The sequence below is a fragment of the Pinus tabuliformis genome, chromosome 4_2 (genome assembly GCF_031772625.1).
Source record: "Pinus tabuliformis cultivar Carrire ecotype Pingquan chromosome 4_2, CPIR1, whole genome shotgun sequence".
Classification (NCBI taxonomy): Eukaryota; Viridiplantae; Streptophyta; class Pinopsida; order Pinales; family Pinaceae; genus Pinus; species Pinus tabuliformis.
This window is the reverse complement of record NC_142304.1, coordinates 631,118,804-631,190,892: the sequence shown is the minus strand read 5'-3', so window position 1 is coordinate 631,190,892 and position 72,089 is coordinate 631,118,804.

The window sequence follows — 72,089 nt, the reverse complement described above, 5'->3', positions numbered from 1 at the left end:
CGTGTGTAGATAGAATGTTGAATGCAAAATCAATCCACATATTGTGCTCCATACATCATTTAATTACCCTAAAAATAGTGAAGGTTAACCACACAGAAATAACCTTGAATTTGAGTGAATAAGAAACTTCCTCAAGGCCAAAATATAAGTGATACGTATCTGCAAAAGAAAAAAGACTGGATTCTTTTGAGGTAGGTGTCTTTCCAGGTAGAAAAAAGACTGGATTCCTTTGTTGAACTGACTTGGCCATCACCACCTAAGTCATTTTGGGAATTTTTGGCCTTCTTTTTATTATTGTATGTATCGGTACCATTGATGTTGTTTGCTTTATCCTTGAAATATTGCCGAAAAGAATGCAGTTACACTAGTAATGAACCTCTGACCCTGTGAACAACAAGATGACCATAAGGACCATGGCCATCAAAAACCCCACAGAAGATTGAATCATCTATAACAAAATCTTATGAATGATAACAAAAGAATAATCAGAATATGAACTTTTTATTTCCAAATTAGGATAGAGCAAAATTTTGCTAAAAAATTGGATATCATTTGAACTGAAAAAGGAAAGGATAACTCTGAACATGAAAATTTTAGAACATTTCATTTATGAACCAATGAGAAAAGAAAATTCATAGCATAAATGGCAATGTCCAAGAGTCGCATAGTAGTCCTTGCTCCATTCATTACTAAGGGATAGGATCCATGTTGTACTGAATAATGCATGCACATTGTTGTTATGGCATACATGTAGATTGCGTATGTTACATTCGACATTCTAAATAAGTACACTCTTACATGAGGAACAAAGTGTTGTTTATTTTACGTTCAAAAACACCACCAAATTAGAGTAACTAATTAAAATATAAGCTACAAAACCAATTTCAAATTTATTGCAGCAGCTAACTACATAAAATTATACATATAAAAAGCTTACCATACAAGTACTTATCCAGAATATGAACCACGCGATGACTGGTTATTTAGAATAAATGTATGAAGCAGACCCTGAGCTGAATGGGTTTTCTCTGGAGTACCAGCTATTCAATCACTTCATATGATCGTGGTCTCACTTCAAGTAAGTTAACTTTTGTACATGATATTTGTAGAAGTTAAATAAGATATTTTTGATGAATATACTCATGAGAAGAGCTTTGAGACAATGCAGATATAATAAAGGATTGACCAAATCAAATCAAAAACCAAGAAGATGGTTTGAACAATTGGACAAACAAGTGGCTTGTGCACATATTTAGAACTCACAATGTCTGCCACCATTGAACATTCTCTCTTGTCAATAATCCTAACAGGGAAATTTGAGCAACACCCTTCCCTGAATTTGCAATAAGAGGTGCAATGGCATGCTCAGTTATGACAACTTCAACTGTTGCTTTAGTAACAAACCTACCAATTGATTTGATACATACAATGAGTGAAAATGAGTCAATCTTATCAAACATTAATAAGAATAACTTGAAACTACAACCCGAAAACTAATTAAAGAGATATTGATCTTATCCATACATTCCAGATCCTTTTGGGCCCCCTTGTTTTCTTGCTTTCTCTTCATACTCGAGTAGATTCCTACCACTCATCTTCTGTCATCATAAGGCATGTCAGAGAGACAAATCAACATTATACTTGGAGAAAAGGAGAGATTGGTTGGAGAATCGAGACTTAATGGATTGGGCAGGCTCTTCAAAAGCAATCTTTCCGTCTTAATTTTTGACCCAAGTGACTGGAGGGGAGCAGATTTTGCATGGAGCATAGGAAGAGACACAAATAAACATGCTAAAGAAGTGATGGTGTTGAAAGGACTACACATAGTGAAAAAACTTACATGAGATCATGTTCTTTGCGTTGGATATGTGTTACCTTGAAGAACATTGGAGACGAAGCTCTGGCAATGTCAATGAGCTGACAATAGGATGAGCTTGAGACACACACATGCAGACAGAATGTTGAATTCAAAATCAATCCACATATTGTGCTCCAAACATCATTCAATTACCCTCAAAATAGTGCAAGTTAACCACACAGAAATAACCCTAAATTTGTGTCAATAAGGAACATCGTCAAGGTTCAAATGTAGGTGATACGTATTTGCAAAAGATCGCCAATAATATTCCTTAGATGGAGGCAAAAACTCACTTGAAGATAAGCCGATTCTACCTCAACCCAGAAATTCGAATTGACTTCAAAAAGGACCAAAATAGAATGTTAAATGGATGCTTGAACATTCCTTAGAAATCTTTGTGAAGAAGGATGAATTCAGACCTTAGATTGTATTCTTTGAAGGCCAAACCCTTGCAAGGAAGCAGGCCAAATATGACCTCTACGACCTGTGCATGTAGCCTTAGAAAGGGTCCAGAGAAGTCTATTAAAAGAGAGTGAAATAAGGGACAAAATGTCCACTGAGTTGATTCCAAAATTCCAACAAAAAAACATAACAGAAAAACTTAAAAGATAAACCCAATCAACTCCAAAAATGTGACCTATTACTACATCTATGGGTGATTACTAGAGGCTGTAGAAATTAGAGATGTATGTATCAATGATGTTGACAGTAAAAAATAGAGTTTCATTAATGACGTCAAATTTGATTGAACCGTGCAACAATAAGATAATTGTTGGGAATACTTTTTGTATGTTCCTTGTTGGCCATACCTTCTATAAAATAATCTTAGAGGGAGGCAAGAAATCGCTTGAAGATAAGCCCATTCTACCTCAACCCAGAAATTTGAATTAACTTCAAAAAGGACCGAAATAGAATGTTAAATGGATGCGTGAACTTTCCATAGAAATCTTTGTGAAGAATGATGAATTCAGACCTTAGATTGTATTCTTTGAAGGCCAAACCCTTGCAAGGAAACAAGCCAAATATAACCTCTATGACCTATGCATGTAGCCTCAGAAAGGGTCCAGAGAAGTCTATTAAAAGAGAGCAAAGTAAGGGACAAAAAGTTCACTCAATTGATTCCAAAATTCCAACAAAAAAACATAACCAAAAACATAAAAGATAAACCCAATCAACTCCAAAAATGTGACCTATTACTACAAGTGTGCGTGATTACTAAAGGCTGCAGAAATTACAGATGTATGTATAAATGTTGTTAGACAGTGAAAACAAAGTTTCCTTAATGATGTCAAATTTGATTGAACTATGCAACAATAAGATAATTGTTGGGAATACTTTATGTAAGCTAATTGTTGGCCATACTTTCTGTAAAATAATCTAATAAAAATAATAAATAATTTTCACAAAACCGCTATTCTTGATCATTTTTGTTGCAAATTCATTTGCTTGCCAGTATTAAATACTTACAAATGGAGAAAAATATAGGTAAAATGAAAATGATGAGCACATTTTATCACGTAATCTGTGACCTAAAATCAGAGAACCATGTTTAAAATTTAAAAATGATTGAGAGATAAAACTAGAGAACCATGTTTAAAATTTAAAAGTGATAGACTGTAAAGGAAATAAATAAAAAATAATCCCAATTATAACAGATTAGCTGTAAATTTTTGTCCATGGAAGATTTATCTACATAATGAAAAAGGCAATATGGGAGATTCCAATCACGTTCCAAGGCATTTTTTAAAATTAGGATGTGACAAAAGGTTGTTGTGGAAGGTGTTGTTTGTATATGGGAAATTTCTTGATAATTGTGTATAATCCTAATGTTGATAGATATGTCTACTAAGTGGTTCCAGTTAATGGGGCATTGATTTGAGCATTCGATATATTTTTAGTCTTTATCAAAGTATTCTTTTGTTGTATTTGTGTTCTTCAATTTATGCCTTACGGTGTTTCCTTTGCAACATCTGGTTCAATTGCTAGTGGTATACTCTTTTGAGATTAATGGTAATTGTAAGCTATCTTCACCAATTTTTATTTTCTTGATTTGTGAGGATGTTCATTTTTTGTTGTTGATGTTGTACATAATGAACATTCATTTGGCTCTTAGTCTTAAGCTCGAGAAAAGTGCAATAGTAAAGGTGAAATATTTTCCATTTTTGCATGTCTTGCCTTGATTATATTCAACACATTGATGTGAAGCATGTCCTTTCACATATAATTGATTCTATTTCCATGCTTGTGTAAAATGACCCACTTGACTCATGAAGTTGTGATTGTTGTAGGTTATCTTTTCCATTTATTGCATCTTTGGTTTGTTAACTAGGCCAGGTATACATTATATAGGTATGTTGTCTTCAATGTATATCAAAACTACCTTACATTTCATATTAAATTTATTTTTATTATTACATTCTCTAAAAATGAATATGACATATAGTTAAATAAGTTAAAAAAATAAATAAAATTACACATAACATTACACAGCATATTTACATCTCAGCAACATCACACATAAATATACTTACATGACACATAAAAATACTTAAAAATTATTAGATAAATAAATTTTAATTAGTTAATGCACCCCCTAATGCAAGAACGAATAGAAAAAGCCTTATTTGAAAGGTTCACTATTTCCATGAAAAAGGGTTTAATGCCAAAAAGAGGTTTCATTACATTGTGTACGGTATGGGTCTCCATAAATCTTTGCAATGAAACATGCCAATTGGAGTATTGAATCTTTGCAATGAAACATGCCAATTGGAGTATTGAATCTTGATCACTAACACTTTAAGTGATGACCAAACTAGCATTGAACTGGGGCATTTAAGCAATTACCAATGACATCAGGACAAACATGAAAAGTCTTTGTCTCTTTAATTAAAAAAATAGTAGATACTACAAGGTAAAAAATACTTTCTTCTTAATCCCTTGGATACGAGGTATATTTTATAATGTGAATATTTGAGCATTTTATTAGTATAACATTATTGCATAGAACGGTTTATGATTGGCATAAAGAAGCTTCTAGGGTTACAACCTGTATTAGTCATAAACGAAGCATGGGAATAATATTTAAAGAAGAACATCAACCGGATAAAGGGAACAATTTCGGCCATTAAAAGAGAGAATATTGTCATTGTGATTTTAATATATTGGGTTATGTGTATTATAATAAAATATATTTACAATGTTTCATAGATTATTGGTTTAAATTTTACGAGAGGTGGATGTGGGATGTGGGAATGGCATGTAAAAAAATAACCAACCTACCCTAAAATAAACCACCATCCCACAAATTAGTAGATTGTTTTTTCTTTCTCTAACTTAACTTTGCTAAGTAATAATAAAGAAAAAATACCCACAACTTCAACAAACAAACAAAAACACATCGACCCACATGGCGTTCGGCATTATAGTGAGAAAATTAGGAATTAAAAATGTAAGAGAAGGTGATTAGGAATTAAAAATGTAAGAGGTGGTGTTGATATCGGTCTCTAGACGAGTTTAGAGAAACATTTGCTTAACATGATTACCACGCTGAACATTTTCTTGACATGATTACCCGGTTGATAAAACACAATACTACGGGGTGGTCACGAAAAATGTGGCTGCACCAACCAACATTAGAGGGGATGGCGACAAAAGTATGAGCCGAAGCCCATAAAATGAATCTAACGTCATGATCGATGCCTTTGTCGACGTGTGCAAAACCGAGGACTTATTTATGGAAAATGTAGTAACTAAATTAGAAGAAATCTACTAGAGAGAAATCTAGAGTTACCACATTTAGCTCAGTCTCTATGTACCATATCTGTGAAGGACGTATTTGATTATTTGCAGCGGGATCCATAGATGAAAATGTACTTAATCACAGGTTTCTTATCAAATCATGTGGAGAATAAGTACACATAATCGAAAATCGATAATAGTATTTCCGGTGTTTTCGGGGAGACTTTTCGGATCATTTTACCCACAATCCAATTAATTGCGAAAAAATGTTGAGCTTACACAATTCCAATGATCGAGGGGTCTGGACAACGACTCTGATTCTGCTTGTGGATATAGATATCTGACAGCGTTGAGGCCAGCGTAGTAGAGCAAAAACATGGCGTCGTCTACCGTTCGCTTCTGGGCGTGACCAACCGCTCATAATCTCTCTGCAATTGGGGAGTATTGGACAACCTAGCTTGTCATCTGCGGAATCACTGCCCACTGCGTCTGTGCATTTATCAACGCTGGGTCCCCTTTCTTCCTAAACCTTTGTAACAAACTCCTCGACACTCTGATCGCAAGGCCTCCCGCGTCGCTCTCCTGTACCTCAAATGGTTGGAACAGAGAAGACGTCCATTTGATACAGTGTAGAGAAGCTGACATGTGAGCTCCACGAGTAATTGCATGTTTTAGCCTTTTAGGGACAATGACATTATTAAGGAATCCAGTAATACGAGCCTTAACTTCGAATGGAAAAATTGTTGTGGCAGAAGGAAATACATGTTTCCCACCTCCAAGCGCTCGTCTGGAGAAAGCGGGGGTGTCTACTGCCCGATTAGAATAACTTCTCTCTTACCATCCAAAAAACCATACCTATACCTACTACCTATGCGCACTGTATGTATACGATGTATACGCTTGGCTCTTCCTCGCTAGAATAAGGCTCCTGCCGATTGCTGAAATACATCGAATTAGGCTTCTATGTTAGGGGTTATACATTGAGAGGAGGGCATCGAGTGGAAGGCATCCATGGGTTGTTGGTGCCGATAACAGAAATTCCCACCATTCCTCCGGTAAATGAAGACCATGAGGAGTTCCGCCAGTAACTGAAGGATGAATACCATGATGAGTAACTAACGAATGAAGATCATGATGAATATCTGGAAAAGGGGCACAGATGTTACTGGAGAGCAAAAAGGTGGATCTCTGCATTGAGAGTAGGGCATAGAGTGGAAGGCATCTATAGGTTATTGGCGCCCATAACAGAAATTCCCACCATTCCACTGGTAAATGAAGACCATGAGGAGTTCCACCAGTAACTGAAGGATGAAGACCATGAAGAGTAACTGACGAATGAAGATCATGATGAATATCCGAAAAGGGGTACAAATGTGACTAGAGAGCAGAAAGCAGCCCTAAAAATCTATGCACAAATGTCAGACCGATATTAAAAATGTAACTGAAGGATGAAGACCATGAAGAGTAACTGACGAATGAAGATCATGATGAATATCCGAAAAGGGGTACAAATGTGACTAGAGAGCAGAAAGCAGCCCTAAAAATCTACGCACAAATGTCAGACCGATATTAAAAATGTAGATGGTGGACTGATTCAAAAGAAATTCTATATGCCTAATTATGAGGGATTTTTCCTTGCCATTATGTTACTATTTGTTTCTTCTCATAAAATGTGTTTGTAAACCTTTAGGATCAACTCTTCAACCTTTAATTTGGTTAACCCAATGACCTTTGCTGCAAACATATTATATAAATTACTTTGTGCATGAGTTTACTCCCATCAAATACATTTATTCATTAATAGAAAATTACAATAGCCATATATAGGAATACCCTCCGGGTTGGCCACACTATACATTGATAATATTTTACACTAGTTGTACATGTGGTATATTGTTATAAATACTTTAGGGAAGGTTTAGAAACTTGCGCTGATTAATGAAGATCCACATTATTCCTTGTTGTTATGGCACAAGGATTTGTACCAAACACTACAATCGATGGTTGTTATTTTTTTGTGACTGATCAATGATGATTATTTTTTTAAGGGTTTAATAACTCTAATTGATTACCACTTTCATCAACATGTGAGCTCATTTTCTCACCTTTCTTTAGACAACACTTTGACTTATTTTTTCTTAGTGTATACAATTACCAACAAAACCATATATATGTGTATATATATTCTTACACTTTCCATGTATAAATGCAGTGTAGATTCTAAAGTAGATCAATATCATGTAATTTCGTATCTACTCTTATGTACAAGGCTTTGCACAAGTATGCATTAAATATACAGGACAAAAATTAAATTTCATAAAGTTAACCACTACAGAACTTTCTTTTCATACAAACATTCAAAACATACATAATTGCATATAGGATAAAACTTGTCAGCAAATAACACACATTATATTATTTTAGATAATTAGGAAAACTATGCACAAATGAGAATTTTAGGGTGTAGAATTGAAAAATTTAATTCCAAAATTGATACAATAATTCATTTTCTCTTCCCAACATTTGATACTTTCTTAAACAATATCCATCCAAGCACTTTAGAATATAAGCAATATATTAGTTCACCTTCTCTTTTCATTGTCTTTTTTCACCATATTTTCTCTACATCATTTTGTTCTTTCTTAGAAATATTAACAAATAAAGTTACCATCTCTACCATTTAATTGGTATTTTGTAACTACCTCCACCACACCCAATAGGTGGAACATAATTACTAGCTCATTGATGAGCTCCACTTTACCACTTTCCAATATAGCTTTCTATCTTTTAGGGAAGTTAATGATGAATTTCTTCCATGATTGTTTATAATTTAACAATTTAGATTAAATTCCTAGGACTTAATAAGTGGTAATCAATATAAATAATTAACTTACACTCATAACAATTGGGTCTAATTAGAGCATCAATTTCCAAATATTTGTTTTTTTAACAAGATTATAGATACAAGATTTACATTCAACCTTTACCAGTTTTTATCACACCGATAAACTATTTTCAAATTGGTCATTAAAGTGAAAACAAAATTACACTTAACCAGATATACAATTCACAAATAAAACCATTATGTTATGGAATATCACAATAATCCCTGCATTTGGGTTCCAGTTCACCTTGTTCTAGGATTCTTTTATTTCTGTGTATTGTAGTTCTGAATTCTTGGGATCTAAAATTTCAATATTTGAATTAGATTTAGTGGTTTTACCATACTTTTCATGTACACTTATTTTGAATGCACCAATTACTCTATTTTCCTTGCCCTTTATGCCCTTAATTTGAAATTCATAATTGGCCAAAATTCTAGCCATCTGATTTTTCTAGCATTTGAATATGGTTGTCCAAACAAATGTTTTGACCTACTATGATTAGTTCTTAACTCAAACCTCTTTCTCACGAGGTAATTTCTCAACATGTCCAAGGGATGAATAATGCTTTTCATCTTCAAATCATCAGCAACATAATTATTTTCATGGTTCTTGAGATTCTTAGATTCATAACATATTCTATGCTCATTTTGCATGAGAACTCATCCAAGTCCTACTTTACATGCATTTTTTCACCATGTATTTCTCTAGGTCTAATATCTTTGGCAAGGTTCACTTGTTAAGAATCACTATAACTATCAAATACCCGTTCACATTGATGAGATAATCCAAAATTTGTACCTTTCCTTTGTAAGGAAGTAATGGGATGGGATAACCTTCAGTTCTCTCTAATACAACTTCTATAATAACCTGCTAATCCCATGAAATATGCTACCTTTGTCACATTTTTCAGCGATTTCCAGTATTTAATTGTTTTAATATTATCATGCTCTAATGTTATGGCTTATTCTAAGGTTATATGACCCAAATAGTGAACATTTCTCTAGTGAAATGAGCACTTACTTAGCTTAGTGTATAGCTAGTGTTCTCTAAGTACATGTACCACCATCCTTAGATGATGTTCATGCTCTTCCCCATAATTAGAATATATGAGGATGTCATCCCAAAAAAGAACAAAATTATCCAAATAATTTCGGAAGATCCCATGCACAAGACACATAAAAACAGTTGTGCAATAGATAAGTTGAATGACACCACTATGATTTCATAATGCCTATATGAATTCAAAATTTTTGTTTTGTGGGTTTTCTCTTCCTTAATCCTTACATGATGATATCATGACCTTAGATCAATTTTATGAAATATTTTAGTTCCACTAAACTCATCAAACAAGTCATCTAATGAGTACTTGTTCTTAATTTTGACATTGTTCAACTTATGAAAGTCAATATACAGTCTCAGTGTACCATCATTCCTTTTAGAAAAAAAGTAGGGCACTCCACTCTTGTACACTTTGAAGTAAGTACCCTTTCCTTAAGAGTTCTTCCAAATGAATTTCTAACTCTTTCAGTTATGGCGTTCTCATCATGTATGATGTTTTGAACACTGTAACAACTCCAAGTACCAAGTGTTGGAAACTAGATCACTATTGAAAGGGGGGAGTTAATAAGTAGTGATGACCTTTGTACAAATTTTAAATATTTTTCCACAACCTGAAATATCAGTGCACATTCACAACATTAGCTCATCGAAACATGTAAGGAGGAATAAACTTAAAACATAATAACCATGAAAAATATCAACAAAATCATGCACACATAAGAACACAAGTATTTCTAGTGGAAATTGTTTTGGGAGAAACAAGCCTCTTGCTATTGCGTTGGTCAATTATTTTATTATTTTTCTGAAAAAATATTACATGGATTAGCTTACACCCATAATCCGAAAGAATTGAATTCCTTCATAGTATGATGACACCTATTAGACAAGAAATATGTTTCTCTCTTTGATCTATAGACTAGCAATGACTGGAAGCGCCCAAGACCAATGATCCCTGTCCAGCTAACATTCGAATATCCAACTCCTACTGGATGGAGAAATATCTTCCTTCTATTGAATCCACCAAATCACTATCTACTATGAAGCCTCCATGCGTTCACTTCCTCCATGCAAGCCACATTTCATAAATGTTTCATAGTGGTTTCTCAATTCATTCAACATGAGTAACCCATCAAAACCATTGTTATGCACATCAAATATGAATCAAAAACTAACTCAAAGGGGGGAAATTATTGACTACTTCACACACCAAAAACCACTCTAAACACACCACATGGTGCTAATACTCTGCCACAAAATACACAAATTATGAATCTTCTTCTCAACTCTATTTTGATTTCTAATCACACTACTTTGATATAACTTTTCTAAACTATGTGACCAGCTACTACAATCTCTACTCACTCCCAATTCCCTCACAATGGCATACCAAATCACTCTCTAAAAATAACTGACCAAGTAGACCCAATGCCTTCCTCTAATTATCATTTTTTTTTGTTGAGTCACTTAGTCAATGTTATAGGTTATGGACCACTCAACAATCATTTTCACTGATCCAGATTTAAACAGGAACGCAACAAATTACAGAGATAACCATATACACAATGATGCAACAGAAATAATACTTCATTTCATTACTGGAAAATACTGAAATATGCTTACAACCAGAAATGGAAATAAACCAGCTAGGGCGATGGTAGCTTATCTCTGAGAAGAGATGTGGTGGCTACATGCCTCTGAACTGTTCCGAACTGTGTTACAATGAGGCTCGAAGGCCTATTTATTGTTGAGAAACAATGGAAAACCCTTCACATCCCAAATCCTAACGCTAGAAGATGAAACGCCAAATTGTGGGCCCCGTTTGGGTAAATTGGTACATCAATTTCCGGGGGTCGTAACTTTGGCATATGATCTTCGTTTGACGTGTACGATAGCTCGTTAGAAAGATCTAACCGAGTACTACCACTTTGGGAGGAAACATCTATCCATGGACCCATGTTGCCCTAGATTCCCAAAAAAACGTCGTTTAGGGCCTCAAAACGGCTCCGGAAGTTCAGGACCCGAAAAACTGCTAAAAATAGTAAACTGTGCTACAATTTAGGAAACTGAAAAAGCTGAAAGAGATAGTTGTGGGGGTCCAAATGCGATAGGTGGGTGGCCACCAACATCCACCTGGATCATTCCTCCCCCCTTAGGAAGCAATGGTCCCCATTGCATTGAGTTCCTCCCTAAGATGAGGAATCTTTTGCTGAGCTGGGTCTCTGGTGAGTTGTTCTGCAATCTCTGATGTGTCCAGAAATGGTGGGAAGCATGGTCGACGATGGTCCACATTGAATGCTCGGTGCAAGTGAAGGAATGGAGGAATGCTGTGCTTCAAAGCATTGTTTCCCGCAGCCTTGGTACTAGTGTAAGGACCATGTCAGAGTGGTCGGAGCTTCTGATGGGCTCTTGTAAAGTGTTCTTTCTACAGATGTAACCAAACTTTGTCGCCCACCTGAAACTTGTGTTGTACCCCTGTGGGTGAGGAGAAGTTGTTCCTGTGTTATGTCATGACCGTATCCCTTTGCTACTGCTGCTGTGTAGAAGAACCCTTTGCAGGGGTCATGGATGTAGCAACAATCTTCTTCTTACTTTGGGAGTGGACCAGACAGATGAATTTCCTAGTTTGTGATATGATCTTGCTGCCTTTCTTAGCAGTGATCAAAGATGTGGCGGTAGGTGGGGCTACCTCCGGTATCCTGTATAATGAATTATTCAAAGAAATAATGACAGCACGAGGCCTAGACTCATACACAGCATGTTGCCTCCACAAGTATGGCTGGCCTAATAATACATCACAAACATCCAGAGGTGTAACATCACACAATACCTCGTCTGTGAATGGTTTGATGCTGTACGGAAGGCGGCACTGCTGGCGAACTTTTAGATCTCGTCCTTCGTGAAGCCACCCGATACTGTACGGCCGCGGGTTAGGTGTAGTCGGTAGGCCCAACCGCTTCACGACCTCTGCTGAAATGAGGTTCTTTTGGCTGCCACTGTCGACAATGAATGTAGCGGCGAACCCTTCACCCACATCTGTGAGTGTAAAAGATGCTCCCCTTCCTCTGGATTTTCGGGCTCATCTTTCTGGATCTTGGCGGTGGCAACATTGGCGCTGGGATCCGCATCAATGATTTGCTTCCCTTTGGAATTCCCCTTGTCGAGTTCTGGCTCAGGGTCGGAACATGCATCTGATTCAGAAGCCTTCAACTCGGCCACCAGCGACTACTTGGTCCGACACTCACTTGTGTTATGAGTGGGACTCTTGTGGAACTCACACCACTTTCCTGTGTCGTTCTTCGGCTTCGTGGTGTTGTTCTTTTCTTGTGGCTTCGATGGGTTGTCTTGGGTCACCCCGCCTTGGCTTTGTCCTTTGGGCTTCGGATTTGCAGATCCAAAGTCTCGCTTCTTCTGTTTGAACTTTTGCTCGATTTTGACAGCGTATCGGTACGCCGTGCCGAGCGAGGAGATGTTCAAGAACACCATCTCTTCCTGGATGTATCTGTGCAAGCAGCCACGGTATTTGAGTACCAGATGCAGCTCAGAATCTTTGATACCCAACTGTGTGCGAAGGGTATGAAAAATGTTTGTGAACTCCGGCACATCTTGGTCTCGTCCCTGCCGCAATGCGGTCCATTTGATGTATTTGTCCTCATAGCTTCCGACAAGGTAGTACTTCTCCTTGATGGCATCCCAGAAGTCATTCCAAGTGGGTGCGGCTAAAAATAGTGAGCTTGTACTTTCATCCTTCTGCTCGCAGTAGGTTTCCCAGCAGTCCTTGACGTGGGGGGCTGCTTTGAGAAGGGCAAAAACAATCTTTTCCCGACTTGAAAATTCATGAACAAAAAAATACCCATCTAGAAAATTTAACCATTTATGTACAGCATCTGCATCTATTTGACCCTCGAAGATGGGGATTTCAAAATTAACTTGTACCTTAAATGGTGTGGCATTTCCAGAGTCGTTGTTGGAAGCCGATGCGTCGCCTCTGGGTAGCCACTGAAGGATCTGCGCAAAGCTATCCATCATCGCGTTCCTTTGCCGCTCGAGCACTTCTTCGAGCAAGATTTTGATAGGATCTCCTGCCCCCTCGTCTTTCTTCTCATCCGCCATGGGAGGCCATCGAGATTTGCGAGGCTGGTCTTGCAAAGGTTCGACCAGTTCAAGCCCTAACTCCTTATATCCCGACCTCGTTGGGGACATGCAAAGAAAAACAGAGAAAAAGCAGACCGCTCTGATACCACTGATCCGGATTTAAACAGGAACGCAACAAATTACATAGATAACCATATACACAAAGATGCAGCAGAAATAATACTTCATTTCATTAATGGAAAATACTGAAATATGCTTACAACCAGAAATGGAAATAAACCAGCTAGGGCGATGGTAGCTTATCTCTGAGAAGAGATGCGGTGGCTACATGCCTCTGAACTGTTCCGAACTGTGTTACAATGAGGCTCGAAGGCCTATTTATTGTTGAGAAACAATGGAAAACCCTTCACATCCCAATACCTAACCCTAGAAGATGAAACGCCAAATTGTGGGCCCCGTTTGGGTAAATTGGTACATCAATTTCCCGGGGTCGTAACTTTGGCATACGATCTTCGTTTGACGCGTACGATAGCTTGTTAGAAAGATCTATCCGAGTACTACCACTTTGGGAGGCAACATCAATCCATGGACCCATGTTGCCCCAGATTCCCAAAAAAACGTCGTTTAGGGCGTCAAAACGGCTCCGGAAGTTCAGGACCCGAAAAACTGCTAAAAATAGTAAACTGTGCTACAATTTAGGAAACTGAAAAAGCTGAAAGAGACAGTTGTGGGGGTCCAAATGGGATAGATGGGTGGCCACAAACATCCACGTGGATCATTCACATGCTTCATATTTGGTGGATGTGGTAATGTTTTTGTGGCAATGGTGTACGAAAAGACACCTCCTTAACAATTGATTGTTCTCTGCAAAGGATCAAAAATAGAATTGGTTTTGTTAGTGAAGAGACTTAAATAAACACAACCTTGAAAACAGTGGGGACAATGCATACATAAAGATAAACTAAACAAAGAGCTAAATAAATAAACAATGTCGAATGGAGCAATCAAGTCAACAAAATAATTGAAAAACCTCCCTTTATTGACTATTGGTAGTAGAGGTTGAATAGAATAGATGAATCTTCGATGCTTGAAGAGAATTCTCTAAGGTATGGTGCTAAACAATCCTCAGTAAGGGGTGTTTTTTCCTGAATCTCTTTGCAAGTTTATCCTCTCTCTCAAAGAAATATGAAGACTCTCCAAATGTGGATTCCCCTTTTCTCAGTAGGATGATGGATTTCTTAGAAGAAATATGGCCAACATGCTAGTTCTCTTCCCTTATTTGGTTTCAACAACAGAATGGTGGCTTGCTCTGATAGCAATTTGGCTAGCATAACAATGTCTCATATTTTGGCTCTCCCATGCCCTATTTATATATAATTTTTTGAATCCATCTTCCCCCTCTTGGTTCATATATGATAGTGACAAATCAATAGGACAAGATGATTCCATTGAGGGTTGCATATCTTTAGGGTGACTCAAATTTGGTTGTCCTAGACTGAGACCACGTCAAATAATTGGTTCCAAGTGTGTGGAGTGGTCCTGAATCGTTGAGTAATCCATTTGTATGACCACACGAGTTTTGAAGGATTTTCCATGTGCGCGTATATATCGAATAAATATCTGCGAGAACATCAACTTTTTTTTTATCTTTGTACACTTTGGAGCTTAGGAGCAATTTAATTTTTTAAACTTCATGATATATTCAGCTGGAAAATCTTCAGCTGTGCATTTTGCTGGAAGGATTTTAGCATCTTTTGGATTGCACAAACATGTGTATGAATTTTTGGTGTTAACAATCCCCCCCTGATGTATGAGGTTAGGAAAAAACGTATTGCCAAAATACATGATATTTTCTTTTTTGATGGACAATCTGATCTAGTTTTCGAGAGGGAGGATAATTTTTTACAGGGATGAGTAGAGAAACCCCTTGACTGAGTATAAATGGTAACCATGCTATGGTAAACACCTAAAGAGTGAAAATTGTGCCTATACGAGGTGGGCATCTCCCATGATCTTTATGATGACTAATCTTAAATCGGTACAATCAGACAAAGAATGGTCTTGTCCGAGCAACATTATGGTGGTTGACATGCAAATGGATGATGACGATAACCACTGATGCCCTCAAGGGTGCTTCTTGGTAAAATAGACCGAATTTGGTTCCTCCATGCATAACAGAGGTGAAGCATTGTTGAATGAGGTGTTTCAGTATGCGTGGGTCTTTGACTTAGGGTACCTCCCCCGTATCATGGTGTAAGAACTATTGAATGAGGTACTTAGTGATGCAGGGGTCTTTGACTGAATGAGATAATTGCAATGGTAGTTAAGTACGACAACTCCTTGACATGGAAACTTTGGATGGTATTGAATGTCTAGGGGACCAATGAAGTCAATTTTCAATAGTGATTCCCATGATGCCACCTGAGGATATCGCTTCAAGGTGGGAGTATTCAAGGTACTACCTCCATCTTCGAATATGAATGTTGAAGTCAACAGGAATGGAGTGTTAATTGCTTGACATGCTCTGTTAGGGAAAGAATATGAGTTGTAAACAAATTTCAATCGTGTGGGTTAGGTAAGGCATGATAGTGAGAGCTCACAATATGAGACGATATGGCAAAATCGCTCGAGGTTAGAGATTTTGTGCAAATGATGGTAGTCAGAAACATGTTTGCTAATAAGGATGGACCTGGAGTAGGTAGGATTTCCAAGGTGGGTGTGAGTGTGTTCTGGCTGGTGTTAGGATGTTACATGACTGTGGGTGATGTAAAAACTTCAACAAAGGGTGACAAGAAACTGCCTCTGAGCAAAATACATGAAAAAATATGGTTCAAAGTCTTTTTTCTAAAAAGAATTTGTATACTTGCCAAAAGAATATGAGGTTGATTTGGATGCACAAACACGCAGATGGGTTCCATATAATAATGGTGACATGCATGGAGGTGTGGTGTTTTTTGCTGAGGGTTGGGGACCCATTAACTGGTCTTTGTGTTGGGTTAGTGAGGTAGATGAAGTGACACAGATGGGTTATGCAATATGGGTGAACAATAGGCCAACTGTAGGATGCAGAGGTGCATCCATCTTGATTTGTTGTAAAGTACAAGGGATGGACTAGGAAATGGAGTTAATGTGCGATGAGGGAATCTTAATGACGCTAATCTTCAAGGCAGTAAGTGGAGTGGCTCTCAGTCCAGAGTGAGTGGTCATATCTCTTGATAGTGAATAGGGGTCTACAAACATGAAGTGAGCCATGAATGGGAGGCCTCTATCGACTGTCGCAGATTTTTATCATATGCCAAGGAGAGATATTGATAAACATGACCACGATGGTGGACCCTATGGTGTATTTTGTATAAATTATGTCAACATATGAAAATCTTAAGAGGAATCCTATCACGATAAGTGGAGAATAATACCTACTCTGTTATTTTCCTACCAGGGTTTTGGTTGAAACGATCGTCTATGATGTACCTACAATAAACACTGCCAATACCCCAAGTGAAATCATCCTTTTAAAACATACACATATATGTGACTGATTGAATGAGATGAATCCAAGAACAAGAGGAGTACTTGAAATGAATTTTTGAGTGTGTGGCGGGCCCACAAGATGATTTTTGCATTTACTGGAATCGGGAGTTCCATGATGAAGACGTTATGGTACTAATCCTTGTGTCTCTTCCAATTTTGTCAATAAAGGTCCTAAGATTCTATAATGGGCCCTAAAAAATGGAAAAAAAAGTGATAGATAGGGCTAAGGGGGCCAAATATCACTTCATTTGTACTATTGACTGGAGAAGCCATAGCTAAGTTTTAGACTGTTTCTTGCCATTGTGGTCAACTAAAGCATGAGGGACATGCACAGGGATAGACAAGTAAGGGTTTGTACCAAACTCTTTGTGATTTTGGTAGTTTTTAGTGTAGATAAGTTATATAGGGGTCCCTTGTATGAACTTTTAACGTTTTTTTTTCATAGCCACACAGGTAACTCATGTGGATTTGCACTATTGTTGCGTAAAACTTAGGGTTTTGCGTAGTGACGCCACACAAAATTGTGTCTCAAACGCACGATTTGTGCATCTAAGGTGTGATATGTTGCGGTGAATCCCTTTGTGGGTTGTTGCAACTTGGCCACTAGACCGCACATCTATGTGAAACACAGATGCGTGGATCGTGCGCCCGTTTTTAGAATAGGTGCACGGTCGTCGACACTTTGTATGTTGCGACATAAGGGCTGATAGATCCGTGTCTGTGCATTTGTTCAAAAAATAGACGCACGTCAACACATCTTTCACGCTCATAGATGCACAATTATGAGAAAAAATGGCTTTTCTCTATTTTTTTTCTAGCCTAGGGAGTTATAAATTGGATGCATGGTATCCTTGATGGTGAGATAATTTGGACGGAGCGATACTTGGTTTGCCTACATGCGGATGTGGTAGGGGATTCATCTACTAGCCAATTTCTAATGCAATGGGGTCTTCTAAAGTTTTTTCAAAACCCTCTTATGAGATTGCATGATAGGCTCCTACATTTTTTGATTCGATGTTAGGACATGGACCGACATGTGATGGTTATCCACTTAATAGAGCTTTTGGTATGAGTCTATACCGATATTTAATTTATTATTGCTTTGATGCCTCGTGGGGAGGCTTTTCCATATCCACTTCTAGTTGGGCATGTGGATATTCATCGGTGGGTAGAGGTTGAGGGTGAGGCTCATTGAGGCTGACGGAGCAATGTTGGTGATGACAGTGAGATTGGTGGGGTCAGCATCCCCCGAGAGAATATCAAGGCCCCATATTGCGGTCCTTCAACAGTTATATGTGGGGAAGGTTTTTTTTAGGCTTGATTGTTGCATTGGGGAATGTGGTCCCAGTTGACATAGGTGCAGGTTGGCATTGTCCAAAGTTTTTTCTATGTGCGTGTCTTATGCAGAATTATGTATAAGATAATTTTCATGTTGCATCTTGTTGTAGAAATGTTGGTCGGGCCTGCCAGCAACCCTCGTATTCAAGGGTGGGAACTTGCGATGCTCCAAGATTAGGGTGGTGTGGTGGGGCTTTATTTGAATTCCATTGTAGAGGATTGCATTAACTCAAACCCTTAGCTGACTTTTGAGTTTCCCTACCATGGTGTGGACTTCTGAGGAGACCCAAACATGGGGCTTCCTTCGGGTGATGTTTGGGGATCAGTAGGTATATTTTATTTACTGCATTTTGTATATACATGTTTTTTTGGATGTATAGGTATGATGTTTTATATATGATGATGTTGATTTCATGCTTGTTTACATGCAGATGTAGGAGTCTGAGGGAGACCAATCAACTATTTTGTAGGTCATGATCTGAGACATATGGGTGTCGCAGGGGCGACACCTAAGCCACAGAGACCGAGGGATGTGAGTCCACTTGTTGGGCTTGACCGATTGGCGAAATAATAGTGGTGAGAGATTGGTAGTCCCTCTGCTGAGGGTAGTATTTCAGTGTTGAGTGGTGACACAGAGCGCTGGCATGAGCCTGCCGAGGATGCAAATGAGCATTTGGCAGCTGTAGAGGCTGAGCTGCAAAGTTATTAGGACACCTAGGGAAGAGAAGAGGCCCTAACCAGAGGGTTTCCCATTGATGGTTGGGAAGGTCTGGTAGAGGTCATCATGGAGATGATAATGGAACTTGAGTGACCACATCGAACAAATTTGTGCCGTATAGCTATGGTGATGGCTACGGCTGGTCTAATTTTTTCTCCTGACATAGAGATTGGTATTTGGGAGCCCTAGATAGACCTATGGGTCTAGCGTTTTTATGGGAATATGTATGTGCTAGGGAAAACAATTATTATGAGGATTCTCCCTTGTATTGTTTGACTTATTGATGCTAGTCTTGAGCTAGTGGACAATATGGATATTTTTTGATATGTATATACGAGATGGTTTTTTGGTGCCTCTCATGGTATGTCACATATTTCTATACCTTTTGATGTATTTATTAATTTTGTTTGAGATGTACCTTGTCCTCATGGGTTGTGTATCCTGATGGTTATATATATGTGATGCATGCTAGTCTCAGATCTGATTAGTTATGTGATCAACTGTATGATTATGATCCCTTGGTATATGTGTAAATTTAATATGATGAAAATTTCGAACTAACCTTTGTGGATGGAGATACTTCCGAAATAGGGGTGTATGACGGACCTAAAAGGTATTGTTTAACTATTAGGACTAGTTGCAAATCAAGGAAAACATGCAAGTGATAGATACATAGGTGGTGGGCATCGGCCAAGACACATATGACGACATTGTATTCGACTTGATTGTTTGTGGATGACCTGATACAAAGTCCATTAGAGAGGCGAGGTGTCTCGTTAGAAGAGTATATGGCACAGGCTGTAGTAGCGAGACTTTGTGACCATCGAGATGTGCCATTAGAAAACTCATGTTGATAACTTGGTGGATGATCCATATGTTGACACATGATGAGAGAGTGATGTTTAGAGTGAATCCATGATGATGTGATCATCATAAAAAATAATTCATAGTGCATAAATGTATATTCTAAAATTTTATGGGTGATTCTTTTGAGGTAAATACCATTGACAAGATTTTGCAAGAAGTACTATCGGGCTTTGATAAGATGTATGCCCCCTTCAGGAGGAAATGTTTGATGGTGTATGTGCCCTTCCACAGGGTTTTGAACTTCTTGAGCCCTAACATTTATTGGGAAACATCATAGCAGAGGAGTAAATCCCCCTCGATAAAGGTTCAAGAGAATTCTTATGATCGAATGAGGCTTTGACGCTCTACTTGTGTGCTTCATTATTATAGAGGGATTATTGGTGGTGTTCATCAAAATTCTCCAGCTACACCAACCTTTGTTCCAAACGGTTGGTGTCAGTTAAAAGCTAAATGACTAAGTTCAAGGTGGGGATCTTACACTCAATGTGAAGTACTGCTTCTATGCCATATACTAGTTGGAAGGGTGTAAACCCTGTAGATGCCTTGACCACTCTGCATTATGCCCATAGGGTCAAGAACACCATATGGTGCCAATTGGTTTTATGAGTGTTCACCATGTGCTGTAATATGGTTTTGATGACCTTGTTAATGACTTCTACTTTTCTGTTGGATTGTGGGTAGTATGGTGACACAAACTCATGAGAGAAACCAAGGTGTTGGGATAGATATTGAAATATTTCATTCTCGAAATGTTTCCCATGGTCTGAAACCAACTCCTTGAGAACACCAAACCAAGTTATGACATGGTTGAAGAAAAATCATGTTGCGGTTTGTGCAATGTTATTATATTTGGGAATGGCTTCTACCCATTTGGTGAAATAGTCCACAACGACCACAATGTATTTGTGTTTACCTGATGAAGGGGGGTTATAGGTCATGAAGCCAATGCCCCACTTACAAAAGGGGCCAACCATTATGACTAGATGTAAGGGAGCAAGTGGTTATTCTTCCTTATGAGTGTATCATTGGAATCACTCACATTGTTTGGTTTCTTGTATGCAATTGTGGAAGAGGGTAGGTTAGAAACAACTAACACGAAGGATTCTTTTGGGTAGTTTCCATCCTTGAGTGGTGGTTGCCACAAGCCCCGCTATGGAAATCATTTGAGGATTTATCAGCTTATTGGTGATTGAGGAATCAAAGTAGGGTGGTTTCGATGCCTCTTCGATCGAGGATATCCCCCAAAAAGAGTTAGTGCGGAGCTTGGTGGTGTATATGCCTCTGATCGTCATGAGTTTGCTGGGGTTTAAAATTTTGATTTCGTAAAAAAAAGAGGATATCACCGTACCAGGGATCATCCATTGATACTAAAAATAGATGTTCATCTAGAAGAGCTTCATTAACGAGAAAGCCTGGAGTCTTTTTTGGGAGGTTTGTGATGAACTCAGCAAGGATGAGTGCATTTTTTCTTTTAAGAGGGTTAAATTGTGGATCAAATTCTTGTAGAATAACAATCCAGCAAGCATACTTGTTGTTCATCATATGGAAAGTTAGCAGATACCTCATGGAGTTAATGGATGCTATTATTGTAGTGGTTCAAAGGATAATATAATGTCGACGCTTTTGTACGTAAAGTATGAGGGCTAAGGCCTCCTTGTCTTCTAGCTCATATTTCATTGCAGGTTCGGATAATTTCTTACTAACATAATGAATTACGTGCTCCTGGTGGTCTAGTCCATCTTGGACTAACACCCCGACAATGGCTACCTCTAATGTAAATAGGTAGATAGTATAGTCTTTGTTGTGGTCATGGCAGCTAATCAAGGGAGCTTGAGATAATGCATCATTTAAAGTGTCAAATTATTTTTTAGCTTGATCATCCCAATGAAAGAGGATATCCTGACAAAGGAGATGCAGGAAACCTTGTGTGCCAGTAGCATAAATGGGGACAAATAATCTTAAGAAATTGGCCCTACCCCGCAAGATTTGTAATTATTTTAATTTTTTTTTGGGTAGGTACCTCCTTAATGGCTTGGACTTTGAAATGGTCAACTCTAATACCTTGCTGGGAAACTTGAAACCCAGTACTTTATCGGTGTTGACACTGAAAACACACTTGAGAGGGTTCAAGTGTAGGTTATATTGTAGACATCTCTAAAAAAATAGACGGAGGTCCTCTAAATGGTTGGCACATTTTTTGGAACCCACAGTAAGGACATCCAGATATATGAGCGTGAGATGAGCTAGATCGTGGAAGATGTACTTCATGACCTGTTGGAAGGTGGTGCCAAGATTTTGAAGACTGAAAGGCATAACTTGGTATGGAAATGTACCCCAAGGGGTTGCGAATGTGGTTTTGTACTCATCCATATAGAAAATCTAAATTTGGTTGCACCCTAAGAACCCATCCATGAAGGATAAGGCCTCATGATTGGCGCAAGTATCGATGACTTGGTCGATGAACAGAGTTTAGTAATTATATTTAAGGCATACTTTGTTCAAATCCCTAAAATCGGTATGAATGTGGATGGTGCCCTCTTTTTTCATGATGGGTAGAGGGTTAGAAACCCAAGATGTGTAAGAAATAAGGTAGATGAGCCCAACTTTATGGATTTTATCAATTTCTTGTTTGATTTATGTTGCCTCAGAAGGATGTAATTAACGTTAATTCTGTGAGATGGGATGGGCATCAGGTCACATGTCAATGTCATGTTCAACTATGGTGGGATGGATGCCTAGAATGTCTAGGTAATCCCATCCAAAAATATCCCTGTATTCTTGGATCAAGGATGTATATGCAGTCATTTCTTATGGAGAGCATGTTACCCCCAAGGAGATCTCTTCGACATTTCTAGGTTTGTTTGAAATATTCACCTTGATGGTGGGTGAAATGGTGAACATGTTCACTTCCTCAAATGCATCAGGTCTTGGGATTAGATTTTTGAACCAATCGACCTTTCCTAGTGGGAGGAAATTTTTTGATTCAATGGTGTAGATATCGTGACTTTGTGTGTTGCTTGGAACAAATATTTTTTCGGGTAGGAAAAATTAACGATAGTGCATGGCATCCCAAGGATATTCATCTTTCGTCATAGCTTCTAGAATATCTTCATCTGAGTCAAAAATATTATATAGTGTTGACTTGGATTGCGAGAGTTCTTGAAGTTGGGGTTCAAACCTAGTTGTGCTGGTCCAAAAGTAAGAATATTATTCATTTGTTGATGTTGTAGAACCATGAGAGGTTGGTAAAGTGAATATGCGATGGTTCTGCACCGTGGGTGGTGTAACCACTATTGAGTTAGATTTTTTAGTCTCGACACCAAAAAATGATGAGAATAAGACACGAATCATGAACATAGTTACTGATCAAACGAGAAAATTACATAGTACCTGTTTTTTTGAGATAGCAAAAGATCAATCGATTTTGAAAAATAGTGATTCAGAATACACATTTTTTTTGGAGCATATTTTTGTCACTTTAATTTTTTTTATTTATCAAGTATGAATTTTTTTTTTTAAATGTTTGTGATTTTCATGCTGATTTTGAAAAGTGTCGATGCAGCAGCAACAAATTTTTTAGAGGGCTTGTTTTTTGACACTTTAAATTTTTTTATGTATCAAGTGTGAACATTTTTTTTTTGTTAGTGGTTTTCATCTTGATTTTGAAAAGTGACGAGCATCAACCCTTTTTGTTTAAAGGGCTTATTTTTTACACTTTAAATTTTCTATTGTATTAAGTTTGGATACATTTTTTTAAATGTTGATGATTTTCATGTTGGTAATAAAACATAAAACATAAATAATAATTAAAAAAAAAAATGACGAAAGAAAATTAAATGCAAAGAAATATATAAAAAAGAAAAGAAAAACAAAAAGACCTATAAAGATGAAAAAAAAAAAAAAAACCAAAATTAACTTTCAAAAATAAAAAGATTCAATAAAAAATTAATGGAAAAAAACAAAAAATAAATAAATAAATGAAATTAAACAAAAAAAAAAACAAAAAATAAAAATAAAAATGTAAAACCATATTTTTAAGTTACAAAAAGAAATATAAAATAAAAACCTTATAGATTTTTTTTAAATAATTACCAAATAAAAATTAGGAAAAAAAGTTAAAAAAAAAAAATTACAATTAAAAAAATATCAATTAAAATTAAAAATTAAAAATATTTAAATTAAATCAAATCAAATAAAAAGTAAAATAAAATAAAATTTAGGAATATTTTTTTTAAATTAAAATTATAATAATATAACAAATAACCTAAAATAAAATTAAAAGAAAAAAATTAAATTAAATCAAATCATCTATCTATCTATCTATCTATCTATCTATCTATATATATATATATATATATATATATATATATATATATATATATATATATATATATATATTAAAAAAATAATAAAAAAATTAAATTATAAAATTTTAGTTAAGAAAATTAAAAAATAAAAACTAAAAACAAAATTAAATTATAGAAATTAAATTAAAAAAACGTTAAAATTAAAAAAACATTAAAATTTTAAAAAAATAGCAACCTACCGCTGCCCCTTCGCCCCACACCGCCTCTCTCCCCCTCCTGCCCCTCCCCACCATAACCCACGCCCACACCCCTTCCCTCCCCTCCCCACCCCATCTGTAAATCCCCTGAGTCAGCATCGCCAAGTTGGCGAGTCGGGTGCGCTGGGTGACCACATTTAACCGACGAGTTGGCACGACTTGGCGGGCACGTGACGGGTGAGACGAGTTGGTCGCACATAACCAACGAGTCAAGGGGCACATTTGAACGATGAATTGGACCAACCGAATGAGCCAAGGAGCGTCGCATGAAGTCATGTGGTGATAATGACTAAGTGTTGGTGGGTGAGGAGTTTATATGGGTGGGAGATCCCCCACATGAGTGCCCCACATCATGGGATGACATTAGAACTGGAAAAATGGTTGAATGGAGGATTGGATTGACAGTGGTCAAAGCCCCCACCATGGGCGGACAACCATATGTATTATCGGTGGATTGGTGGAGGAAGGCATAATGAAAATCTACAAGTCATAACGAGCAAGAAAGAGGTGTGAGTTGTAGACTTGGTCAAAATAGTAAGGAGGGAGAAGTGTAGGCAGTGCTTAGGTTGAAGCACGGAGCGAAGGCAGACGTGGTCATGTGGAACCGCAGGGCAAGCAAGCAGCGTGACTGCAGGGCGAGCTAGCGGGTTGAATGGAGGTCGGGCGGGTGTCATAACTGCAGGTCGTGTCGGCGACACAGTCGCAGGTTAGCAGGCAAGCATACACAAGGTACGACGAGATGAACGGTGGGCTTGTGATGAGCTGGAGCAGGGCAACACACCGGGTAGGTGGTGCACCCACTACTCGTGTAGACGGGAAGTTCGGGTGAGTGGTGAATTGAGGGCGCCGTGAGTTGGAGTACACGGTAGTTCACTAAGTAGGCAGGAGCACCCTGGGTGAACGACAGGTGACCCACAAGTCGGGTGAAATGAAGATTGGGCACAGAGTTTGGGTTGACACGATGTAGGCAAGCCGCAGGGTGTGCGACGGGTGGGCGAAACAACCGGGCAACACTACACGAGTCTGGCTGAACGATAGGTGCGGGTGAATGGTGAACGGTGGAGGGTGGCTTGTGGACACCTCTGCCTGGTGAACTGTGTGACCCGACCTAGTGAAGGGAGGGTGCACAAAACGATAGTTTGGGAAAGGCTGCACAGTGGTGCAGGCCGGTTTGTAAGATTTGATTCTTTCATAGAGTTGGAACTTGGGGTTCCTCTCCAACTGTGAATTTTATGTAAATCTATATTATGATTATTATTGTGGATAGAACCGTACTTCAGGGAGTTTCCCCACCCATTAATTATCCGTTGTGCACTTGTGTTGAAATAGTAATGATGATGAAAGTTTTATGAATGTATGTTTTCCATTGTGCTTATGAAAGATATACTTGGAAAGTGAAAAATATATGAAGTATGGAATGTTAGGCATAGTCCACACTTGTGAGTATTGTTAAAAGGAAAGCAGGTGGTGGTGCCGCACCCCCCTTCATGCGGTTGAAAGACTACCGCTAGCGTAGGGGTGTGACAAGTGGTATCAGAGCCTATTGATATGTGACAAAGAAGTCTGAATACTTGGAATTTGAGATAGGTGGTTTAGGTTTGCAGGTGATAGTGGTTTATGGTCTATACTAGATCGCAAAGAAGGCAGATGGTAGAGATGGTAGAAGAACCTCAGGTTGTGACAGGTGAATCTGGCAAGGATGTCAGAAAAGCTTTCTTTGACAGAGTATTAGATCATATGGAGGAGTTAGCTTCTGATATGGCTTCGATGAAGGACGAGAACATGCAGGTTCATGAAGGCTATGTGAAGGTGAAAGGGGAGCTTGAAGACCTCAAGGTCTGGTACAATTATACTAAATGGCAGTATACACAAATGGAAGAAGAAGTCAAGAAGATCGGTGAAGCAAGAGATCAAGGTTTGGTAGAAATGTTGAAATTGAAAAAAGATCTTGAGGATGCTGAGAATGAAATCGCAGTTTTGAAGAGGGATGTTGGGCACAACATAGGTGGAGGTGTGGCTCATGTGAAAGTCAAAGAGATGTATTCTGATGATGGGATGAGGAGTGCGAAAAATCTTCATAACTTTATATGGGATATGGAACAATACGTGGAGCATTTGGGGATGTCCGATGAGGAAAAAAAAGTCAAGCTAGCTGCTCAATTCTTGACAAAAGATGGTAAGATTTGGTGGCGAAGAAGGATGGACCAGATTTCCAATGACAATGCCACAAACATTACATCGTGGGATGATATGAAGAAGGCTTTGCAAACTCATTTTATTGCACAAGATGAAACAAGGGATGCAAGGATGAAGATAAAATACATAAAGCAAACAGGGAGTCTACAAGCTTATCAGTGAGAGTTCTCAAGTGCAGTTTTGGAATTTCCCGACATGGTGGAAAGTGACAAGGTGTTCAATTTTATCATAGGGCTAAAACCTTGGGTGTGGAATGAGGTGAAGAGGCAAAAGATAAAAACACTTGAAGAAGCATTTGCTGTTGTGGATCGCCTGGTAGAACACTATGGTGAAGGATCTAATGAGAAGAAGAAAAAGAATGGCAAACTAAAAGAAAAGTCTATGAAAGAGGAGCCTTAGAGATTGCATGATAAGACGAAGATGAAGAAACCATTCAAGTGTTGGATTTGTGAGGAACCACATATGGTGAGGAATTGTCCTTCAAGACCAAAAGTGGCTACCTTAGCATAAAACAATGTGAAAAAGAAAGAAGAAACTTCTGTAGGGGTTATACAGATTTTGGGAGCTGTAGTGGCTACGAAAGCTGTCTCACGAAGAGACCCAGAAAGAAATAAGTTAGAGTATGTTGAATGAAATTTAGGAGTGATGTTGTACTCACTATGGTGGATAGTGGGGAAACTCACAATTTTATGAGAGAGGATACTGTGAGAAGGATTGGACTAAGATTTGTACCTGTGCAGGTGCAAACGAAGGTAATGAATTCTCCTCTGGATTCTATGATCGGTGTAGCTGAGAGAGTGGATGTGAAACTTGGTGAATGGACAGGGAAAGTCGATTTCACTATAGTGTGGATAGATGAGTACGAGGCTGTATTGGCCATGGAGTTTATGAAGAAATTTGAAGCTATGGTTGTTCCCCATACGACGAAACTGTACATTTATGACAGACGAGAGGATGTACGTATCGGTGTTTCAACCATAGGAGTAACCAAGACGGAATGTAAAGTAACAACGATGACTATGGAGAATGAGAAGCGAGATGAATAGGTCTATAAGCAGTTCTCTATTACAAAGGCAAAGCTTATGGAGTAGTCATAGGTTATCAGGACATTGCAGATAGTATCTTGGATCTATCTAGGAGGCTAGAGGAAGCAGAAGATGATGATGACGATGAGGATGTTAGACCGAATGTTCAGATAGAGGATCGGGAAGCATACCTGTAGAGATTAGAACTAGAGGATCTAGATAGGTGGATTGACTTGATCGGTGAGGGAGAGCCTTTAGGCTCTACTCCATCCTTTTCCTCTTAGATTATAATGGAGATGAGGCTCATCGTTAGCTTCTCATGGCAGTGAGTCTCCAATAATTTGAGTAGGCATCTAGGGGTGGGAAAACACAGATTGATAGGTAGCATGCAATGGAGAGTCATGATGATGTAGGAGCATGAGTTCTTATGGAGGCGATGCATGGCTGAATTAGCTACCCAACTAATCACCGACATGAGGGGTACTAGCACATGATTTCTTGCAGAGAAGTGGCATATCTATGGCGTGAGGCAGGTCGAAAGGTGGACACATCTGGTTTACCCATATACACAGTTTGTGTGGTTTGATGATCTTCACGATGGGTGGTTGTTGGGATGGAAAATTGTCGAGGATGACAATGACCTTAGGTGGGGGAGGATGTAAAGCCCCCGAGTCATCATCACAAAGTTGACGATTCGAGCACACTGGGCGAGCGCGTTTAACCGATGAGTTGGCACGAGTTCGAAGGCATGTGAATGGCAAGACGAGTTGGTCGCACATCACTAATGAGTTGAGGGGCACCTTCGAACAACTATTTTCCATTGTGTTTTCGAAAGATATACTTGAAAATTGAAAAATAAACTAAGTATGGAAAGTTAGGCATAGTCCACACTTGTGAGTATTGTTAAAAAGAAAACGAGTGGTGGTGTCGCACCCACATTCGTGTGGTTGAAATATTACCTCCAACGTAGGGGCGTGACACCACTCCTCCCTCTCTCCCCCCTCCCTCCCCCCCTCGGCTCCACACCCCACCCCACTCCCGCCCACCCCCTTCCATCCCCTCCATCCCCACCCCACCCTGCCCCGCCCGCACGAGCCCCCATCCAGTGGCCAGAGGTTCGGAGGCCACTTCTCGAAATCAGCCTGCGACCCTTTGGCCATTGGCTCGAGGCTCAGTTGGGCGAGGGAGGCTGCACACATCCCACCCTGCTCCACTAGGCACCTGGACAGTGGCCCCACAAGCCGATTCTCGGAATCGGCCTATGGCCCTTCGGCTGTGAGCTGGGGGCCCAGGTAAGTGGTGCATGTTGTGCGCAACCTCCCCCAGTGGGTCAAGCCCCTAGCTAGTGGCCAAAGAGCCACAGGCTGATTTTGGGAATCGTCGTGTGGCCGTTTAACTGTTGGTTGGGGGCTCGAGTTAGCGGGGCGGGTTGTGCGCAACCTCCCTCGCCCAGAAGGGCCCCCAACCAATAGCCAAGGGGTCGCAGGCCAATTGTGAGAATCGGCTTGTGACCCTCTAGCCGCTGGCTGGGGGCCGGGTAGGTGGGCAAGGAGGGCCATATGGGGAGGGGAGGCGAGGAGGGAGGGGATGGCGGGGATGGTCGGGTGGGGAGGGTGGGAAGGGTGGGGGATAGAGGAGTGGGGAGGAGGGAGGTGGGGCTGGGGCATGGCTGGGGTGTGGTGGGGTGAGTGGGAGGGAGGGTGTAAGGACCTAAGGCGCAGGCACGCGGGTGGACGCGGGCGCGTGGACGGGCGCGGGCGCGGGCGAGTGGGCGCGCGGGCGCACAGGCGGGCGCGCTCTGCACGACGGTGCGACGTTTCTGCGAGCTGCTTGCGACGAAACCTGCGACACTTGGAGAAATGCGATGGATGAACAATGAACTTATACCCGCGGTTGAGGCACTTGCGATGGGGGTTGGCCGACTCACATGGAGGGCGAGCCGACTCATAGTATGGGCGCTCGAAGGGTGTGTAAGTGATGATTTGGTGGTCGGCTGGGCGAGCCACCACCACCTTGCGATGTGTATATATGTGCGTACGTTGGAGCTCATTTGAACCAACGAACTTCGCACTTCTTCTTCGCTCTTGGAAGAGTCTCTTGTGCGCAGTTTTAAGAGGAGACAAGCGCATAGCTCATGCGCTCCTCTTTGGTAGTTCGCACTTGGTGAGAGCGCTCTTGGTGAGAGGTGGATGCGTTGGGCAAGACGTGCCCAGGTGTATTGTGCGGAAGTGTTATTGTGCCAGGACTTGGCGGGGGTGTCTTGGTGACTCGGGGAGCACCCGCCCACCGTGCAAGGTGTGCACGAATGTTGTAAAAGTGTCGGTTTGTGCTAAGACTTGGCGAGGGTGTTTTGGTGGCTCGGGTGAGCACCCGCCCATCGTGCAAGGTGTGCACGAAGGTGAACGGAGGTTCACCTTGATTGTAAAATTGACTAAGTGTAAATTTGGGGTTTCCCAAGATTTAGCTTGGACATTGTAAAAATGATGATTATATAATATATTGATTCGGGCAGACTCATATTACAGGGAGTTGCCCCTCCCTTTATACTGTGCAATTGTCTTCTTTGTTTATAATTGTTGTTGATAATGAATGAGTATGGGTGTTCATTGGTATAAAGGATAAACATAATAATACTTGGTTGCGAAACACAAACTAAGTAGGAGAAAGTGAATTAAGGCGTAGTCCACAAACATAAGTATTGGTAAAAAGAAAGTGTTTACTGGTGCCGCACCTCGCTATAACCAGTTGAAAGACTACCACAGGTGTAGGGGCATGACAGAGGGGGTGCGAGGCGATGTGGGGAGGGGCAGTGGTGGGGTGGTGCAAGGTCGAGGGGTGGCATTGGGGTGAGATTTTTTTTAATTTAATTTTTTTAATGTTTTCTAAATTTTTTTAATTTAAATACGTTTTAATTTTTAATTTTTTTTAACTTAAATTTTATAATATTTTTTTTTTAATTTTAAAATTTAAATATATTTTTTTCAATTTTTTATTTTTTTTTATAACTGTTTTGAATTTTTATTTCAACATTTTTTATTTAAATTTTCCTTTGGTAGTTATTTACCTTTTTTTTTCTAATGCAGTTTTTATTCTTTATTTTTATTTTTAACTTAAAAGATTGGTATTTTTATTTTATTTTATGTCCTTAATATATATATATATATATATATATATATATATATATATATATATATATATATATATATACATATATATATATATATATATATATATATAATTTTATTTTATTTTATTTTTGTTGCTTTATTTATTTATTTATTTATGTTTTGTTTAAAATTTTCATTAATAGAGGTTAATTTTGAATTTTTTTCTTTTTTTTTTACAGTTTTATGGCTTTTTTTTGTTTTTTAATTATATATATATATATATATATATATATATATATATATATATATATATATATATATTATATTTGATTTATTTTTTGTCATGAATCGTCCCCTTGCCACCCCTGGCTGGTTGGGCATTGGGGTGGCTAGGGAAACTTAAATTTGTTTTTAATATTTTTTTCAATGTTTTATTTTATTTTTTAAACTTTTTTTAATTTTTCTTGTTTTTAATTTCTTTTATTTATTTATGTTTTCGGTTTTAATTTTATTTTACTCATTTTTTCCTTTTTCATCTTTTTTTTTTCTTTTTTTTTTTCTTTTTTCTTTTTTTTTTTAATTTTACATCGCATGGTTAATTTCTTTTACATTTTATAGTTTTCTTATGTCATTTCTATATATCTTTTATATTTGGTTTTTTGTCATGTTTTTTATATTTTATTACTTGTTATTTTTTAATTTTTTTTATTCAATATTTGATTTTTTGTTCTCTTATGTATCACACATACACACACACACATATGTATAATTTTATTTTTTTTGTAGGCTCTGTGTCAATGCTTGTCTGGCAACCCGATTCCATTATGTGCAATTTGATAGTTGATTTTAAATATTTCGTTATAATGAATAGAGTTTTCCCAATGATGTGTTAATTTCATGGCTGGTCTTTAAGTTTTCATTACAACGAGTTCAGCTTACCTACACTACGTGTCAATATGATAGTTGATTTTTAAATTGTTTTTTCAATGTATCAAGTTATCTTATTCTAAGATTTTAAAATGGCTATACATTTAGCATTTAAATAAAATTACTCTTGGTATAATAATTCTTTCATTTAGGGGATTATTTTTAAAGTTTTTTTAGTCATAAAATTTTCCATAATGTCATGCTTGAAATATTTTGAAAACTTAAGATATTTTTGTAGTCATAATATTTGGTTTTATTTCCATGGTTGAAAAATTGTCAAGATTTTAATGTTTTTATAAGTCATGATATTTTATCCTTAATGCTATGATTGAAAACAATTATAAGTATTTTTTCTTACCACCATCCCTGAAAATTGTTGGAATTTTAAGGATTTTCAAAGAAGTGATATTTTAAATTTAATTACATGTTTAAAAATCGTTGGAATTTTAAGGCTTTTCAACGATGTGATATTTTATCTTTAATTTCATGCTTGAAAATCTTTGTAAATTTAAAGTTTTTTAAAGTCATGGTATTTTATTTTTAACGTCATTATTAAAAAATGATGAAAATGTACCCTAAAAAAAGATGTTATTCTGGCATCAACACTTTTCTATTTCAATGTGTTTTTACACCAAACATAATAAGTTTTATTGCTTTTTACTGTTATTTTTAAAACATATTAAAAATTTACTCTGTAAAAAATTGGTGATATAGAATTAACAATTTTTTTTTATTTTTTGGTTACTTTTCCATGTTTCTTGGGGGTTCTTGCGCTCAAGTACCCGTTTTGAGGTAACAGTTCCCATTTGATCAATAACTATGTTCATGGTCCTACGGATGAGGAAATGAATCATATATGATGTTGTGTATCATTAACATTTGGTGGTGGCAATGTTTTGGTTATGGTGGGTTGAGGCTGCGTGGGAGGAAATTCCTGCAATCTTGTAGGTGTAAAAGGGGCAAAATTAGATTCCTCTATAGGATATTGACGTTGAATCCTAAACTCCCAAAATGTGTGTAACATAGGGTGTGCCTCAATGCTATGAAAGGTATTGGTACAAATACTGCATATCGGATGAGAACTAATCAACTTTATAGTATTGGAGGTTGTATTGCACATAGTATGAGATGTTTACAGCTCGTTGACATCACGAGATGGAATATCCTATGTTGGTATCCATCTCTATACCTTAGTGTTGGTGTGACATGCCTTCCCAGTGTGGTTTAGACTTAGCGCTACTCCAACTGTGCAAAAACATGAAAGGTACTGACAATTCCTTTTATGGTGGAATTGAGAGCAAATACGATTGTATAAATGTGTGATTTTCTCTTGATTGGAAAGATGCTTGTATGGAATTTTGACAACTATGTGGAAGATGTCATTGAAATTACCTAGGTCATGACATTCGTCCACTAAATGGTTAGGTTTATCACATAGTGTGAATCTGATGGATGATCTTCTCTTCCAGGTGGCCTTAAATTATTTTTTGCCATGTGAAGGATGATTTAATAATTGCATTTTTTAGTCATGTATGAACATTTGGTGTATCCCCAATTGGTTACGTGATTGATGTATATATGATTCATTGGTGATAGTAAGCTCATACTCACATAGTTGAGTTATAGAGTCATGTCATTCCTTTGAAAAATATTTCTGCAGTCCCTGCATGTACTCAGGGGGAGCATGAATAGTATAGTGCATCTTAGCATGTACTAAGGGGGAGAATATCTTGGTCCGCACTTTACCCTTAATGTCAAAGGGAGAGAGTATCTTCGTGTTTCTTGATATATATAATAGGTTCTACAGCTTGAAGTGATCAACACCAATATGGTTTCCATCAAGTCCAATGGAGGAGATTGCTAACATTATGATACATTTGTTGTCCTTGATGGAAACCCACATACACGTCAGTTCAAAATTGATAAAGGGAAACTCACATTGTAACATGTCTATTTAGAGGTAACAGACTAATGGTATAGCAGAAGAGGATTATGGGACAAAGGATTATAGATTAAAATCTAGAAATTAAGGAAAGAGAATGGTTTAAGTTGTATACTCTGTTTACCCTAGACAAAGTAGCATATACATGCAGGTACACAACATAAAAGGAGCGTATACATATGCACACAGTTTCACAGAAGGAAAAGTGCTTATGGGATGAAAAGTTAAGGTTAAAAATACCAAGGGTCCATACCATGGTATTAGCCCACAATATTGAGCAGAATAACAGTTACTTGGTCCCATCTAAGAATACCATAGGTTCTAAGTGTGGTTTTTGTACATGTATTAACAAAGGGTCTAGTCTATAAGGAGGGGAAGGTCAAAGGGCTGAGTGTGCAAGTAAAAAGGTTTTTTCATGAATACTTCTATTTAAAGTATATTTTATGTTGTAAGGGCTATGGTTATGATATAGATTTGAAATATATTATGCACCCTTGGATATAATGTTGGATCAGGATCATGAGACTTGAAATGATGTATCATTGTATGATCTGATAATGGATAGTCTAGATCTAATTGATAACTCATGTTTTATCCTTTATACATGATCTGGGTATATCTGTAGTCTCGAAAATCTACGAAGTTATAAGTCATTATTTACAGATCTATACACTAGTTTTCCTTGGTCAAGGTGCGTATACATGTAGGTTTGACACTTCCAAGTCACGTATCCAGAGGAATGAATTCTTGTTCAAAGATGGTCAATCTATCTGATCAATGTTGTTGTTTTAGTACTGTTTGTCAATAATATCTTCATTAGTTATGAAAGTGAACCTAATTGTATAAAGAGATTGAGTCTGGTTGATTGATTGATTGAGTAAGAAGGGTGATCTATGGTGCTATGTACTTAGAACTCTATAATATGACACTAGATCTTCATAATGTCATTGGTTGGTACAATTTTTGGTTCAAAGGTTCTATGATTTAGTATCTTTAGAGGTATACGCGAGTTGGGTTACAGAAAGTAGCATATACATGCATGTTGGCTTCATTGAAGTAGCATATACATTGTGACATATGATTTTTGAGGTTGCAGTTTGTTCTGGTTATTGATGTAGTGATCTGGGTTCAACTCTTTGTTCTGGTGAAAATGATTTGACTACTCAAATTAACTGATTGTTGGTAGATGAAGTTGTATTTGATGGTTGTATTGTAGTGGTGACTCATTTTGAGCTTCAATGTTACTGATGGGTCCAGTATGAAAATTTGAGGAAACGTGGCCTACATATTGTGTTGTTGTGTACCAAGACTATCTAGTCTGAAAATTTATGAAACGTGGTCCGTGGAAGAAGAGTGAAGATAGTAGCCTTCTATAGGTAGGCTCCTATATATTGGTAAACATATCAGCTCGTGCAACAGCTAGGGTGTTGGAGCTCACTTCCAGTAGAAGCTAGAGAATGAGAGATTGTTGCACCCTTCTACAGGTAGATTCCTACATACTAGAAAAAGTATGCACCAGCACAAAACTTGTAAACACTTTTTATAATAAGAAGATTAAATACTAAGACGACAATAGCAGTGGTTTTTTCCCATGTTGGGTTTCCACCTAAAAAATCTGGTGTTCATTTGTGCTTCTTAAGTGTGTTGACTTATTATATTTTTATTGCATCTATTTACTTCTTAGTAAATGCATCAAACTCTTATTGAAGTTCAACAGACAATGAATTAGTTCTCTTAAAATTTTATTATATATAGTCTAGTTCCATTCATTATAGTCGTAGACATACATAGTTTGGTTTATGTAAAATAGCATATATAGTTTGAAAAATAAAAATTATTATTTCGAAAGTTGAAATACTGATTGGAAACCCAACAGGGCCTTTAGTTTCCAATGTAGAGCCACTAAATTCTAATATTTCTTCTTCCCACCCCTAGTGTGCCTAGGGTCAGGAGCCCATACTGAAATGTCCTCCATAGTCTTATATTTTGAATGGGATTTCCTTCCTTGTATTAGGTGGAACAACATTAAAGTAAGTGGTGGTCTAATCGTGAGTGAAGAGTCTCACTCCTATGTGACTGTGTTTAGCGACATAGTTAAGACCTAGGGGGGACACCTCGAGAAACTCTTGTGAATGCTTATACCTACAAATAAAAAATTAAAAGATACCATACCCACGTTATGGTAGAATAGAGTACTGACCCACAATATCATCACTAAAACTCCAAACAGAAAACTCAATCTTAAAAGAAGAGCTAGTTAAATAGATAGAGGGCAATATAGTCTCAACCAAGAACTCACTCTTCGATACCATTAAGCAGAAGAGCAGACACCAATAAAAATGGATGCCACCGACACCTATGGGATGAAACCATCCATAGTATTCATCCCATGGGATTTTTGTTGACCATTAAAAATGACTCACATACTAATGCGCAAAGAACTTAAACTAGAAAAAACCTAAATGACTAATCTTAAACCAATTCAATTAGCCAAAAAGGACTAGCCACAGACCAGATGGTGAACCACTGAACGAGATTAAAATTATGGACACAACCATATAAACCCTACCATCTTACACACAGACAAAATGATACAATGAAAGAAATAAATCAAACATAATAAAAGAACAACCTAGAAAAATATGCTTAAAGAAGCAATTGATGCCCTCACAAACCCATCATAGATTCGTAGTCCAACTAGTCATGCATGGACCAGGGGGACAATAAATCTCCATTTTTAAATCCACCTCTCATGTAGGCCAACAATAGAAATAATAAATTCTTCAATTTTAGAAACATAACTCAACACATGGTTCCTCTCAAACATAGCTTGAGTAATGTGCATGTAACGGGAGGCCATGAACTAACCCTTGCTACAAACTAACCTATTGATATGGATGTTTCTTATGATTGTGAAGTGAATTTTTCTACATATTGTGAACCAAATTCCTTCAAAGAAGCCACTTCTCATGATTAATGGAAAGAGGCGATGCAAAAGGGGTATGATGCCCTAATAAAGAATTTCACTTGGAAGCTAGTTGATCCTCCATTGGGAACCAAACCAATTGGCTGCAAGTGGGTCTACAAGAACAAGCATAAAATTGATGGCTCACATGACAAGCACAAATCCATGCTTGTGGAAAAAGGTTTTGCGCAGAAGGACGGGGTCGATTATGAGGAGAATTTTTCCCCCACAACAAAATGGGCTACCATCTGGACAATCTTTGCCCTAGTAGCTCAGAATGGTTGGAAATTCCATCAAATGGATGTAAAATTTTCTTTCTTGAATGGAGATCTAAAAGAGAATGTTTTAATGTCCCAGCCTGAAGGATTTGTTGTGAAAGGACATGAACATAAAGTATGAAAACTTGTGAAATCCTTGTATGGCCTCAAGCAAGCACCGCGAGCCTCGTATGAAAAATTAACTGAGCATCTTATGGAACTCAATTTCAAACATTATGATCTTGATGATGCAACTTTATTTGTCAAGAAAGTTTGCAAAATTGTTGTATATCTTGTTGTATATGTAGATTATCTTTTGATGACGAGGAACAATGAGAGTTACATTTCATCCATAAAGAAGGAATTGAGGAAAGGTTTTGAAATGACTAATTTGGGCTATGTTCATTACTATCTTGGTATTGAAGTAACTCAATGTTTGAAGTCTATATTCGTTTCTCAAAATAAGTACATTGGAGATATGTTGAATAGGTTTGGCATGACTGAATGAAATCCTCTAACTATTCCAATGGAACAAAACTTAAAGCTAACATCCATTGAAGGAAAAGAATTTGAGGATGCAACAAAGTATAGACAGCTTGTAGGAAGTCTCAACTATATGACTACTACCAGACAAGACATTTCGTTTGTTGTTGGAATCCTCTCCAGGTTTATGAAAAAGCCTCGTGAGGGACATTTCTCTTATGCAAAAGGAGTTCTAAAGTACTTTAAGGGAACTCAAAAAATTTGGACTCAATTTTACGCAGGTGGGCGACTTCATCTTAATTAGATACTCTAATTTAGACTTTAATGGAGACAAAGAAACTGGGGTATCTACTTCTAGTTATGCTATGAATCTTAGACCAAGATCTGTCTCTTGGAGATCACACAAATAATCAGTTCCAACATATTCCACAACAGAGGCAGAATATGTGGTAGCAGCTAAGGCAAAAAAAGAAATTGTGTGGCTCAGGAAAATTCTGGAAGACTTGCAGGTAAAGCAAGTACATTTGACCCCCCTCATGATTGAAAACACCTCTGCAATAAAGTTGACCAAGAACCCGAAATTCCATGATCGAATGAAGCAGATCAATATGAAATATCATCTGGTTCGACATCATGTTGAGGCCAAAACAGTCCATCTTCATCATTGTTCCACTAATGAGTAGATTGTAGACATCTTCACTAAAGCGTTTGGAAGAGAAAAGCTTGAAATATTTATAAGGATTTTTGGACTGACCAACATCCCTTCAAATTAAGGGGGGGAATGTTGACACCCAATCATATGGATTGGGTGAAAAATTGTAAATAGTGTAAAAAATAAATAAGGGAAAAGGAAGAGTCATCGGGAGATGAACCTCAAGAGTCACTCCCTCATGTATATAACTATGAACAACCCAAATGAATAAACAAATTCTAATTTGAGGAGTTACCTCCTAGCCTCACAGCTTCTGCTAGTTGAAAGTAGAAGTAGATTCTTGTCCTATGCTTTTGTACATTGCATGAGCTTGTGAATCTACAAGATTTTCTACAGTTTGAATTCTGAGATGATAGAGTAACTTTCTATTTTCAAGAAATCCTAATATCTAGATGACCAGTTGCAAGATTAACATAGTTACTTTCTCCAAGTAATTTGTGTCATTTCATTGCTAGATGATTTACAACATTTCATATCATTTACCAATTTTCATCTTTCATTTCCTAATTAGATAAGCATTTACTTTCCTTCCACTAGAACTAACTTTACATTCACTGTTAGTAGTCAAACTTCCTTTAGTTCAATACATGACTTGTCTGGAACCCTAATGATCAAGTGCCCTAGTTGAGAAGTGACATGAGTAGAAGGATGCATTTGTTGTGTATATAGCATTATCACATCCAAGTTTGTACGAAACCCCAGGTTTATAAAGTAAATTTGGTAGCCGTAGGAGTTGCACCATTCTTGCTGTGATACTGAGGCTCATTAGAGAGCTCCACCAAAACCTGTCCAGACCAAGCCTTCCTACTAATCCTCAGAGGCCTTTTTATCATTGAGGCCTCTATTTTCTTCAATTTCCATTATTTTTCTTCAATTTCCCAACCTTCCTTTTCTTGTAATTTCCTTTATTTTCATAAATAAAATGCCAATAAATGTCTCGTGCCTTTCCGAATCCTTTTCCATTGCCTTTGCCAATTTCCTTAGTCGTAATAAACCAAAGTGAAACCCCACTAGGACATTGTTTCCCACCATTTAGATTGGAATATGTGTCCCATGACCATGGTATTATTTATTTTTACATGTGTTTTTAACCAAGGTTGTTACAAAACCCTCCACCTTGGGGTAACACCATCCTCAGTGTTTAATGACTCCTATAAGTAGCAAGACAGCTGAAAACTAAACATAATTCCCATGGAGCTTTATAAATCTTGCTCGATACAATATTTACAATAATACATACATATACACATACACACATTTGCTTCATCCAACAAATAATCATAATGTCTATGGGGTTTTATAAATCCAGCTCGATATAGTATTTACAATAATACACACATATACACATTTTCACATTTGCTCAGCTAGAAAATAAAAGGATGCAATGCCTTCATCCACAATAAGGGAATCCAGAGGCTCACGCCTCCACCATTAATGTAATACCAAGATTCACCTCCTTCCTAGGAAGTCTAGAGTCTACTGCAAGCTAAAATATGCATCGAATGTCCATTGCTATAATCATGCGCCACTTTTCCTCTTAGTGAAAAGTTATCGACTCAATGTTCCAGGGCCCACTCCCAATGTGGATTTGACTCCATATGGAAATTATAATGAAAAAAAATAGATCACTGGCCTTCCCTTCTCTCCTACACGGTCCCTCGGGCAATCTGGTCACCCCTTCCATGCAATCACACAGCTTCCAAGGTCCGCTGACACCCCCATCCAGGGAAGTCCATCCCTCAAAAACGTTTCCTCGGATTGGAAGGTCTGAAAACCAGGGCATATCCTTGCCTTACAACCATCATACCATTCATAACATGCTCATAGAAATCAATGGACACTACTGGGTATTAGTGTCTCACAATGGCCTTGCTCCTGAAGTGCTTTAACAACATATTTTTGCATGTTCCAATTCCTTTCACTGATGTAACTTCCATTAGATTTAAAATAAATTGAAATAAATTCACATGATAGCTCATTGGTAGCTCGTCAATAAGCTACACTACTAATCCTGTTTACTTCATGTCACACCAAGTAAAGCTAACTGTTTGATCAAATCATCATGAATAAACATATCACATCCGGCTACCTCAAACTCAACCATCATAAATTAAAATCATGAATCACATGAAATCATCATAAACCATAATCATAAATCACATGTAACCATCACAAGTCAAAGTCATAGATCACATGCATAATAAACCTGAGATAAAATACTTCTTCTTATCCTTTAATCAATCCTTAGCTTCTACCTTTGTCATTATTTAGTACGCAGACCAGATCAGTTGCCACAACTAACAAACACCCAGTGCCTTATCCTCAACCATGTGCAGATACACATAGTTTGCATCACACGCATACAAGGACACAATATATACAACACCATGCAACAAATGCACCTACACTTGACACACCACACATACAACTACACCCAATGTGCAACACAACACAATACATACTCCCACATCCAATGTACACCACAAAACAATACATACACCTAAACCTGATATACAACACAATACATATACATACATAGAGTACAACATAATGAATACACACGTCATGATACAACAACTACAAAATGAGCATACATAGTATTGCATGCTTACAACACATCATGCATGACACACACATTATACCACATGTACACTAGTACCATATGTACAACATGTACATAGTACCACCTGTACAAAGCACCACCTACACAATGTGTGCACAACATCACATGCACACAACACCACCTAGACAACGTGTACACGATGCCACATGTACATTGTACCACCTGTACAATGTGTACAAAACTCCAGACGTACATAGTACCACATGCACATGTACACGACACCACATGTACACAACACCATATGAACGACATGTACACATCACCACCTACACACAACACAACATGTACAACATGTACACGACACTGCATGCTCATAGCACCACTTATACAATCATGCACACAACACCATATGTGCATAGGACCACATGTATAGCATGCACTCAACACCACATTTACATAGGACTGCAAATCCAACATGCGCACAACAGACAACACTGCATATCCATCATGTGGGTAATACAATATGTGCATAACACCACATTTCCAACATGTACATAGCAACATCTATACCTAGCACTGCATGTGCAATATACACACAACACCATATATAGAAAAAGTATACAACATCCTATGTACACAATACTACATATACAACATTACACATCACCATAGGTACAATCACTGAATATACAACATGCACAACAATAGCACTACACATCTAGAACCATACTACCTCTACCAAGCAACCTTGCTTCCAATGTCTCTCCACCATCCATGCTTATCCTAACATGCTGCAGATCTCACCACTTTCATTCAGCTAATGTATCCCTCAAAGTTACCTATCATAGCATAAACATAGGCATAACACAAACATACAATATCAATTCATATCCACATGATACTAACATCTTATATTTTCCATCACTACTCTCCCCACTTGATTCCCCAGAAGACCATGAACCTCGTCATGCCATTCACATCCATAAGTAGTCATGCCTTCACAATAACAATCCCTGACAACCTTGTTGGAAAATGACATAGATACATATAAATAAAAACTAGCATAAAGCAATCATGATCCTGTCAAACACCAACATACATACATGCATGCATAAATATAAACATTAGCATAATCATGATCATAATGTAATTACTAGATAACATAAAGTCAATGTTAAGAGAACTCCCTTTATCTATGCACGCCATGCAAAACATTGAGAATAATCGTTCCCAACATAGCCAAGGAATTTAATGCCTCAGATCCATTTACTTCAGTTTTCTTGTTACCTTTCTCATCATTGTCCATCCATTGTCCATTTACCCAAATGGACCCAAGCAATCTAGCTGATTGTCATACTCTTGCCTTTAGTTTCCCTTATATATTCACATAGCTTCATTGATGTCTCTCTTAGCTCCATTAAATTTCATCTTTCCCAACCAATTTCCAATACTGTCAAACAGAAAAGGAAATAATCAAAAGAAACCAAGAAGAAAACCATGAAAACCGACAATAATACAACATCACAAACGAAGTGGTATAGCCATACAGTAGACATAAACACAGTTGCAAATAAAGCAGAAGCAAAGCACAAGGGATCAAAATCACAAGCCTCTCAACAGATGACATGACTCAATTCCCATGGTTCCTAGTGCTTCCAAAGAAAAGCTTAACCTCAGCCTTCTTCAAAATTTCATGGAATTCTCTTTGGCATGCAATCCCATACGTCATATTGTTATAGAAATTTTTGGGCACTGCAACCCCAAGCATAAAATGTCCATAAACCAAGGGCTCCTAAGTGCCTAAAAGTGTTGTTCTAACCCCTAAAGGAACAAGGTCAACTGATTACAGCTTCTCCTAGAAGTTCTCCATGAAAAACTGCTCAGAACTGGTCAAAACACGATCATTCCACCTGCTACATAGGCAAAGTGCGTTGCATCTCACCTAAGTACACTCCGTGGGTGTGTTGCATTTCAAAAATCCCTTCTATGGGGTGTGATGGGCAAGAAGTGACAAATGGCAGTGTCAATCCGCGAGGTGGAAAGGCATGGAATCTTCTAGTAACTTCTCCTGTGACACTTGCCTCTCTTAATTCGACCAAGGATGAGTAAGAGATCATCAATCTCCAAGTGGAAGCAAGAGCTATTAGAGGGAAGACACTAATCAAATCACAAGATGACTCATCTCCCTTACAGATATCTATATATGGATCCCTCATCCCAGAGATACAGAGGCTGGAATTTTGCATCTTGTAAGGAATTGTTGTTGGTTTCTTGAGGCAACATCATAGTGTTGGGCGATCTAAACTTTGCATGAGGTGAAGAAGCACTTACTTTCTGAGAGGATGATGCTGGGTCAGAACAACTGGTTGTAACTCTCTTGGCTCTTTCTTGATTATCAATAAAGATATTCAAGTTTTCCTCCATACTCGTGCGTAATCTATGCTTTGTGCATTTGTATGGTCAATTTACATCTGATCCTAGATTTTTTATGATAATAGATCCATGTTCTTATATAGTGTTATGCTACTTTGATTCTACAGGTACTCTGTGAAGCTGGGTGTACAAGGCAGCAAGTAGCAAAGGACTATCAGAAGAGAGAGGAATCGAACTAGGAACCAAGCGCAAGACGGAGGTTGGTCTCCTTTATTCTTCTCTCATCTATATTTCATAAAGGAAAACGAAAGTATCTTTACTTTGTTTGTTTCTAAGGTAGCTACCACACCTTAGTGGGATTAGCAGTTTTGCATAGACACTTTTCCTTGTAAAAAAATGGCGACTCCACTGGGGAGCGACTAGGTTGTTTGTTTATCTACATTCTGTTTACTTTATACACTTACAGACGGAGCCTAAAGTTGAGCCAGGTAGCTTTCGAACTGCATTTGCTATGCAAATGCAAAGTAGATAAATGCCACTTCAGTCAATCTCCGGGTTTTGTTTATGAATTAAACAACTGATTTACAAACTCTCTAATTGCCCTTGTGGTGGCTCTAGTAACCTCCTTAGATCTACCCATGTTGTTGATTTACTGACTACCACTTGCTCAGCCAAAATCCCTGAACTGAACTGCAAACTGTGACCCAGAACCCAAGCAAAGTCTCAACCCTGGCCCAGCGCAATCTCTATTCTATGAATCTAAAATTCAGCGCACTTCCCGAGCGTAGTAGGTGCGCTGCATTTCAAGTTCACTGTGTTACAGGTGCGCTGATCAAACTAGGCATTGTTCCTGAATTTTGGTTTCTGTGTTCAATCTTTTCAATTCTATTCATGAGTTTTGCTGCATGTAGTCAGTATACCTCTATTTGAAACCCCTTTCCTTGCTGATATTCTGCCTCCATTGTGCAAAGAACTATAAATGTTTTTGTGCATTTGATGAGTCATTTTCAGTGCTCCTTTGCAAAAAAGTAACGTAATTGTACTGTCGTTTCTTGATTTGAAAGTGTTGCAAGTGTCGTTTTCAGTCATAGAAGAGAGTTTGAATACTCTTGATAGTTGATTACCCTGTTACTATTGTATTTGATCTGAATTAGTAGTTTTTCTAGTGTCGAAAGCAAGTTTTCATTTCCAAATCGCAAAGTGTCGTCATTGTCTTCATTTTGATTTTGAAAAGAAACTTGTTAGTAATTGTCGCTTTGAAAAATAATTCAAATTTGCGCATTAGCTTTCTTTTTATCATTCACATATTAAGAAGGCTGAAAACAAATAGATGCATGTTCATTTGCATTTATACTATTTGATTGGTTTGATTTAGGACAGTGCATATAGTGTGTGCTTTTTGCTCTTTGTTGAAAGAATTCTGTCTTTCTTTCCTTAGTAGCTTGGATTTTCATTGCACAAAGAAGATAAAAGATTGTTTATCATCTTAGATTCCATTTTAGGAATTGTACATCTACATCACGCAGTGAACCTAAAAGGCAAATTTCTTAAGCAAGATCAACTATAAAATAGATTTAATGAATCTAACAACGCTTTGGAACCTAACGCACAACATCTAGAAGTCTAGGCTAGAGATGTATTCTGGCGTCGTAAAGCCTGGTAACTGTTGTTGTCACTATTGGTTGGGTGATTCCTCCACTTTGAGACAATAAGTTCCAGTACAGACTTGTGCTCCCACGTACCGTCGAATATATTTTGGGAGACCACAATAGGCTTAATCCTTTATCCATAGGAAGCCGTTTTTTCCGCCCTATCGATCGCAATGCACTGAACACAACATTTGGGAAGATTGACTGTCGTACCGTAAAAATTATTCTGCAGTTTTGTGATTGGTTTGGTAATCCCTCTGCCTAGATTTCTAGAGCAGTCCCTTTCGTTCCTTTTCAGACTCCTTAACGGAAAAGGTCCATCTGAGCACTTGTCACTTCAGGCTCATTAAAAATCGAAGGCAACTAGAGTCATCTTTTGTTTTTTATCGACTCTTTAAAATTGAAAAAGCAGGTTGTGTCAAAGCGTCTAAAATTTATTTTAAATGGAATAATCATCACCTTTCCTACGTTGGTCTTAGGTTGAGAGAATGGAGTCCACCAACCAAGGAATTCCCCTTGGAGGAAATCCTAGTCCCTTCTCCTCTTGGGGAGATGTTGGTGCACCCCATATGGCCACATTGTCGCTTCCACGATTGACAATCGGCTTGCCCATATGGCTCTTCTCAGCCTCTGTTGTTCAGAACACCGTAATTCTTAAACAATCGAGTCAGCAATTAGATGACTCCAGAATTACCCCCCAACCCTCTACTTCCTCCAATTCTTCCTCTCCTCCTTACTCTTTGCTTGATGAGGCTGGTAAAGCCAAAAATCAAGTACCAGAGGAGAAGAAGGAAAAGAAGAAGAAAGAGAAGAAGAAGAAGGAGCCAAAGGCGAAAAGGGGCAACCAAGCGTCGTCTAGCGAAAATCCACACACTACACCGACCAGGCCTAAATTGCCATGTGTCATTTACAAAGGAGACCACTATCATAGAGATTGTCCTTGCATCCCTTGGATTTTAAGGGACTGGTCTCCTCGTTTGCACAACCCGGTGTCGTCAACCTCTGATGATCATATTGAAAACACACCGTCAACTAGTGAAAGTGAAGCCCCAGGACAAAAAGTAAAATATAGATTTCCTTATAAACTATACAAAGGCGGTCATGCCGTCCACCGTTGTCCCTCCTTAGACGAGGCTAAAAGAGTTTTGGACGATCGTCCGGTTTCACCGTTATGACTTCCTCCTGGATATAAAAAAACTCTTGCCGAGTCCATCACTAGTTGAAAATCTAGCTGACCCACCTAGGTGGTCGGCCGAAGCATCTATCGTTGAAGACGAACCATCTAAACCCATACCAGACGAAATTCAAAAGATCAAGACAGCATTTGACCCGGTCCTGCCTTCAGAGGTTCCATATTCAGATGATACAGTCATCGAAGAGAACAAGGATGACACCGTCGAAATTCTTTTCGTAAGCACAGACTCCGATGAACATGGGGGAAATTTATCCATTCCTCTACTGCAGGAAGGAAGTTCATCAGAGTCATACCCGGCCGTCTATTCAGTCCCACCTCCAAGCAACCTAGTTGTTTCCTTTGACTGGAATCAACTAGGCAGACCCCGTTTACTGGCTAGTGTACCATTTCGAATCACTGCTCAAATATATAGAATGGTTATGGCCGGTATCGTCATAGATGAAGGGGCTTTTGTGAGTATCCTTTCCTCGAATGCTTGGAAAGCGCTTGGTTCACCATCGCTTTTGCCTGAGATGAGAAATCTAACAGGCTTTGAGAAAGGAACCAGTCAACCATTAGGGATCCTTCCCAATGTGCCCATAACGTTGAGAGGGAAAACCATTCATATGAACGTAAAGGTAGTCCAAGGACCCCTGGATTATAATCTACTACTTGGATTAGACTATATTTATTGCATGGGAGCCATTGTCTCATCACTCTTTAGAGTAATGTGTTTTCCGCACGAAGGAAGAGTGGTCAAGCTCGTAGACTAGCTTTCATTTCCCGGATCACACATAGCAAATAGTCATATACCATACCTAAATGGTCTTTTCACAAAAGGAATGTCTCATCAATACCCAGTCCGTCCAACTGATGAGTGCGAGTGATTCGGAGGACATGACTGAAACCCAGGGGGCATGCGCCCTGGTCTGCTTCGGAATGAAAACTTTGGGTATAGGGTAAGTTTCTGCGAGAGATATATGACTAGTCTGTACTCCCGTCCGTGATTGGAAAAGGGGGTTAGACTGGAATAAGATTCCCTTGTCAAAGTTATGTGAGTGGAGGCGTCTGCGCCACTCGCCTTTGTCTATTTCGGTAGGCATCGCCGAAGAAGTGTTTTGTTTGCGGTCCAAATAGAACAATCTTTGGTAACCTGAAAGAGGTAGACCTTTCCTGATAAAACAAATGTTTTGTCGATAGAATAAAAGGTGACCTTGAAGCTTTATTTTATACCTGGGGGCATGCAAACCTTTTGGCGTGCAAGCGAAGAGCGACCATTTATTTTTTTAAATTTGTAGGTCCTCTAACCCTTTAAACTCGTAGGATTGGTCATTTCCTAACTTGCATAAAGAAAGGATGTGGGGCAAAACTCTAAAAATTGCCATTTTCATATATGAGACATTCTTATTATACGACTGGATTAATCGAGCAGTTTTAACACGGACTTCATGCTCGTTAAAAAATAAACATAAGCAATGAGCAAATGTTTCCCCCATCGTTTAAGCTCAATAAAAAATGAACCAATTCCTGGTAAATAACCATCGTGAATGTAGTACTTCAGCCTTTAAAGCCTTGGTCGTGTTCCCATTATCACCTCCACTCTATATCGGCCGATCATTCACCTCCATTTGATTGTTTACCCCTTTTTAGGAATAGTTGCGAAGATTGATCCCACTAGCCATCCTTGTAACACTGCTGTGATTGGAAAATTCCAAACCTTACCTGGAATCAGCTGGTAACTAATTTTATCCCTCGTTCCTCAAAGATGAGTCTCCTTTAAGCTCTTTTCAACTGACTCGTAAAATATGAGAAGATTGCCGAGCCATTGGCCTCTCCAGCTTGTTAAACGGACTAGAAGTGCTATCCCACCTTTAGATTTTAATCTTTTTGGACCTGAGGGATTATTACACAAAAAGATCGAGCGTTTTTTTTGTTCAGCTCGTTAAAAGTATCGAAAATTCATCGCTTCTGTATTGTTTTATACTTTTTCGGACTTAAGGGATTAGATGACGAAAAAGGATTTTTGGAGTTTCCTTTACGTCCCTTTTCAGACTCTCTAAAATTGAAAAGGACCGAGTTATCTTTGTCGTTAAACTCGTTAAAACCTAATAGTGACAAACTTGTCCATAGCAGACAAGAATGAGTTTCACTATTGCTAGGCTCGTTAAAACACAAGTGATGGGTTTGCCCGAAGGGAAAATTATAGAAAAATCATATGTTATCCTCCTCAAGTTTGACAAAAAAAAAGAGGTACTGGTCAGCAATGACTAGGGAAAAATTGGGAAGAAAACTTGAAGAAACTTTATTGGTAGCAAGTCGCTCTTGAACATGACACTTTCACTCCACATTCAAGTCGAGTTGGGTTGTTTCATTCACCGGCCACATCACCATGGTCCCATCACATCATCCACATTTGGGGTTAATGCTACCAATCCATCACGTCAGTGTTGCCAATTTTTTCAAGAGAAGTCACTCAGAGAATTCACCTGTGTCTCACCCGCTGCAATACATTTACGCTCCATTCTTTCATGACCGCCACCCTCAACCTTATATCACTAGATCGTTTTCACCTCCATTAAAATCATTTTCTTTGTTCCGTGTCATTGATGTGGGATTCATTAAGGCCCTCCTATGACGGATCACTTCTTGTCGACATCAGCTCATTATCCAAGAAGTCGATCTAGGAACACCCCATTCAGTACTTTCAAGCTTGCATCCCTCAATGGCAAGTTTCTCACTTCCGGCGATAGGTTTACACCAATAGCCTTCGACCGAAAGATTTTGCGTGGTGTTCGACGCCAAGTCCTTTATTCACACCACGTTAATTGTACTGCAGTACCTTGAGGGTCATTATCATTATCGATGATTCCTCTCGCACCTGTTAACAACTTACATCATTGGCTGGTAATCAAGCAATGTCTTTCCATGTTCGACTCCAGAACATCTCTCACCTGGATCGACTTGTACTTTGAGTGAAGATCGAACGAGATTGAAGAGCTCGGATCTAGTTTCATCCATCTGGGTTGCGATATATATTCAGGGAAATAAAGACATCAAATGTACATCATTGCTGCATAGATAATCATCCAATCAAAGGGATGATGGCTCTACCAGAATCATTAGTCTACACTTAGACGATTGTCTGTCATATGTACATGAAAATGAATTTATAAAGCTGATCATGGGAATGCCTGCCTTAGCTAGATCATGAAAATGTTATGAAGATTATGTATTGTATTGTATCTTATTACAGGTCCCCTCCTAGCTTGAAAGAACTTCGGATCCTCATGATAAAGCATTTCACCCGACATCAAAAATATTAACGACCTCATGCTTTAGGGGGAAACCATTATAGACATTTTTGGGCACTGCAACCCCAAGCATAAAATTTCCATAAACCAAGGGCTCCTATGTCCCTAAAAGTTTTTCTCTAACCCCTAAAGGAACAAGGTCAACTGATTACAACTTCTCCCAGAAGTTCTCCATGAAAAACTACACAGAACCGGTCAAAACATGATCATTTCACCTGCACCATAGGCAAAGTGCATTGCATCTCACCTAAGTACACTTTGTGGGTGCATTGCATTTCAAAAATCCCTTCTAAGGGGTGCGATGGGCGAGAAGTGACAAATGGCAATGTCAATCCGTGAGGTGGAGAGGCATGGAATCTTCCAGAAACTTCTCCTGTGACACTTGCCTCTCTGAATTCGACCAAGGATGAGTAAGAGATCATCAATCTCCAAGTGGAAGCAAGAACTATCAGATGGAACACACTAATCAAATCACAGGTTGACTTCGCATCCAAGTCAGGTTGGGTTGTTTCATTCACCGGTCACATCACCATGGTCCCATCACACCATACACATTTGGGGTTAATGCTACCAATCCATCACATCAGTGTCGCCGATATGTTCAAGAGAAGTCACTCAGAGAATTCACCTGTGTCTCACCCACTGCAATACATTTACGCTCCATTCTTTCATGACCACCACCCTGAACCTTATATCACTAGATCATTTTCACCTCCATTAAATCCATTTGCTCCGTTCCATGTCATTGATGTGGGATTCATTAAGGCCCTCCTATGACGGATCACTTCTTGTCGACATCATCTCATTATCCAAGAATTCGGTCTAGGAACACCCCTTTCAGTACTTTGAAGCTTGCATACCTTAATGGCAAGTTTCTCACTTCTGGCGACAGGTTTACATCAGTGGCCTTCGACCGAAAGATTTTGCTTGGTGTTCAACGACAAATCCTTTATTCACACCACGTGAATTGTATTGCAGTACCTTGAGGGTCATTATCATTATCTGTGATTCCTCTCGCGCCTGTTAACAGCTTACATCATTGGCTATTAATCAGGCGATGTCTTTCCATGTTCGACTCTAGAACATCTCTCACATGGATCTATTTGTACTTTGAGTGAAGATCGAACGAGATTGAAGATCCCGGATCTAGTTTCATTCATCCGGGCTGCGATATATATTCAGGGAAATAAAGACATCAAATGTACATCATTGTTGCACAGATAATCATCCAATCAAAGGGATGATGGCTCTACCAGAATCATTAGTCTACACTCAGATGATTGTCTGTCATATGTACATGAAAATGAATTTATAAAGCTGAGCATGGGAATGCCCGCCTTAGCTAGATCATGAAAATATTATGAATATTATGTATTGTATTGTATCTTATTACAAGTCTCCTCCCAGCTTGAAATAACTTCGGATCCTCATGATAAAGCATTTCACCCGACATCAAAAACGATTAACGACCTCATGCTTTAGGGGGCAACTGTTGTAGACATTTTTGGGCACTGCAACCCCAAGCATAAAATGTCCATAAACCAATGGCTCCTAAGTCCCTAAAAGTGTTGTTATAACCCCTAAAGGAACAAGGTCAATTGATTACAGCTTCTCCCAGAAGTTCTCCATGAAAAACTGCTCAGAACTAGTCAAAACATGATCATTTCACCTGCTACATAGGCAAAGTGCATTGCATGTCACCTAAGTACACTCTATGGGTGTGTTGCATTTCAAAAATCCATTCTATGCGGTGCGATGGGTGAGAAGTGACAAATGGCAGTGTCAATCCGCGAGGTGGAAAGGCATGGAATCTTCCAGAAACTTCTCCTGTGACACTTGCCTCTCTGAATTCGACCAAGGATGAGTAAGAGATCATCAATCTCCAAGTGGAAGCAAGAACTATCAGAGGGAAGACACTAATCAAATCACAAGTTGACTCATCTCCCTTACAGATATCTATATATGGATCCCTCATCCCAAAGATCCAGAGGCTGGAATTTTGCATCTTGTAAGGAATTGTTGTTGGTTTCTTGAGGCAACATCATAGTGTTGGGTGATCTAAGCTTTGCATGAGGTGAAGAAGGGCTTACTTGCTGAGAGGATGATGCTGGGTCAGAACAACTGGTTGTAACTCTCTTGGCTCTTTCTTGATTATCAATAAAGCTATTCAAGTTTTCCTCCATACTCTTGTGTAATCTATGTTTTGTGCATTTGTATGGTCAATTTACATCTAATCCTAGATTTTTTATGATAATAGATCCATGTTCTTGTATAGTGTTATGCTACTTTGATTCTACAGGTACTCTGTGAAGCTGGGTGTACAAGGAAGCAAGTAGCAAAGGAGTATCAGAAGAGAGAGGAATCGAACTAGGAACCAAGCGCAAGACAGAGGTTGGTCTCCTTTATTCTTCTCCCATCTCTATTTCATAAGGAAAACGAAAGTAGCTTTACTTTGTTTTTTTCTAAGGTAGCTACCTCACCTTAGTGGGATTAGCAGTTCTGCATAGACACTTTTCCCTGTAACACATATTGGCATAGACACACAAATTTTAGTGCATAAATAAACATAACAATACAATAGTTACCTTACCTTTTTGTGCCAAGCCCATTTCTTGTAACTGAGCACATCCAAGCAATCTCTCAAGGGACTTGAATCCTTTGATGAATCTATCCATAACTAGAACCAATTGTTATACCTATCAAATACATATTTATGAATATAACACATATCTTCATAATGTCAAACAAATTCAAGGTTTAGGAGACTTGCTAGATGAAAAAAACTCTTTCGTTTGGAATTGTGGCTTCCAAACATAACCGAAGGAATTCTTCACCAAATCATTTTTTTTTACCTTTTCCTTCTCACGATTGAGTCTTACTATATACAGCCACATCACCTCCCTGTTAGTTTTATAAACAATTCAAGTATTACCTTGTCAGGATAATACCGAGCATGTTGGCCTACAACTGCTCACAAAGGTGAGTCTCACGTTCCAAAGATCAAGACATCATGCATATTAATTTGAAATCAATATATACCAAGTCTAACAACCATGTTATACTCAATAATCAGCTCAAATTTGTTAGTCATAATACATAAATCTACAACTATCACCTACTTACACTTAAGTACATATCAGTTCTCCCAACACATGTATTAGTACAACCATCTTAAAACAAGATCATTTTGGCAAGAAATCTTATAGAGACATATTCATATCATTCAAGTAATAAAAAATTCAGACAACAGATAGATGACATAATAGACAACAAACACTCAAACACCAAATAGACAACAGAAGAAAACTCATACCTTAATGTATCTCAGGGGAGGCTATCTTCTCTGCACAATCAATCTAGATTAGCATGATATAAATTCACAACATATCAACTCAAACATAAATAAGGTCATGATATCCATAATATTCACTAGCTAACATGCTCACAACATAAACTCATAAAAGAGTATCATTCATACATAATAATCACATCTACACAGTCAGTCTAGATTAATAAACACAATGTCACAAACAAGTCAAATCATACCTAAATGTTGTAACCCTAACCATCTGCATTGGCCAATACAATTTGACATGATACATATAACATCAAGATATTAATATTATAACCCTAATAATCAAGTTAGCTAACATAAAACAACAACAACAATGCATATAAAAACAAGTTGTTATTATTCATGACTATTAGACACATGTGCATATGACTACACTGATCAACTGGAATTTATCATACATGTAACCACAATAACAATAAATGACAAACATGTATATAACCCTAATGTATATAACAATCCATTAACTAACATAACTACATGCCAAACATATAATACCTATAAGGGAATTTTCTCTTACCCCAAGGTCTAATGCCGCAGCCTCATTTTGATGATCTACATCTCCTACTCTATATCAGCCAACACATTAGCCTCATAACATATGAATAGCATCATGATGACCTAATTTCATCTAATGTCCTCACAATGGATGTTTGACCTACTATACATCCATATCTATAACCATGACAATGCATGCATAACAACATATAAACACTGACATGCATAACAAATTCATATACAATCATACACTCATGATGACACATCCCACAACAACACCATCAACCTTCACATGGCGACATCACTACAACCATGATAAACACCATGAAAATTAAACAAGCACATGGAATACAAGAATCAATAACACATATGAAACCTACATGAATGCATGACCAACACATAACCCATCCCATCCAAGGCGTGAACAATGTTGTGATACCACTTTGTGGTATTAGATGTCACACAGGGAGAATGGAAACAAGAAACCACCCAAAGAGAATGGAATCCGCTCTGATACCACTTTGTGGTATCAGATAACACCCAAGAGAATAGAAACCAAACATTCCCCATAGAGAATCGAACCCACTTTGATACAACTCGGTAACACCCTCCTCCAACATCTGCCCAAGTAACTATCCAACTAGGGTAAACATGTGACTAGAAGTTATTATGATATGATTCGACACCCTATGTTTTAGTTAGGGAAGTGGATCCAACTGAAACACATCATAAAAACCTTCCACATCAGCAACAGAACTCCGAGGATCCAACCCAACCACTTAGCTAACCCACCCCTAAGACCAACACAATTTTTAGACAATTTAACCCTCGAACACTACCTTGATATGGGCATGCATGCATCTAGGAGGCTTTGGACACTCCTACAACATGGGTATGCATGCGTCTAGGGACTTTTCTACCTAGTGTTGTGCATGCGTCTCCAGAATCTGAGCTACCTTTTCATGTCCAGAGCTAATGTCACTGCCTAGAACTCAATGACACTTTCAGAAATGAATTCATACAACATAAAAATGATGCATTTGCAAAACAAGGACGAGGTCTAGACTACACCCCTACTAACCATGATAGGCATTTCATCAAACATGTCACAAATATGTAAAATATAGGTTTAGGCAACATATTTTAACATAGGGGGAACATACTTATCTGAGAATCGCTAAGAAGAATTGATGCCTCAACACATTAGCTTCCATTTCATCTATTAGGCCATAGATAATCGTTGACTCATTTATAATTAAAAAACATGATAATATCCATACATAGGTATTATACAACAAAATGACCCCTTCATCAACCCAAAGGGGAAGGACATGATAGCTGAAGCAAAGACCAAGATCACAAGCCTTGTTTCCACACTAACACTAGCTATACACTGACAGCATGCTTTATAAAGCTTCCCTATAAGCGTAAGAGAGCATTCGTGACCATACTAACTCTAGTTGTTAGTTTGGGAATAGTGTTAGTGGATCCTAATGAGGTTCTACAGGTCAAAGGAGCGAATTGACTCATAAATATCTAGATATTTTCTCCTAAATCTACTCAGAAAAGCAAGGAAACATCTCAAGTTCGATATATTTGTGGGATTTATAATCCTAATGAAGGAGGCAAGTGGAAAGAGCTCAAAATAATGGCTGTTATAGACATATTTGGCCACTGGTGAGCTCCAGTATTGCAGCAATAATGTTGCAACTCCTAGGACTCCCTTCTTTACTTTTATCAACCCAGTAGTTCGTAACAAACTTGGAAGCGACGGTGTTGTATGCACAAGTACTAGCTCTTGCCGCAGCTGTCACTTGGTCAGCTGGCACAAGTCCGCTAGGGGCTTAAGCCAACTTCTATGAGCTCTGAGAAGAAGCTTTTTAACTGATGGACGAAAGCTAACTCAGAGAAGGCTGATCTACTTGCAAAAAGAAATTGGAAAGCTGAAAGGAAACGTAAACCTAACAAACCCTAATTTTACCAGCTATCCCTACCGATTCAAGGAAGACGATGCGAGCTACTGAAATAAATTCCATTGACTTCTAGGAAGGTAAATACATGTATCTAAACTACTTCTATAGTAACATCTGAAAAACACATCTTTTTGTATTTTTGGATAAGTTGCCAGAATTATCATGCATGCGATTTGATTGTTTTGACTGTGCAGAGGTGGATTGGTGAGACGAAATTCTTGGATGAGGTCGGGAAGGTTTAGAGAGGGCCTAAGGGGTCCCTAACGCCCTTCCAGAGAGTTTCACAGAGTTTGGCTATCAAGAGACCTCATTCGTGAGCTTCTACAGGAAGTCTACAGGGGTTCTACAGGATGTTTGTGATTTTCTACAGGATGCCTACAATTTTTCTACAGGATGTTCAGAAGTGGGATTTTGGAGGATGGATGGATGGAGAAAGATGAAGGAGTGTGTATGGAGGTATGATAAGGGTTGGAGGTGGTCCAGGACTTGGTGGATGGAGTTGAGGACAGATGTAGATGGCTAGATTTGTTCAAGGAGGACTGAAGCAAGGATGCACAAAAAACTAGGGTTATGTGAGCAAATGGAAAACGTAAGGCTAGAAGCTGAGCTGAGGGATGGAGCAGATGGGTTTGATGGAGTATGGGCAGGTAGAGAAGTGGTACAGGTGCTCTGCAAGTTCTTTTTCCAACTGGACTGATGAAGACTTGTAAAATCAAAAACCTAGTTACGTTGACCTAATTTGATCTAACTGTTAGTAAAAATAATGAACATAAGTTTGAACTGCAATGAAACCATGCATACTAACTCATGCAACTAAGCAAGCAAAAGTCTAAACTTGTAACCAACTTCTACAAATGAAAATCAAACACTAGTGGTTGCATGGCAAAGCAAAATCAATGTTTTTGTGGGTAGCAAGGTCACCCTGATCCCAGCTCCTGATCCCACTGAGGGAGAGGTGAAACCAGAGATGTTTTATGACCCTTTTTTGAGGCTTTTCCCTGTTAACAACCTATCAACTAAATCTGAGCATCAAAAGTATTTCTAACCATTAACAGTGACGTAGTCAATCAGCAAGATGTAATCTACTTAACAGAAATGATTTTGCAAATGCATAAAGAAGAAATAACAATACATAAAGGAGGCCTTAGCACTCGGGTTGGGCCCAAGCCCAAGAGATGTAGGCTCCTATAAAGAACCCGGATCTGATGCCAATTAAAGTTGCTTCCCATTACTCAAAAATAATCATCACAAGAAAGTTTGTACAGCAGTAGCTAAGAAAAATGAGCTAAAAAAGGAAAACACTATAGTGCAAATACCAACAGTTCCCAGAAGTAAATTATGAAGCCTGAGGCCTTCTTATTTATACAATACGAGGGGGCTAAAAGCCCTCCTAGATTCAAGGGACTCGGCTGTTCCAACTGCTAGTAGACAGTCACCCTTCCCAAAGCTGCTTGGCTGCCTTTAGAACTTGTTTTGGTGGCATGTTGAGCTCGGAGTTGTGGGTGGAGATTTCGAGGAAGGGCCATTTAATGTAATAGAAAACCTCCCTACGAATCCTCACCTCAAGCTTGGCTGTCACCTGGGCCATAATTGCTTGGTTTTTGCTCCAAAATTTGTCCAAAAAACCTGAAATGACCACGTAATAGCCTCCTTGGTAGAGTGACCGCCCTTATTCGTTCAAATAACATAAACATACTAGTAAAACATGCATAATCTATGAAAAATGGAGGATTGAATAAGGACAATTAGGCAAAATGAGCCCAATAAGTTACCCAATTCGGGGCTCATCATCACCCCCCTGCTAAATGAGTTGCTCATCCTCTGAGCAACTAGTCCAGCTCATCATCCTTTATGGCTTTGATTGCCTCCCTCACGTCCCAAGCCTCTGCTGTGATATCCTCTTCCTAGTCATGGAATCCTGCCTTCCTTTCCACTTCCTCCCATTGTCTACCTTCCTCCTCTTCCTTCACTCCTTCTAGTAATCCCAAAAGTAAAGGAGGACTGAATTTCAAACCAATCCAATCGGCCTGCAAATTCTGCATCAACTGTTTGTAGAGGGGTACCCTTTCCAAGGCTTCCCTCATCTTGGTGGGAGAGTGGTATTCTTTTATCTTCAGGCTGTGAGGCAGTGTGTTCCACCGCCTTGTGCAGGCACGCATGTAGTTTTCTCACAACAGTCTCTCCATGTCCTCAAATTGGGAAATGGCTTGAGCCTGTTGCTCAATGTACTCCGGTAGCTCCTGAGGATTGTTGGCCAAATGCTGGTGGGCGCTTATCACTGCTGAGGGGTCATCCGGCTCCGCTCTGATCATGAGAGGCTCACTGAGTTGTCTGCCTATCATACTGCGGACCTCTACTGCTCTCTTCTCCTCATGGCTCATCCAAGAGGCCATGGCCATAAGCTGGACATCTCCTATCACTGTGTTGGGATCCCATGCGTTGATGTTCGGAAGGGCGAAGTTGTCCAAGTAGAACTCTGATAATTTGGCCCTATCCTCAGATGAACTACTACCACATAGAGCTGTAAACTGATGATAATTTTGGAATGGGGTGATGCCCCTTTGAGCCAAGGTATTGATCTGAAACTGTAAGAACTGATCCTTGAGGTATAGGGCATAGGATTTGGCAAGTTACCTACACTGCAGAGCTTCCATTGCCCAGCTGGCCATGCAGGCCAGTTGGGCCCCCTTTTCTTGTACCTGTTGTTTTAAAGACTATGTCTCCAATTCTTTTTCCTGTAGCTATCGATTCAGTGCCTCAATTTTAGTTTGGATCCCTTCCTTTCTCTACTGTTCATCAGAGGTATCTTTGGCTGTCGTGGGCTCCTCCTGTTGCTATTGTTCTCCCAAGATATGAGGCCTGTCTTCCTTCCTCTGTCCCTGTAATTGTAGCTGCTGTCTAAGCAGCTCATTTTCTTCCTGTAGCTTGACCTGCTAGCTGCTCTTCACATGCCGTACTAGAGCCAATTCCTTTCTTGCCTCCTTGAGTTGTTCCTCCATAGGACCTATATCCGCCACACCCTTGGACTTAGCAATTTTCATCCAAGTGCGGGTCCTCACTCTCTCTTCTTCTAGTGAAAGGAAAAGTGGCACTGTGAATTTTTGAGGAATGATCTTTCTAACCTCCAAGAAGTTATAGTAGGAGCCCAAGCTAGGCTGGGGGCTAGGTTCCACAATGTTCTCCACCTCTTCTTCCTCCTGTGGTGATCTAGCTGCCTCACCCTCCATTGCTTCGGTCTCCTTCAGCCTAGCGAGTGTTTCATGTAGAATAGTCTCATCATCCTATAGAGAGGCCTTTGTGTCCAACATTTTCATTCTCTCCGTCTAGGTGGATGTCTTCGGGCTTCCCTGTTCATAAGTGATGGATTCCTTGGAGGGGGACCTCTCCTTTTGTGTGGTAGGGGTGTCTACAATTGTGATTGGTTCTTTTGACGGAGGCTGGGTTCTACCAGTCTTAATCCTCACACTCGTTCTTTCCTTAAAATACAGGGGAAGTTCCCTCTTTCGCTTTTCCTTCTTCTTGGGAGATGTGCTTAGGGTGGCCAGCACAGCTGCTGCCTCCCTAGCTAAAATTTCTGGTGATTTTTCCCTCTAGTGCTCTGTCTTCAGACTTCCTGTAGAAAGTCCTGTGCTGACTGTTTTCTGTCTTCCTGTAGAAGCGGCTTTCGGGCTTCCTATAGAAACGGTTTTCACTATTTTGGCCTGCTTGGCTGGGGGTGTCTTCTGCTTCAATTTTGTTGTGGTTTCCTTGGATGTGCCCTCACTCGCTTGGACCTTTTCAGTCCTTTCTGCCCTGATTTGCAACCATTTATCCCTTGGCATTTTTGCTTTTACTCCACCCACAGCTTTGGCCTCAGTAGGTTGGCCTTTTTCTCGTTTCTCTTCTTGCTCTCCCTGTGGTGGTCTATCCTGGGTTTCTTTACCCTTAGTTTCGTTACCCTTAGTTTTCTTCTCTGCCTCAATATGCTCCCTTTCCTCACTGCTGGATGAAGTGAGTTCCTCGGCCAGAATTCGGATATCATCATCCTTGGACATATTGTGAAAAATCTCCCAGGAGAGATGGATAGTGTAAGTATGAAGGGCATCTTCTCCTAGAAGCTTGATAAGCCCATGATGGGCCAACTGGTTTGGTGTCCCTTCCTTCAGTTTTGTGCCACACTCAATCAATGACTGTAGGAGGAAGTAGGGGATGCTTAGCTTTTGTTCTGTGGGTAAATCCATCTTATGTCTGAGTTCAGTGAGCAACCAGAAGTGCTAACCATATACAATACTGAATCGCCCCTCACAGGTAATGTATTTCATAATCTGAAGGCTAACCTTACTCCAAAATGGATGTAGGCTAGCTCTTCGGACCCCATTTTTATCCTCTGAAAACTGTTATTCTAGTAGGAAGAATTCCTTTTTGGCCTTCTGGACCAATTTCATTTCCTCTTTATCCCAGGGTATCCCCAATGGAAAGTCAGTGATCTGACTAATGAGCTGTGGGGTGAGTTTTAAGGTCAATCCTCGGAGATTTACAGTGGCCAGTGTCTTTGATTTAGGCTGCAGGGACCTTAGGAACTCCTTTGTTATCTCATCATCGTGACCTTGAATTCTATCATAGAAGGTCATCCAATTTGCACGGGTAAATAGGTCTACCACCTCAGGAGTTTCTCTCAACTTCTTAGAATCCAAGGGTTCCTTTCTGATAAACCCTCCTGGCATGGTGAAAAATACTCTGTTTTGGCTCGTGCTCTGATCAGAAAGGGAATTCTACTTATGGTTTCCTCCTTTGATTCTCAGGACAAGGTTTCTCAGATGTCTGTATTTCCCTTTTCACCAATTCCCTGGTTATAATGTTGATGTTGCCCGAAAACTTGACTGTCAAAAGGAAATTAGGCTCTTACAGATAGAGTGCAGAGTGTAATTAGCACACCAATCACATACAAGTCACATTTTTTATGCACAGGTCAGTCCTTACAGAGGTTTATTGTTTCTACAAGAGGGATTCTTTAACAGGAACCATGGAGGAGAATGTGATGTAGCATCATTTGAAAGAAATTTCGTGTATCCTACAAGCATACCACCATTCTTGACCCACAGGCAGACTTGTTTTAACTTTCCCTACTCCAAACAGTTTAATTTACCAGCTTTTGAAATATCATGCATCGGTATGGCGTTTTTCGAGCCTACCTCTCTTCGAAACTCCAATTCCAACACAGAAGACCTAGATTTCTCTACTCCAGGAGGCTATGCCGTGCTTCCTATAGAGCTCCTTCCTGTAGAGAGCTTTGCTGGCTTCTGGAGGACGTCACGGCGCTTCTGATCAAGCTGGGGATGTGGGAGGAGTTTGAAACGGGCCGAGAAGCTCAGGCTAACGAACTTCAGAGGAGGAGGATGCGTATGTTGCTGAAGACTGATTGCAATAGTAAATGACAGTGGTTAATGTGAGTGTTATGGCCAAAGGATTTTGAATTAAGGCACAATTCATGGCATGGGGATGAGGTGTCCAGGCCGATCTGTTGGCCAACGTCACAGCCACCATTCTCCAGCGTGTCTCTGACCACCATTTTTCTATCTCTGCCATTACCCGCCGTCATCACTGCCCATCTGCCGATTTCACTACAAATCCACCGATTTTCTTCGATTGGACACTTCCCGCGTGTCGGCTTCACGTCCCTTTGGTGGATTCAAGCATATCCAAGCTCGTTCAGATCCCACGAGGCCATTCAACTAACTGTGGGTGGCCAGTTGACTGGCCACTGAATTTGTTCAACCCGCACCATTCACAGACATGCAAGTTCCATAGTATAGTTTATGCAATTTGACGAAATAAGGTTAGGCACTTACATGTGTGGTTGTGGACGTGCTTTGCAGGTTTATGGATGTTGATCGATGGCTTTGCTCATTGCTGCTTCGTGCACAGGCATTGGAATTCCTTCTTTCATTGGTTGATCTTGCATGCAAGGCTTCAGGACCCGATCCACTGGTGGTGAACATTGCATGCATTGTTTTGTCTTTTCTCAGCTATCGAGGAGGTGTTCGCGATCAAGCGAAGCTAGTTGCATGCCTCCTGCATTGATTTCAACTACTATTGACTCCATAGTGTGTACTCCAGGCGGATCAACTGCTATAGGATTCCTGTAGGACATCCTGTAGCTGTTTCTCCTCTTGGGATGCATGCTGAAACGAGCAGGGTTGTATTCACGATTGAGGGGTCCTGATGAAGCTTTAACAGGTAGAGTGTGTGAGCCTTCATGTACTTGATTTGTCCCTTGAAAAAAATTGCAATCTGAGGAAAACATGACTCTTTGCATGACTGTGCAGGAAACAGGTCCAGATTGTTGTAATGGTGGTGGAAAGAGATGAAATAGGGGACGGATGGAAGAAAGGGGCGGCTGCATGCCTCATCAATAGATTTCAAGCTTTAAACCCCTCTACAGAGTCAATTTTGGCATGCCCAAAAGTTCTACAGGATGTTTCTTGTAGAAATGCAGAACATCCTGTAGAAAGCCCTGAAACTTCCTGTAGGAGGTTGAATCTTGACCCGAATGTGTCCAAATCCTGGAAAAAGTGAGTGGCCATGGAGGGAGTGTCTGTGAGGATGTCTGGTAACTTGGTACGGACCCCTGTCCTTGTTTTACGCAACCTCCTTTATCTGCACTGCATTCCCTGCAACCTACAATAATTCTTCAGAGATTAGACCTGTTTCTTTTCTTTTTTTCTCTCTTTCCTCTTTTTCTTTTTCTCTTTTTTTTGAAAGACAGCAGGGGCGCCTTCATGAGGTTTTCACCCCCACTATCTGCACTGGGTGCCTCAGAGAGGTTTTCATCCAAGGATCTTTTTATTCAAATTCTTTATTTTTTGAAAGAAAGCAGGGGCGCCTCCCTGAGGTTTTCACCCTCACTGCCTGCCCTCGCCGCCTCAAAGAGGTTTTCGTCTAGGGATCTTTTTATTGCTCTCTTTTTTTTTTATGATTAAGGTGTGGCTGGAACAGATGTAGAACCCTGCTCTATTACAAGCACTGATTTTTCCATAGTTTCAATGAACTCCTTCCTTGAAAGGGGTTTCTTGTAGATTTTCAATCAATGCCCATTGAGAAGCATGGGGATGGCTTCTTCATCAATGGTCCTGATAAGGACTGAACCATTTTCATTTCATTTCTCCACTATATAGGGTCCTAACCATCTTGTCCTCCTCCCTAACAAAACATCTCAAGATCTGATCTGGGCCAAGTTTGAATAGGTTGCCCCCGATCCAAGTGAACGGGGCACTCTTCCTTATAATTCTGCTCTTCTCCTTTGAGGATAGATGCGGAGGGAACTGTGCTGAGACCAATTAATTTGCTATAACAGCAAACCATGGAGAGAGCACTGAGATAGCAAACAGATGTTCATCTGGCATCTGGTAATCCACTGTTCCTTCTTCACCTGCAGGCAAGTCCAATCTAGACAAGAAGTCAGCAACAACGTTTTCCTTACCTGGTTTGTCGACAATAGTCAAATCAAATTGTTGCAACAGAAGTAACCATCTAATGATACGAGAATTGAAATTAGGCTTATTCATTAAATATCTAATCGCAGCATGATCAGTGTGTACAAATGTTCGATAACCAGTGATGTAGTGCCTGAACTTGTTTAGGGAATGGACTACAGGAAGGAACTCTTTCTCGGTTACAGTATAGTTCATTTCTGCCTTGGACAGGGTTTTGTTGATGAAGTATATGGCATATGGGAGTTTCTACTCAACTTGTCCTAAGGCTGCCCCTATGGCTTTGTTCGAGGCATCAGTGTGGATGTGGAAAGGTAGGGCCCAGTTTGGACCTCTCAGGACCGGGGCAGATACCAGCATATCTTTCAACTCATCTAGTGCCCCTTGACATTTGTCAGTCCATTTAAACTCAACATCTTTCCCTAAGAGTCAAAACAAAGGGGAGGCTAACTTACTGAAGTCTTTAATGAATCTTCGATAATATCCTGCTAAGCCTAGGAAACTTAGAACATCTCTTACCTTTTGAGGAGGTGGGAGGTTTTGGATGATAGCAATCTTATTAGGGTCCACCTGTATTCCTTGCCAAGAAATGGTATGACCTAGCACGGTCCCTTCAGTCATCAGCAATTCACATTTTTCGGGACTGAGGGAAAGGTTCATCTCAATGCACTTGGTTAGAACTTTTCCTAGATTAGTCAATGCTTCTTGGAAGATGGACCCATAAGGAGTTAATTCATCCATATAGATTTCTACCGAATCATGGACCAACTCAGAAAATATGCTCAATACTTCTCTCTGGAAAGTGGCAGGAGCATTGCATAGCCCAAAGGGAAGGACTTGGTAGGCAAAGGTACCCCAAGGAGAGGTGAAGGTGGTTTTATCTTCGTCTTTCGGGCTGATTTGGATCTGGTTATACCAGCTGAACCCATCTAGGAAAGAGAAGAACTTCTTCCCTGCTAGTCCATCCAACACCTGATCTATGAAAGGAAAAGGGAAATGGTCTTTCATGGTGGCTTTGTTAATTTCTCGGTAATCTACACAGATTCTCCACTTCCCATTCGTTTTGGGCACCAGCACTAGAGGCGAGACCCACTCACTATCGGAGATAGGATAGATGAATCCTGCATCCAATCATTTTTGCAATTCTTCTTTGACAATGTCCTTAAGGGCTGGATTCATTGTCCTCTGAGGCTGCCTGACTGGTTTACAATCTTCTTTAATGTAGATGTGATGGGTACAAACCGAAGGATGGACTCCTTTCATCTCTTTATAGCTCCAAACGAAAGCATCTAGATGATTGTTCAATAAGCTACACAACTCCTTCTCCTAGGAAGGGGATAGGGAGGAGCTGATCTTTAAAGTTCTTTTGGGACCAAACTCCACATTCTTAACTCTGGGAGAGGTTGGATCAGTTACACAGAGGTCCACTAAGGTGCTAGCTTGGGTATCCTCCACCAATTCCTCTAAGGACAGTGCACTCGGAGGTGGATTTTGAATCAAAGTCTCAATCAAATCATCCTCGGTTTGAGGACCTCCCCTAGTGGTTTCTACTGTGCAGAATGGTGAAGAGTAGACCTCATCCTCTTCTCCTTCTTCCAACTAGAGTGGTAAGTCATGTTCTAGCAGAGGTTGGGCAGGAGCATATAGGACCAGCTGCTTGGACATAGACCCATTCTTGATGGTCATGCTTCCGGCTCAGTAACTGATGTAAACATCCGCAGTGGCTAACCAAGGCCTTCCCAAAATGAGGGGGTATCCAATCAGCTTTGCCTTTGGCTGAAGGACCAAGAAGTCCACATGGTAATCCCAAGAGTCAACAGAGACCAAGACATCTTCCACAATCCCTTCGGGAGTCACGGTGGAGTGATCTGCAAAGTGTAGGACTGTCGAGGTCTTCCTTAAGGAATTCTGAAGGTTGAGTTTAAGCATCGTGTCCCTGGTCATCACATTAATGGCAGCCCCTAGATCAATCAAGTTATGGGGAATTATGGTTCCATTGATGTGGACATCAACTACAAGACTCCCAGGGTCCAAATACTTTGGATAGATTACTTGCACCAACATTAGATCGGACAGTTGTCCGATGACATTGATAGTCGAGGCATCTCACTTTCGCCTGCCTAGGTGCCTGAAACACTTCTCCTTAATCAATTTGTTGTATATCAGTACATCTTTGATGGCCTGGAGAAGTGGTATTTTCACACAGAACTGTTTCAGTTCTCCTAGAAGTTCAGTTGCCTCTGGGTTTCGTTGCGTGGTTACTGTTAGTCGCTCAGGAAAGGGTGGAATGGCTTTGGGTTCACTTTCGTGTTTCTCTTCCTCGTCCTCTGGGGGAGGAGGTTGGTGATATGGAAGGGTCTTCCCGGATCGCAAGTTGATCTCTTAGATCTCCACAGCATAGGCAAGACATGTTGTCTCCCTAGTGTATACCTGCTGGGCCTGTCGGTTGATGGGGTTCGGGTTTAGTTGAGCAGGAATCTGGGGTTGTCCTGGAGGAGCAGGAGGTAATGGTTGTTGTCACATGGAATAAGTCGATCTTGTGGACAAGATAGACCTTCCTAGAATCTAAAGAAGACCTAATGACAAGCAAACCAACCAGACACTATCTTTCTCTAAATATGATTTTATAAACAAAGGCAAACAAGTGTTTTAGGGCCTACCTTAGGTCCAACGCAAGTTTGTGGATGCCCTCGCTCCTTCGATCCAAATGAGCTCCTTTGTCGCGAATATGCAAACACAAACAAGCAAACAAATTAAATAGCACCTGAAAAGCCAATATCATAAAACATATTTAACATGAAAGTCAATGAGTTCATGAAACAAATAACATGAGATACTTGTTGAGAAAAATGAGTTTGATTGTATTAATTCAAAAGAATAAGGACTTTACAACCTGTGCCTTGACGCTGTACAAGCTCCTCCGAGGGTCCAGCAATAAGTCTCCTCTACTTTGACAAGTTTCACTCACTTCCAAATGAAGCCAAAGAGGTATGTGATCTCTCCTCTTAAGCTCAAATAGGAAGTCTTAATTTCACCAGCATTTATCCTCAAAAATCTTCAGCTTCTAACCTCCTTAGCAACTAGCCCAATGCCTAAATTTATAGTGCGATGGAGGGAAGTTACTAGGTCCTCCTTCAAAGGGATAAAGCCCTCCTTCAAAGTGATAGTTCCTCTCATCAAGGGATTAGCTCCTTCTCTTTTGGGATGCATGAACCACCTAAGAGCGGCAAATCCACCTCAAAATTCCTTCTAGAATCATATAGAATTAACCCAAAGTGAGTTTTTTAGAATAAACTTGCACCTTTTTGACTTTCACAGGGGTCCGCACCCACACCTTTAGGGACAGAGCGGGCAGGTCCGTAGTTTTTGTAAACAGAAGGTGCAGGACCGCAGGTAATAGTGAGAGAAAGTGTGGAACCAGAGTTTCTTTGATTTTTAATGTCATTCTCTTATTTTCAAAGCTTCACTTGAAGAGCTGAGGTCTGAGACTTGCTTAGGAGTACAGTACAAGTGATGATAGACCCACACTGACTGCAAATAATCATGGTGATGATATTTTTGTGTAACAGTTGTGGGTGAGCCGATGATGGAGGCAGAATGGCGGGCGGAGAGTTGTATTCAGGCCACCACGCCCGTTGAGGTGCATTCCACTGAGGCTGTGGCTGGACATGTGAGTGAAACGAATGAGCAGTGGGTTGAGTATGGTACTGAGGTGGATAAGACCACGGAGGAGGTGCAGACCAGGAAGGATGAGCAGGGGGGCCCCAAGAAGGCATGTGAGCAGATTGGTTGGGGCTATAATAAGCTTGGGATGTCCCTTGCATCCCCTACTGGTAAGGTCTGGGTCCATGCAGCCTCCTTTGGTTGAGGAAGTAGAGAGGTTTAGTGGGTGCCTTCGTCCCTTGGTACATGGCTTTGAATCCGGGCAAGGTTGGGCATTGGTTTGTGGGGTGGTTCTCCTCACAAACTAAACATACCTCTATTGAGTGCAATGCACACTCGTTCTTAGGGTGCTTCCTCGTACATATGGGACAGAAAATGGCCAAAGCCCTCTCAGCTTCCTCTTTCTTTTGCTGGATTCAGAAAGTATCAAGTTGCATGCAAATCGTCTATCTCATCTCACTTTTTAGGTCGTCCATCTGATTAGAAAACTCATGCTTGGAGAAGGTAGTACTAGCTAAAGGTGGATTCCCCGTACCTCTTTTCCGGGCCACCCTAGAGTGGTTTCTAAACACATTCTTTATGTCCTCATAAGGTAGTTGGTAAATGTCTCCTCCAGCTAGCATGTGAAGGGCATCTAGAAGGTCTTCAGGGACTCCTCAGAGCAGAACCAGCTTTAGAGATTCAGGGTTAAGTGTGCACTTGGCCCATTTATAGCTAAGTTGGAACCTTTCCTCGTAGTCTTCTAATGACTCATCATTTCCCATGGTCATCTCAAAGATTTGTCCCTTGGTTTCCTTTGACCTACAGTAATCTCGGTATTTGTTGTTAAAGGCTTGCTGCACCTGAGCCCAAGTAGTGATATTATTTCCAGGAAACCCCATGAACCAGCGTAATGTTGCATCCTTGAGGGTAGAGGGAAAGAGTTTCAACTTTTGCTCATCTTCTGTATAGTCATAAGTTCGACAAAGGACAACAAACTCAAACAGGAAGGTACCAGGATCTTCAGTGGTCAATCCATGGAAATGGGTAAGGCTGAGGGACTTATGTTGTTCATTTTCATGTCCTCGTTGGTCTCTTGGATGGGGAAGGTACCTTCTTTTCTCTTGTCATCATCTCTACCATTTCTGTTGTCAGCCATGGTCTCAAAAGGAATGCTTTCTTACTCTTCTTCTGTTATAGGATCTTCGTATATCTCAGGAGGTTCACCTATAGGTTCTTCTGGATCACTGCCACCAAATAAGAGAGAAGGGTGACCCAGTGAAGTGGTGGGGGTGTTGGGTAGGAATTTTCTGGTATTATCTCTGTTCCTACGAGGCATGAAATGATTTTTGGTTGTTTTTGTTTTTTTCTCTGCTTGTACCTACAAAACTGAAACAGATGGAATTGCAACTAACTAAAATCTATCATGCAGAAATGAAAATGCGGAATTGAAATGAAAGCAGGAAAGGACTAATCTACTTTGCTGAAATCAAATTACGAGAATGAAATGCTAGACTACGCTTGAAAAATTGAAATTCTATTCTACGCTTGCAGAATTGAAATTGCGGAATTAAAAGGCTAATCTATGAAAGCAGGAAATGTCTATTTACTTTTGCAGAAATGAAATTGCATAATGGAACTGAAATAAACTACTTAGTAGAAGGTTAGAGTAGGAAAATAGAAGAAAAGAAGCAATCACAAATACTCTGACGCTTCCCCGGCAATGACGCCAAAAAGAGTGGTGAGCTCCAGTATTTCAGCAATAATGTTGCAACTCCTGGAACTCCCTTCTTGACTTTTATCAACCCGGTAGTTCGTAACAAACTTGGAAGCGACGGTGTTGTATGCACAAGTACTAGCTCTTGCCGCAGCTGTCACTTGGTTAGCTGGCACAAGTCCGCTAGGGGCTTAAGCCAACTTCTATGAGCTCTGAGAAGAAGCTTTTTAACTGATGGATGGAAGCTAACTCAAATAAGGCTGGTCTACTTGCAGAAAGAAACTGGAAACCTGACAGGAAACGTAATCCTAGCAAACCCTAATTTTACCAGCTATCCCTACCGATGCAAGAAAGAGGATGCGAGCTACCGAAAGAAATGCCATTGACTTCTAGGAAGGTAAATATATGTATCTAAAATACTTCTACAGTAACATCTGAAAAAACATCTTTTTGTATTTTTGGAAAAGTTGCCAGAATTATCATGCATGTGATTTCACTGTTTTGACTGTGCAGAGGTGGATTGGCGAGAGGAAATGCTTGGATGAGGTAGGGAAGGTTTAGAGAGGACCTAAGGGGTACCTAACACCCTTCTAGGGAATTTCATAGAGTTTGGCTATCAAGCAACCTCATTCGTGAGCTTCTACAGGAAGTTTGCAGGGGTTCTACACGATGTCTATGATTTTCTATAGGATGTCTGCAATTTTTCTACAGGATGTTCGGAAGTGGGATTTTGGAGGATGGATGGATGGAGAAAGATGAAGGAGTGGGTATGGAGATATGATAAGGCTTGGAGGTGGTCCAGGACTTGGTGGATGGAGCTGAGGACAGATGTAGATGGCTGCATTTGTTCAAGGAGGACTGAAGCAAGGATGCACAAAAAACTAGGGTTATGTGAGCAAATGGAAAACGTAAGGCTAGATGATGAGCTGAGGGATGGATCAGTGGGTTTGATGGAGTATGGGCAAGTAGAGAAGTGGTACAGGTGCTCTGCAAGTCGTTTTTCCAAATGGACTGATGAAGGCTTGTAAAATAAAAAACCTAGTTACGTTGACCTAATCTGATCTAACTGTCAGTAAAAAGAATGAACAGAAGTTTGAACTGCAATGAAACGATGTATACTAACTCATGCAACTAGGAAAGAAAATGTCTGAACTTGTAACCAACTTCTACAAATGAAAATCAAACGCTAGTGATTTCATGGCAAAGAAAAATCAGTGTTTTTGTGGGCAACAAGGTCACCCTGATCCCAGCTCCTGATCCCACTAAGGGAGAGGTGAAACCAGAGATGTTTGATGGCCCTTTTTTGAGTCTTTTCCCTGTTAACAACCCATCAACTAAATCTGAGCATCAAAAGTCTTTCTAACCATTAACAGTGGCCTAGTTAATTAGCAAGATGTAATCTACTTAACAGAAATGATTTTGCAAATGCATAAAGAACAAATAACAATACATAAAGGAGGCCTTAGCACTTGGGTTGGGCCCAACCCCAAGAGCTGCAGGCTCCTATAAAGAACTCAGATCTGATGCAAAGTAAATCTGCTTCTGATTACTCAAAAATAATCATCACAAGAAAGTTTGTACAGCAGTAGCTAAGAAAAATGAGCTGAAAAAGGACATCACTATAGTGAAAATACCAACAGTTCCCAAAAGTAAACTATGGAGGTTGAGGCCTTCTTATTTATACAATATGAGGGGGCTAACAGCCCTCCTAGATTCAAGGGACTCGACTGTTCCAACTGCTAGTAGACAGTCACTCTTCCCAAAGCTGCTTGCCTGCCTTTAGAACTCGTTTTGGTGGCCTGTTGAGCTCGAAGTTGAGGGTGGAGATTTCAACGAAGGGCCATTTAATGCCACAGACAACCTCCCTATGAATCCTCACCTCAAGCTTGGTTGTCACCTGGGCCATAATTGCTTGGTTTTTGCTCCAAAATTTGTCCAAAAGACCTAAAATGACCATGTATTAGCCTCCTTGGTAGAGTGACCACCCTTATTCGTTCAAATAACATAAACATACTAGAAAAACAAGCATAATCTATGAAAAATGGAGGATTGAACAAGGACAATTAGGCAAAATGAGCGCAATAAGTTACCTAATTCGAGGCTCATCAGCCACACCAATGCCAAATTTATATGTCGACAAACTAGGGCTTATCAACCCCTAAAAGAATTGTTTCAAACCCTAAAGGAACATAGTCATATGAATACATCATTCCCCAAAAGTTCCATCTGAGAAACCATCCAGAAATGGCATAAATTAAACCATACTGATTGCTCCACTGGAAAAGTGTGATGCATACTGAATGGTACACTACCAGGGTGTGATGCATACTGATTAGGCCTTCTATAGAATGTGATGGGTGAGGAGGAACAAATGTTCAAGACAGTTTGCTAGGTGGTTGCTCATGGAATCTTCTAGAAACTTCTCCTGTGCCACTTGCCTCTCTCAATTTTCCCAAGGATGAGTAAGGGATCTAATAGATCTCCAAATGGAACCAATTGTAACAAGTGGAATGACACTAATCAAACCCCATGGATGACTCACACCCTTGCACACATCTATAAATGGATCTCCAATTCAAGAGATCTAGAGGCTGGAATATTGTCAATTGCAAGGAAGTGCTGATAGTTTGTAATTGAGGAAAGAGCATTGTATTGTTGGTGTGATCTTGCTATTTCATGAGGTGAAGAGGGATTGAAGCTGGAAGGATGATGCTAGATCAGACAACTGGGTTGTAATTCTCCCTTCTATTAATAAAGTTCTTCAAGATTTCTTCCATATGATTGTGCAATTGTGAATGTTATCATTTACGAATGCTAACATTTGTCATTATATATCTGATTTTGTAATGTTTATGTTGTAATAGATCACGATGCTTTAACGGTTCTTTGTTGCTGTACTTGTGTGAGTACTTTCCGAGCATGTTCAGTACGGGGAAGAGTTGCAGGATCTGTCAAAGGGGAGAGAGAGAAAGCAAGGGATTAAGCGGAATTCCAGGTTGGTTCCATTATCTTTCTCTTATCTATTACACATAGAATAAATTGTTGAATTTCTTTAAACTTTTGTTTCTAGGGTAGTTGCCAAACCTAGAGGGCTAGTCGTTCAACAAGACATTAGTTTTCCCAGAAAAAAATTGGCGACTCCACTGGGATTAGGTTGTGCAAGCTTCCTTTGATGCTTTAAAAGATTCCCTGATAAAAGCATAATTAATGTATGCTCCTGACTATCAAAAAGACATCAACCTATATCTCGTCGTTGCAAATACAACCATCGCTACGGTTTTAGTGCAACAACATGATGGAATTGAACATCCTATATATTATTTAAGTCATAATCTTAATCATACAGAAAGTAAGTACTCTTATGTTGAAAATTTGGCGTTAGCAGCCGTTCAAGCAATACAGATATTTCGACATTATGTACTCTTTCGCAAAACTACTATTATGTCAGATTGCAACCCTATGACCTACATTCTGTCGCGTTAATTACTGGGAGGCAAATATTCCAAATGGATAGCCATTTTGCAAGAGTTTGATCTGGAATTCACCAAATCTAAATCAAAGAAATCTCTCATCTTTGTAGAGGTACTTTGTGACCTTCCCTTGTCATCCAACGATTTAACATCCCAAGCATCAATCGTGGATGAGACTCTCTTTCTGATATCGTCAAGTGATCCATGGTATGGGGATATACTGGTCTATCTCCAAACCTAAACTTTTACGCCTAACACCTCTTGCTCTGAACAAGGACATACTCAATACCAAGCCAAAGACTATCTAATCGTTGGTGATACACTTTACCGTCGTGGTGTCGATACGATTCTACGAAGGTGCCTCATGCATGAGGAGGCCGAAAGAGATTTAGATGATTGTCATTCAGGTGCTTGTGGGGGGAATCTATCTGGTTATGCTAGTACACAAAAGATCTTACGAGTTGGTTACTTCTGGCCCAACATATTCAAATATTGCATAATTACAGTCAGAAGTGGCCATGCTTGTCAGATTTTTGATTGCAAAACTAGATTACAACCTACATCACTACATCCACTCGTTGCTATTGGGACATTCGCTAAATGGGGCATTGATTTCATGACATGTAAGCCCACC